At 38.4% G+C, this 71,499-nt stretch overlaps 6 protein-coding genes across 9 annotated transcripts in view; 4 read left to right on the forward strand and 2 right to left on the reverse strand.

The window, feature by feature from the left end:
• The window catches only part of LOC130727628 (uncharacterized), a 3,633-nt gene extending 1,154 nt beyond the window's left edge, over nt 1–2,479 (reverse strand). Inside the window, exons 1-5 of one of the 2 annotated variants that reach the window (XM_057578920.1) lie at nt 2,224–2,479; nt 2,020–2,131; nt 921–1,187; nt 738–840; nt 317–633 (exon numbers count right to left, since the gene is read on the reverse strand). In XM_057578920.1, the coding sequence (XP_057434903.1) occupies nt 317–633; nt 738–840; nt 921–1,130 (630 nt within the window). In that variant the 5' untranslated portion in view covers nt 1,131–1,187; nt 2,020–2,131; nt 2,224–2,479. Of the gene's footprint in view, nt 1–316; nt 634–737; nt 841–920; nt 1,188–1,999; nt 2,132–2,223 lie in introns of both variants that reach the window. The other variant, XM_057578848.1, reaches the window with a different exon arrangement.
• A 6,508-nt stretch (nt 2,480–8,987) lies between these two features.
• LOC130736209 (G-type lectin S-receptor-like serine/threonine-protein kinase SD1-1) lies at nt 8,988–10,901 on the forward strand. Its single transcript, XM_057588054.1, has 5 exons — nt 8,988–9,128; nt 9,731–9,941; nt 10,045–10,282; nt 10,370–10,520; nt 10,596–10,901. Exons 1-5 carry the CDS (start codon nt 8,988–8,990, stop codon nt 10,899–10,901), a joined length of 1,047 nt encoding a protein of 348 aa, XP_057444037.1.
• Nucleotides 10,902–24,330: 13,429 nt separating this feature from the next.
• LOC130736213 (senescence-specific cysteine protease SAG39-like) lies at nt 24,331–24,843 on the forward strand. The gene has a single exon (XM_057588056.1). It carries the CDS (start codon nt 24,331–24,333, stop codon nt 24,841–24,843), a length of 513 nt encoding a protein of 170 aa, XP_057444039.1.
• A 2,644-nt stretch (nt 24,844–27,487) lies between these two features.
• Nucleotides 27,488–28,000, forward strand: LOC130736219 (senescence-specific cysteine protease SAG39-like). The gene has a single exon (XM_057588063.1). It carries the CDS (start codon nt 27,488–27,490, stop codon nt 27,998–28,000), a length of 513 nt encoding a protein of 170 aa, XP_057444046.1.
• A 21,425-nt stretch (nt 28,001–49,425) lies between these two features.
• On the forward strand, nt 49,426–51,332 carry LOC130736225 (thiol protease aleurain-like). Its single transcript, XM_057588069.1, has 2 exons — nt 49,426–49,712; nt 51,038–51,332. The coding sequence occupies exons 1-2, from the start codon at nt 49,426–49,428 to the stop codon at nt 51,330–51,332; spliced, it is 582 nt and encodes a 193-aa protein (XP_057444052.1).
• Nucleotides 51,333–58,884: 7,552 nt separating this feature from the next.
• On the reverse strand, nt 58,885–68,626 carry LOC130727753 (uncharacterized). Of its 3 annotated transcripts, XR_009015458.1 has the most exons (5): nt 67,449–68,626; nt 66,726–66,823; nt 66,545–66,616; nt 61,352–61,429; nt 58,885–59,739 (listed from the first exon to the last, which is right to left on the reverse strand). XR_009015458.1 is itself a non-coding variant. In XM_057579027.1 (4 exons), exons 2-4 carry the CDS (start codon nt 66,621–66,623, stop codon nt 59,285–59,287), a joined length of 612 nt encoding a protein of 203 aa, XP_057435010.1. In that variant the 5' UTR covers nt 66,624–66,823; nt 67,449–68,554; the 3' UTR covers nt 58,885–59,284. The 3 variants fall into 3 exon arrangements, 2 of the variants coding, with proteins under 2 accessions (XP_057435010.1, XP_057435081.1); XM_057579027.1 differs by having other exon boundaries at nt 66,545–66,823; nt 67,449–68,554; XM_057579098.1 differs by having other exon boundaries at nt 66,545–66,832; nt 67,449–68,554.
• Nucleotides 68,627–71,499: the final 2,873 nt, after the last annotated feature.

The following is a 71,499-nucleotide window of genomic DNA, read 5'->3' on the forward strand; positions in this document are numbered from 1 at the left end:
GTTCTAGAGTTTAAGTTATGGAAAATAATACTTTGACACCCCAATTCCACGCCACACCACATTGGAATAAAAGAGAGAGAAGTGAGATATATGATGAGTGGTGTGATAGGAAAAGAAGAGAGAAATAAATAAACTGTTGAAGTTTCCATTCTAATCCACAAACCTGCACATAATGCCAAACTATCATTCAGCAAGAGTAAACAATGGATGCATTTGTCCAAAAGACTAAATAGTAATCAATTAAAACAATGGTGATTAATTATTTGTGGTGAATGGAAATTATTAATTCTCCAAAAACAAACAATAAGTATCTTACCTGAGCTGTAGTATCTATGCTGCGAATGCAAGTTTCTTTTTGAATATTCCATATCTTAGTACACCTATCATTTGTGCCACCTCCAGAAGCAAGCACATTTGAATCATAAGGGCACCAAGCAAGGGCTTTGACTGCAGCAGAATGGTCCTTAAAACAATGCAAGAAACTCGATGAATTCATTTTAGATGATTCCCATATGTAGATATGATTGTCATTGCCGCCACTTGCCAGCATATTTCCCCCTTTGGACCATTTTAAGCCACAAACTTCTGCTCCGTGTGCTTTTACCCGTGAAATAACATTTCTTCTTGCTCTAACTGCTCACAGTAACATAATAAAGCAAGATGTTATATCATCACATTTCATCAATAGCTTTCTGTACTCAAAATATATCTAAAGGGTTAAAAAGAACTATACGTACCATCATGGTTGATTATAGATTTGTCATGGCTTCCAGAAGTTAAAGTATCGCCACTCCATGCAATGGTTCCAATCCTTTGACCATGACTTTCTAGGACTCTTATCTGAAAGTTAAAAACTAGGAATTGAGTCCAGACGTTCATGTTGTATAATTAGAGAAGCAGATAAATAGAGAGATACATACTGGCTTAGAAGTCTCAGCATCCCAGAGTTGAAGCTTAGAGTGCATAAATCCTGCTGCGAAAAGTTTGGCATCCCGTGACCAGGCAACACTTGTGGGACAATCATTGTGAGTGGCTTCAAACAACCTATGTACATTGTTGTTCACAGAGTTCCAAAGGTACATTTCTGATCCCAAAGCAACAGCAAGAATGTTGTTTTTCCCCCAATCCATAGTGTTTGAATAGTAGTCATTTCTAATATTTGGTGCATCCAAGACCTTGGCCTCTTTCTGCATGCATAGTCATTCAGTTTATCAAATCAGTGTACAGCAAGAGAATAAAAATGGTTGAAAACAAGCACCTAATGGATGGTGAAAACCTAATTCTTGAAAAGGTGCCAATATACGGTTAAACGTTAGACAATAAATAGCATTCTGTTTCTGCTATATTCAACATGTTTAGGCAAACATGGCACGCAATTCACAAAAGCTGTCCTCTCACAAGCTCAAGGTCATGTGAATCAACCATTTTCTTTTTACCAAATGTATGAGCATCAGTGTCTACTGCATAAATCATATTAGATTTCTTATTCAAAGCATAAATCATATTAGATTTCAAGTACTTACACCATCCAATGGCATAAATATGCAATCAAGCATGATTTTTAGATGAATCTTCCGTTTCCTAACGAATTTCAGTGTTAGGCTTCCCTTTAGCCCAAAGACTCAAATGATTGACTTGCATGAGAAATTGTCATTGAAAAAAATGATAAAATTGTTGTGCAACATAGTAAGAATGTTAATTAATATTGATCAGTGATGTTTTATCAAATATATACCCCTAACATATGTATTCTTAGAGACAGACATCAAGTGCATCTAGAGAGTAGACTTAAAATAAACAAATCTTTAGAATAAGTTTAATGGCCTCATCACTTGTACTTATCTAGGCATCAAAAATCAACATTCGGTTGGTTTGGCAGATTCCAGATTAAGAAATTATCAAATAAGAAAGCAATTTAAATTCATTCCAGTGAAACATTCAACAAGAAAACATAATGCACACAGCCAAAATTGTTCAAATTGTAGAAGGATTGAACAACCTAAACACAAGTATCCTTACAAAAACCACAGCATCCAAGCCACCGAAAGCCAATATCTCATCCTCAGATGTATCCCTTGCGTGAGCTGCTTAATAAGCTGGAAGCTGGTAATACAGGATAGAAATCGAGATGCTGTTGGACCAAAACAAAAAGAGCTTCAATATGCTGTTGGATACTGGTATGGATGACCTTCAATATGCATAACCCTAAAAAATTGATCATACCTTTTGTTGCTCCTTAAGCTTTGGCGATGGAGGATGACGGTTCAGACTTTTCCCTTAAGCTTGTTAACTGGCGATGGAGGATGACGGTTTGCGAGCGACGAGCGGCGGACACGCGAAGGGAAACCCATTCACCACCGCATACTGTGGATTCGACCACTGACTCCGGCGGAGGATCTAGCGAGCGTGAGGAACGGTGGTTTCAGTCGAGAGGTTCCATCGATTGCTTCAGTTGTCTGTGCTAGGGAGAATGAGATTGGTAAAGTGTCTTTTAACCTATTAGTCTTTATCAAGTCAAATATATTTATTTCAAAGCATAACAAACAAAATATCAAGTAGTTCAAATGGCTAAGTAATTCCCTTTGACAAGCAAGACCCAGGTTCGAATCCTGGAGAAAACAATTTGTTTTTAAAAACAATATATTTAGCGACGGAAATTATGTTATTATTCCGTCGCTAACTTCTTACAAACTTTACCGAGGGAAATAGCGACGAGAGGTAAACAGCGACGGTGCAAAACCGTCGCTAATTTACAATATAAAATAATAAAATGAAATTAGCGAGGGAATTTGCGACGGAAAACCAGCGAGGAAAAAAAATCCGTCGCTAAAACCGTCGCTAAGTTTTAAAATTGAATATTTATTTTCAAAACGTCGCTGATTCCGTCGCTATCCTTCGCTATTAGCGACGGATTTTTTTCCGTCGCTAAAATCCGTCGGTAATTCACGTTTTTTTAGTAGTGATAGCACAATTTCTTTTTTCTCCTCAACTGAATCTCAGCAAGGGAAATTCTTTTGATGTTGTGGTTTCTAATGTTTAATGGTTTGATTGGTGGTGTAGGTAAGAGTGGAGGCAAGGTAGGTTTTGGATTATCATTTTTTGGGGTATATGATGAGTATCTTGGTGGGGTTGAAGTGTTGGAACTAACATTTATGGCTAGGTTTGCAAATGTTTGTGGTTTGGGTGATGAAGTGTATTTCCCTTCAAACAGTTTGGCTAAGGCCACACTACCTTGGTTAGTCTTTTAGGTTCCAATGCTTTCACATCCCGACAAATGCCTTCCTGCAAACCACTCATAAAACAATCCAAAATTGCATCCGCACTTAACCCATCTACTCTATTCACTAGTGCAATGAACTTCATATAATACTCATTCACAGTTGTAGATTGATTCAGTTAAATAGAGTAGCACGAGGACAATCAAATACATATGGTCCAAAATTCAGTTCTAAAGCTCTAGTAAAAGATTCCCAAGAGCTGAATGGTTCACTTTTCTGAATCATTTGATACCAAGGAACCACATCCTGATCTAAATGCACTGAAGCCATAATTAATCTTTCAGCATCTGGTGTCGCGTAGTAATCAAAGAATTGTTCAGCCTTGAATATACAGTCCTTCACATTTTGACCATCGAAGCGAGGAAAATCAAGTTTAACAGATCTCACCTGAAACGAATTCCTCTACTGATCTTTTCCTGGGCTCGACACACCATGGGAAGACGTCGGAAGAATTTGTAACTATTGCAACACTTGAGCCATCAACGGGTCCTGTTGTGTGAATTGTGAGTCATTGTCACCTGCATTATGTCGATCTTCTCCATCTAAACTTGATTCGCGACTTCCACTCGTTCAATTTGGACTTGAAGATCATCACTAACGCGAGAGATTGCATCAGCCTTCTTCTTCAATTCCTCGTAAATCTCCTTCATATGTGTGTTGTCTACCATGGTGAGATGAAAGCACCAAATGTAATGCTATGCAAGTAATCGAACAGTAAATTCAAGAGGGAAAAGTGTTCTTCTATTGAAGGAAACTGTCTTAGAGTCTTAGTGAGAGGGAGACGAGAGAAAACAAGATCAATTGCAGAAAAGAAATACAGAGAAATGGAAATATTCAGAGAGAAAGAGAATGATTTTACAACCAATGTCATGCCTATTACATATCACTACTCTCCTATATATCACTCGCCTCCATGTGATTCGGTTAACTTCCATCTAGGCTTCTTCTCTCTCTTCCCACGTCCCAATCTACTACTTCTTATTTGTAAGTTTCAATTTCACTATTCCTTCAAAACCTCCAATCGTTGCTCGCCACATGGCTTTCTTTTATTTCTTTTTTTTTTGTAAATCGATTGCAGGATACGACGTCGTTGTTCATGCCTTCAGTCATCATCTGCGTCTCAAATCAACCCTAGGTAGAAATTGCGTGTTGCCTTTCCTCTCTACCTACTCCGCCGTACTCATCGTCATCTTCTTTCTCACTGATTCATCTTGAAAGGTCCCCTTTTCTCCACATCGTTCACAACCCTAGATGTGTTGTCGTGTTTAAGTTTCTTTCCACCCACTTCTCACTCATCCATCAAGTTCGTCTTTTCCGATTGATCTGATGACTCCTTTATTTCCGCCGCCGGAAGCTGTTCATTCGTCATTCTTTTCCTCAGTGGCCGAAGTTTTTGGGTTGAATGCATCTTCTAATGTTGCTTCTGTGATCAAATGGTCAGTATCTGTTCAAATCTCATTTAATTTTTGTACTACTGCACCCTTTCACAGCAAGGGTTCTCTGATCTTCTAATGTTGCTTTTTCATTCAAAATTTGCTTACAATTTTTGTAGTCTGATTACCTACCCTTGATAGGGGTGTGGTCCTGTCAGTGCAGTTTCGAATTTATGCTATAAATACCCCTTGCTGTGAACTTCCATTCAACACATTTCCTCCTTCCTTATTTTTCAAAATCACCTCTATCCCCTGTATTTCCACTGATTTCACTGATTGTTGGTTCTGTTTGATTTCTTCAAATCCCCAATTTCTCCAACTCCAATGTCTGAACATATCAGAGCAAGAGTTATTAGGAAGTAGGAGATGGCTCCTACTGCTGAACCTTCCAAGCCATATGCTCATGCTTAAGAAACCATGTGTAGGTGCCATTCTTATACATGTTGTTCCTCATGTGACTAAGATGATGATCAATCACCAGTTCAAAGAAGCTTCTGTCCTTGCTGATAGGTATTGTTTAATTTTATTTTAGGCATGTATCAGTAAAACAGTAGTCAACTTGGCCTGTTACATATCATTATGAGAGATTTATGTATTTCCATTTTTTATATGTATTGAATTAATGTTGAACATATTTGATGGTGTTTACTCAAAGTTACCTGTTGAGTATATCTCAAATGTTGATAAGAAGATGGATCTTCATACTGAGATGTTTGACTTGCATCCGAAGAAAACCATCTCTGAACTTCTCTCAACCAAAGAGGTCCATACCTGTCAATACAGTGTGTTTTTAATTTTGTTACTCTTAATCTGTACTAACTTATGAATCTCAATTTCAGAAGGTACTCTTTCAAGGTTGAAGTTTTTGATGGGGTTTATAGTACTGTGTTTTTACTCAAGGATCGTGAGGGAATGGAACTTATTAATATACCATGTCAAGAGCTGAAGAATTCAAAGGTGATTGAATGGATTTGATTTCTTCATTTTATCTCATATAAGTTTAGATTTTCATTGCCATGATATCTATGAATTTCTCACATGAACTTATAATTTTTTTCTAAAAGCGCCACCTATCTACTGAGTATCCTGTTGAACTTGAAGATAAAGTGGTAGGCAAGAAGTTATTGTTTCAGATTCATGCTGGTTTTGGTTTGACATACAATTGTGAAGAAATTTTGAGGTTTTAAGGATTTGCGATGATTCTGAGATAATGTGAAACAAGACAGTGTACAAGACCCCAATGAAGGTACAGTTTAATCCTTTATTGATCTGCAACAAGATAGTTTTCTAACTCAATTTTAAGTACATTGTTATTGTTATTTGAAGTCAAAAATCTATTGCTGAAATGGTCTTTATTTTTTACTAATTCTAAGCCTGTTATTCATTAGGCCAAATTTGCTCCTCCATTTACATAGTTAGAGGATGTTCATGAGAATACAGAAGTCCAAGAAAAACATGTTGGAAATCTCAAAGATGTGGCTGATGCTGTTGTGAAGTGTAATGTGCCTAAGAATTCATATGTAATTGCTGGTGAGAGTTCTACCACTGTTGCCCGCTCTTTGAAGAGGAAACTTGAAGCTGAATTTGATTCATTAGTTTCTGAAATGGATGATGATCTTGATGCTATTGATGCTTTTTTGCAAAAATGGATCAATGCCAAGTATGGTCTCAGTGATGAATCTGGAATATCAGGTTCTAAAACTGTTAAACAATGTGCCAAAAAAACTGCTGCTGGAGTTGTGCTGAAGAATACTGAAGGTTGTGCTATTTCTGCAATTAATACTACTGAAGAGAAGATCACTGCTCCTGATACTAAACAAAAGCCTAAAGCTACTGAGATAATTGATCTTACAGAAGTGGAAGAAGAATTTGAAATTTCTCCTTTATGTGTTTAGTATTATCATATCATGTTGTTTAATTTACTAGGACTCTTATTAGTCTATAATGTGGATTTCCAATATCATGTTCTTAGATTGGACCATGTTACTTTTGTGCTTTAACATGTGTATCACTTAGACTAAGAGTCCCTGTAGTATTGTTTGTTGTTGCACTATGTTGGAATTCTCCTCAAATCTATCTAATGAAGACCATATTATTATAGTTTGCTAATCTTCTTATGCTTTCATTCACTGTCACTAATTTATGCCATTAAAATATTATTCGTATGATCTTGGCACCCAATTATATGTTATCCACACACTTGTGCTGGTCTAACTTTGTAGTACAAGTTATTTGGTTATCTGAAAGGTGGAAAATAGTAGATTCAGTGGTTCCCTTACTTAAAAGTTATGGATAATAATGTTTTCTATCTATATTTTGTAATTACATTAATATGGCATTTTGTTGCCCCTGAAGATTGTAAACATTTGTTCTTCCCATGAACTCCAAGGTGAGAAATAGTAGTATTACATTTCTACAACTATACTAATAGAGCAGCTTTTATTTTATCTTTCACTAAGCCTGTAAACATATATTAATCTTTTCTACTTTACAGTCTTAAAAAAGTATATCACTCCCTTTTGACTTTTTCATTTTATGCTCTTCAGATATCTATACTTACCACCTTTCATTTTAGTGACTCAGATTTAATAAAGTTTTCCATTTTTACCTTAGGTTGAAGTCTATTTTGTGTTACTGTTAACAAAGCTCAATAGCTCATTTTTTTCCTTGATTCCCATCTCAAAAAATTAAGTTCAATGAAATTGACAATAAGGTGCTTAATTTTTTTTTGTTCAAATGAAGTTTGATATTTAAGTTTGATTATTTTACTATAAAATAGGCTGCTTTATTTTAGTTAGTATTAATTTAAATTACACCTTTCTCAGTATCATTTAGATAGTCTTAATTTAAATTAGATCAAATATTTAGTACATTGTCAACGTAAATTTTGTTTACATCAAACTGACTATTTTTCCCCATGTTAGCAATTATTTTTAGTAAAATACACCCATCCCTCTTAAGGTTTGTGAGAATAACACTTAGCTCCATTCTTATCCAAAATCTACACTCCACCCCAATACTAATCCCATAATTACACTTAGCTCTATTCTTTTCAAAAATCTACACTCCACCCCACCCCATTAACACCATCCAAAAGATGCTAACAGAATAATACTTTAATTTAAAATTAATTAATTTAAATATAAATAATAAATAGATTAAATTATCCTCTAACCAAATAATAGATTAAAGAGAGGTTATGCATTGCAGTATTTTTATAGTAAGATTTAAGATACTGAAGTTATTTCAATAAAAAGATAAGTTCAAACTTTTAATTGAATTTAGAACATTACTAATTTCTTTTAATGTTAGTTAACCAGTTTCATTTTTACCAAGGACTTTGTTTGCAAATACAAGGTTTTGATGTCATTGATATCCTTTTATGCTAATGAGGTAAAATTGGTTATGTCATTGTTATGCTACAAGTCTCTTGGAAATTTGTTTATGTCTTTGGTTTATAAATTTGCCTCCTCTAAAGTGAGTTGACTCTCAATGATTATTCCTAAGAGCATGAATCACGTCCCTACACCATATTAATTACATTAAAAGATTGAGTCTTATGATGTTAAAAAGTCCTTCCTTCCTTTTATGCGTGTTAATGAGTATCTCCCAGCATCACATTAATCACCTTCAATGTTCAATATTGATTTTAAACGATAAAAATATTAAGAAGATATTATACAATGTGATGTGGAATGCAGGATTGTGCCAAACAACACACAACGTGAACCACAATTGATGTTGGAAAAAACTATCCAATTAATATCCACACTGAAGATAATATGCAAAAAACATCAATAGAAAATAATAACAATCAGTAAATACATCATTATATTATTCCATATATATCAATGCTCATCTATACTCAATGATAATAATTAGTAATTGATTCAAATTAAAATTTCCCGTGCATCGCACGGGTCAGCGGGCTAAATGCTAGTTCCTCTAATTTGTGAAGTTTTTTATGCATCCCCTTTTCCATTGATGATTCAGCAATAGTCGCAACATGCTCTTCACGTGCCATTTTTCTCGTTACATAATCCTTAAAGACTAAATTTTTATTTGTTGCAGCTAAAGCTAGTAGCTACCAGCGAACAAAAATAACATATTTTCTTTTAAATTGAATGGCAAGATTGTTTCTTTTGCAAAAGTGATTTTTTTCCCTTGTTGAGAAATATTTGTTAAATATATTAGATGCATTCGCATTTGCTTTTAAATTAAAAAATAGATAATATTACTATAATATTGTTTGTTAGAGGAAACTGGGATCATCAAGATGAAAGTGATAAAGAAAAATGAAGACGAACAAGAAGATTTGGAACTACCTTTATTTGATTTTTATACAGTAACGATTGCCACTGATAATTTCTCAAAAGACAAGAAGCTCGGTGAAGGTGGTTTTGGCCCTGTATATAAGGTAAGTATATGCAATATGCTACATATTATTTCATCGTTAGTAACAAGGTAACATACACAAAATCGTACTTTCATCAATCGTGCTCTCATTAAGGTTCGTTAAAATGATACTTCACCTCATTTTTACCTAAAATATGCACTCTACCCCACACATTTTCAACTTTGTGACTGAGTATCAGAATCCGTCACAAAATTGAAATAACAGATATAATTAGTGACATATTTTATAAAGTGACCTTTATCGTCGCAAAAGTTGACAGTAATATAAATTTGTTTATTTTAACGATGATTCATATTTTCATCTCAAAATTTGCCGATAATTTAAAAATACTTGTTAAATTTTTCATGTATTAGAGATACATTTTGGAGATGAAAACAATTATGTCGTTAAAATAGACAGATTTAAATTAGTGACAAAAATCATCCATTTGCAAAATCTGTCACTAATTATGTCTCTACTATTCTTCATCTAAGGATATTGTGATGGAATAAAGTGTATATTTTAAACAAGAATATGGTGAAGTATCATTTCAACAGTTACTATAATTCACTCTAATAACAACATCAAAGTTTGACATTTTTTTTAACATGAAATTTTTTAAGGGTACACTACCAGATGGACAGGACATTGCTGTCAAAAGGCTTTCACATAGTTCGACACAAGGAATGATAGAATTCAAGAACGAGGTTATATTTTGTTCTAAATTTCAACACCGGAACCTTGTCAAGGTCCTTGGCTGTTGCATTGAAGGACAAGAGAAATTACTCATATATGAATATATGCCCAATAAAAGTTTAGATTTCTTTTTATTCGGTCAGTGACTTTATGAAAAACTTGCAATTAACTTTCTAAAATTTCATTTATTCTGTTACTTAATGATTAATAAAGGTAACATTAATTAATGCACCATTTTCAGATTCTTCTCAAAGTAAACTTTTGGACTGGTCTAGGCGGTTTAATATTATAAGCGGAATTGCACGAAGGCTCCTTTACCTTCACCAGGACTCCAGATTTAGAGTTATACATAGAGATTTGAAAGCAAGTAATGTTTTATTAGATGATAACATGAATCCAAAAAATTCTGATTTTGGCTTGGCTCGCATGTGTGGAGGTGACCAAATTGAAGGCAGCACAAGCAGAGTAGTTGGAACATAGTAAGTATCTTTAGGCATATATTAAAAGTATATTGCATGTACTTGTACATGAGTAACATCTCAAATTAAATCATTTTTTTCTTTCAGTGGTTACATGGCGCCTGAATATGCAATTGATGGGATATTCTCCATTAAGTCTGATGTATATAGCTTTGGAATTTTATTATTAGAGATTTTAAGCGGGAAGAAAAATAAAGGACTTTCCTATTCAAGCCATAGCTGCAATCTTGTTGGGCACGTAAGTAAAAAAAAAAAAAAACTTCAATTTCAATATGTAGAGATTATTATTAATTATTTTCGTGGATTACTGTAGGCATGGATGCTGTGGAAAGATGGAACACCAATGGAATTGATTGATACTTTTTTGGAAGACTCGTGCGTTCTTTCGGAAACCTTACGATGCATTCATATTGGACTTTTATGTGTGCAACATCAACCAGATGATAGACCAACTATGGCATTTGTGCTTATAATGTTGAATAGTGAAAATGCATTACCACAACCAAAAGAGCCTATCTTCTTCATAGAGAAAGTTTCAATTAAGGAAAAATCTACTTCTGATTCGAAGACATCCTCTTCAGCCAATGAAGTAACTGTCTCAATAATGGAACCAAGATAGGGAATTTAATTTATTTCTTGGCACATGTTTCGATGAAAATATGATCGAGTGTGTGTACTTTTTTATAAAATTATGCATTTTAAATTTCTGTCCTTAAGTTTTGTGTACTTCTATAAATAACCCCAGCCAATTCAAAATTTATATTTAAACTCCAAAGCTATTTTTATTATATGTACTTAATTTCTTACATTTTTGGTTCATAAATAGTTTTTTCGGACTAGGTAGTCGTTTCGGCTGGTTGGGAAACTAATGTAGCGATTTCTTAATCAAGCGATTACTCGAGGAAGGGGCTCTGTTTCTCAATGCAGGTTCATAAGACACTCAAATCTCATAGAGATCGGTAGTGAAGAATTTGTATCGACAAGATGACTATTAACTAAAGCTAGACGTAAATGGATAATAAAGAAAGGCTTAAATCGACTGTAAATAAAGGGCATAAATCAGAATAAATAAAGTGCTTGAAAGGTAAATTCCTGGAATAATGTAGATGAAATTTAAAGGCTGAAACGTAAAGGCATTAAAATGAAAAGGATAATATAAATACAAGAAATTTGTAGTTTTGATTGATTGACGAGTTCTGTGTCGCTTACAAATGACCCTTCCTCTATTTATAGAGGCAAATTCGGCTAACCTACACCAGTTAATAACTTCCGCCACCAAGGTTGTCAGACTCGAGAATCTACGCAAACTCGTTCAGTCGAGTTGACTCATAGGCTGTCATGATGTAGAAAGAACACAGACTACAACTGAAGTTAAAATCTGAGTAGCATAAAAAAGGGGGTTTGAATTGTGCCGTCCCAAAATTTTGGATTTCCAAACGATTGAGAGATGTTTCTGGTGGTTGATATCATTTGGTGCAGCGGAAGTAAGAGAGAAGGAAAGAAGACGATACTCACAAAATAATTTATACTGGTTCACCCCCAGAACGATAGGGCTACATCCAGCCCCCTGCAACACAGGTATTTCACTATGCAAGTATCAAGGACTGCTCCTTACAAGTATTAGCCATGACTTCTCCAAGTATTATTTCATTGCCTCTTCAGGCATTGAGTTTATAAGGACTCCTCTTAATGAGTATTATCTAGGACTCCTCCAAGTATTATTTCACTGTCTCTTGAGGCATATTGAGTTTATAAGGACTCCTCCTAATGAGTATTATCCAGGACTCCTCCAAGTATTATTTCACTGCCTCTTTAGGCATTGAGTTTATAAGGACTCCTCATAATGAGTATTATCCAGGACTCCTCCAAGTATTATTTCACTACCTCTCCAGGCATTGCGTATTGGAAATGACTCCTCCATTACAAGTATTAGACATGACTTCTCCCAAAAAAACTTTCTCAAGATTGTTTACTTCTACTCTAAAATCTCTTCTTGTTAGAGAGATAATAGATCAATTAAGTCCTTGAACATAAATCATTTAGGATATTTTCAACTTTAAGCTTAGGCTTTATGTTCGATTACATATAGAGACAGAAAAGAATTTAACTCTAAAGAATGATGAATGATATGATCATGAGGCGCATCATCGATGTCTGAGGTTGAGCACTAAGGCTTCTTTTCATGCTTAAGTGATTTGAGCATAAAGCTCAATCCATTTGAGCAGAAGTGCTACCTCTTTATACTTCTGAATCTTCTGTGAGTGAAAGGTAGCCATTGCGGCTCGTTGGAGTGTGGAGTTCACAGAGCTTCTAGATGTTGGATCAAACAACACTGATGTACTATCATCAGAGCTTGCTACTATTTGATGAAGACTCTATGTCGTAAAGGTGTGATCTGTCATGTAGCAGGTAGCATAAGTCTCCATTTCTATCCGTTGGTTTAGAGATACAGAAATATGATAGTGACATTGCATTGTGTCAAATATTAGATCTTTAATTTGAATCTTCTGCACAAGGCTTCCTTCGGCTTCATCTTCAAGGGAAAGTTTGTTTGATTTGACTTGGTAGTTTGCTGGAGAGGAACTTTGACTTTTTGGACGATCTTCTCCTTCTATTGTCTTCATTCTGCTTCAGACGATCTTCCTTCAGTTCTTTAGACGATGAGTGCGTTTCTGCTTTGGCTTAGTCGCTCTAGGATTTTTACTCATGTCTTCCTTCCTAGTGCAGCAGTCTTCAGATGAAGATGGCTTAACTGTCTCTGACGTTCTGCTTACCGTATTTTTTCTCAGATGATGCTTTCAGCTCTGACCAATTTCTTCATTTGCCTTTAGAAATGGATTGTCTAGTTTGCCTTGAATTGAGTCAATGAGAATAGGCGTAGACCTCTGAAGCACGGATACCGCTCAACCCATGCGTATCCCCGTGTCGACACGCGTCGGACACGGATACGCGTACGATACGCGTGCGATACGTGTCGGACACGCCGGAAAAAAGCCTGATACGGCGGGACGCACGGATACGGATAGCGCGACGTTTCGGACACGGCGGGGGGCGGCGGATACGCGTCTTGTCAGGGCGGAGCAGGGGAAGGAGAAAGAAGAAAGTGGGAGAGGGAGAAAAAGGCACCTGGTAGTTGACGGCTGCTGCTGATGATGAACAGTGGCAGAGGCCAGAAGTAAAAGAAAGGATACATAATTAGGGTTTGGTATTTGGGCTATTCCTAAAAAAGAGTTGGGGCCCAAATAGGCTGTGTTTTTTAAAGTGGGTTGTTTCTTTTAAAACATTTTCAATTTGGGTAAACAAAAAAACACTAGGTAAATATTTTAAACTTGTTTAGTTTTTGAAAAAAATAACTATAATATTTAGTTAATATATTTATTATAAAAAGTGTGGCCATATGTTCCAATATTTAAAAAAAAAAAAGACACTTATTCTATTAGAAAAAAAAACTAAGTTAATGTATCCTATATCCTACTTTTGATAATATGTTACATGACATACTCTATATATTTTTTGAGTGTTTTATATATATATATATATATATATATATATGTCGTATCCCCGTATCCTACTCTTTTGATTTTAGCCGTATCGCCGTATCCGTGTCCGTATCGTATCCGTATCCGTATCCGTGTCCGTGCTTCATAGGCGTAGACAATAAGCTTTTCTCCATTTCTTTGATGAGATAGGAAAAGGAAACTTTGATGTAGAAAATGACTCTGGTTTCCTTGGTCAACGTGCTTTGTAGAGTATCACGTGATTTCCTAGCACTTGACTTTCTTATGAAGGGTGTCAGAGATATTTCCATTTGAATATGGCACTCTTCTCTCTAGACACTGCGTTCTGTAATCAGTCTTGAGATAAATGTTGAACTGCGGACGTTGCATTTAGTCTTCTCAGACAATTCGTTGCCTTGACTTGCATAGTTTGCTCTTGAAGCTCTCTGATCTTCTTCCGTAGATGAGCCTTGAGGCTTTGATTGAGCTTGCACAGATGCTTCTCAAGATTCTTTTTGTGGAGACGATCCTTTAGATGACATGTCTCTTCATGTCTCTTGATCTCTTCTTCTTCATCTTCTTATTCTTCTTCAAGCAAGCTACCTTAAGATAGATGGTCTTCCAGACATAGCTTTCCTTTGCTCGTCATGTTGCGCTGCAGCTCTGAACATCCTTCTTCTTCTGATCAGAGGATCTGGAGGATGTCATTCTTCTCGTCTAGCCTTGCAGACTCTAGATGCCTTGATGCTTTGACTCATCTTCCAGTCTTTAGCATTTCTCCTTTTGCCTTGCATCTCGAGCTTTGACCAATCTCTCCTTTGTTGGTGCTCAGACGATCCTTGTAGATAATTCCTTTCTTTGCGTCGTCTGCCTTTGCTGCTTTGTCCTTGCTTGCACTTTGACTGGCTTGACTTCTTCGGCTTTGTCTTCCCTTCATGTTTGACAATTCTTCTTGTCATCTTTCCTCAATTGATCTTTCCTGAGAGGTATAAGAGTAAATTCCTAAAACGCGATTCATATAATATGCTTAGTCAGTTCATTTGCACTGATGGAGTAAATTACTTAACCTCTAAAATTTGGGAAACTTACAGGAACAAATCGTCATTTTTCTCCTTGTTGGATTTTGTGATATATGTAACTCCTGTTAAATTATATCCGGGCAATTTTCTCCAGAGAAATAAGGTCCAAACATAGAGATTCTCTCCTTACCAATTTCCATCCATTAAATAAACCATCAACGAAGATCATTGTAATATAATAACTAATACCAAAATATAATGGGGGATTTTGTAGGTTTGATAAGCCTCAAGGGAAGTCAATGTAATTTGCTTGAGTCTCGAATTTCGGTTATATTGCAATCTTTGAACAAATACGGGTACCCCTATTTTTGATTCTTTGTAATAGACTTTCAAACCTGAAAGGATTATTTGCAGGTTATAACTCTAGAAGTGGTAACCCTATTGCTGTGGTTGGTGCTGCATTTTTTGATCATTTTTTGCGTTTTTTTGTATGTATGATATGGTAATCTTGAGCTGCTCTTATCACTTTTTGCTGATTGGAATGGCATCTGGTTGCCAAGTGTAAAGGAGTGTCAACATAATAAACGGAACTTATTCAATCCCCGCATACAAATGCCCTGTTAAGGAATTGGCTGGTTGAATGTTTGATTTGATATTAACAAAGTGACTTGCTGCATCTCTCAGGTAGATCAGTGTTTGCCAATTTCCATCCATTGCAATAAACCTCCAAGGAAGATCTGTGTAATAACTAATACCCAAAACTAATGGCTATTTTTTAGATTTCATAACTCTCAAGGGAAGTCAGTCTAATTTACTTGAGTCTTGATTTTTTAATGAAATGTTTGAGCAGATTTTGATACCTTATTTGTGATACTGATAATAGACCTTGAAACCTGAAAAGGATTGTGCGGTTCATAATGCATGAGTAGTTTTTATAGAGTTGGCAAAGAAGTTGACCTCTTGCAGGTTTTGCAGAATATAACTCTAGAGGTGGTAAGCCCATTGCTGTGGTTGGTAAAGCTGAGATGAGGCCAACTTGTACCGAACAAAACACTAATCAGGAAGCAGATATGTTGGACGTAAATCCCAAATCCCAATTGCCCCCAGAAAGAGCTGACGACAAACCTAGTAGTTCAGGGACAAGGCCGAAAGAAGGTGCTGCCTTTTCTGTTTTTTTCCCCTTTCTTTTTTGTGAAATTAAAACCTGAATAGAAAAGGTGCACCAGATGTAAGACCAAGATTTGGTCATGCGGTACAACTCTATGTTTTGATGATAGCAAGTTTATATTTGTGTATGAACAATTAGGGTACTCTAACGTTTGTCTTTTAAGTGTGTGACAAACAGGTTCTGACTCTGACCCAAAGATATATACATCAGAAGTTAAAGACCAAAGAGTAACCAATGAAACGCTTCTGCAATCACTACGTTCTTCTGAACGGTAGTAAACGCTTCAGATATTCTGAAGATTAAAGCTCTGATGTGGGCTCTGAAGATTCAAGTGATGAAGTTCTGAAGACCAGAAGTTCTGAGTGAACGGTCCAGAAGCTGAGACTTGAAGATTCTGAAGTCCAAGAGTAAGCTGGCTCTCAAGACCAAAGTACTTCCAATTCTGAAGACCAGATGTTCAGAGTGAACGGTCCAGAAGCAGAAGTTCAGAAGGTCATAGGATTCAAGCTTCCTTCTGACTCTGATCAATTGCTTCACAAGTTCCAACATGAAGCGTCGCCAAGATCAGAAGTCAACTAGGCTAAGGCAATGTCATTGTCAATAGTACAAAAGCATTGTACTATTCTGACCGCCTTACCTACGAGGTTCAGCCATAGCAGGTTCTGGAATTTCCATAATAGCCCTCCAACGGATAGATTCATTCAACGTATACATCATCTCACCTTGGAGTATAAATAGGCTGAAGAGAGAAGAACTTGGCTAAGAAACTATTGAGGAATACAAGTGAAAACCTTCAAGCAAAATACCTTAGCAATATTTCTTCATTATTCTTATTGTGTATACTCCTACTTATTTAGAAGCAACTCATTGTAAACCTAAATCTTCTACAATCTGTTTGTAGTTCCTTGAGAGACTAGTCAGGTCAGATTTCTTGAGAAGACTAAGACTTGTTTGTCTTAGTGTTGCTAGTTCTTAGATTTGTTAGTCACTGAGCAAGGTGTGCTAGTGCAGTTGTAACATTCTTTGAATAGTGAATTACCTTCATTCTACGAAGGAAGAAATCACCTTAACAGGTGGACTGGATTAGCTTGAGGGATTTATCAAGTGAACCAGGATAAAACACTTTTCTGCTTTTCTCATCTCTTTGTTTGTAGCTCCTTGAGAGACTAGTCAGGTCAGATTTCTTGAGAAGACTAAGACTTGTTTGTCTTAGTGTTGCTAGTTCTTAGATTTGTTAGTCACTGAGCAAGGTGTGCTAGTGCAGTTGTAACATTCTTTGAATAGTGGATTACCTTCATTCTACGAAGGAAGAAATCACCTTAACAGGTGGACTAGATTAGCTTGAGGGATTTATCAAGTGAACCAGGATAAAACACTTTTCTGCTTTTCTCATCTCTTTATCTCTTGCACTTTCTGTTCTTGCAACCGAGAAGATTTGCAAAAATCTTAAGGGAAAGTTTTTAAACGTAAAACCCTATTCAAACCTCCCCTTTCTAGTGTTTTTCATACCTTCATCAAGAATTGATATTTTCCCTCTCTTACGACTTCTTGTTGGTTGGAATGGCTTCTTGCCAAGTACTAAAAGAAGTGTCAACATATTAAATTGAACTCGATCCAAATGCTCTGGGAAGGAATTGGCTTGTTGGATGTTTAGTTTGATATTCACAAAGAGACTTGTTGTGTACAGTATACGTATAGGAACCAGAAGTCATTGAAATTTAATTGAACACTCAAATCATGAAACAATTTACATTCCTTTTTAATGATGGAATCCATTTTTTATTAGTTATTTGTTCTTTGTTACAGTTGTGGAATATGTTCCTGTGCAAAATCAAGCTGCTGCCCAAAAGTCAGTGTATTGTTAGTCACTTGTAGGTTTCAAGTGCAGTTGTAACATTTACCTGATTAGTGGATTGCCTTCATTCTAAGAAGGAAGAAATCACCTTAACGGGTGGACTGGACTAGCTTGAGTGATTCATCAAGTGAACCAGGATAAAATCCTTGTGTGCTTTTCTATCTCTTATCTTAAGCACTTTGTTCTCGAAAGATTTGTTAAAATCTTCAAGGTGGAAGTTTTATTCTGAAAACGTTATTCAAACCCCCCATTTCTACCTTTTTTCATACCTTCAATTGGTATCAGAGCGCAAGTTCTGATTACCACACCTAACAGTGTTCAGTGATCCGAGCCGGTGTGAAAAACAATGGCTACCACCAGTGAAACGCAAAAATATGGTTACAATGCAAAGCCTCCCATGTTCGACGGTCAAAGGTTCGAATATTGGAAAGATAGACTTGAAAGTTTCTTTCTGGGTTTCGATGCAGATCTCTGGGATATTATTGTGGATGGCTATGAGCGTCCAGTTGATGAAGAATGCAAGAAGATCCCAAGGTCAGAGATGACTGCAGATCAAAAGAAGCTTTACTCACAACATCACAAAGCTAGAGCAATTCTTCTAAGTGCTATCTCTTATGAAGAGTACCAGAAGATTACAGATCATGAGTATGCTAAGGGCATCTTTGAATCCCTGAAGATGTCTCATGAAGGAAACAAGAAAGTCAAAGAATCAAAGGCATTGTCCTTGATCCAAAAGTATGAATCCTTCATCATGGAGCCAAACGAATCCATTGAAGAAATGTTTTCCAGATTTCAGTTGCTTGTAGCTGGAATACGACCTCTCAACAAGAGCTACACAACAAAAGATCATGTCATAAGGGTCATCAGAAGTATTCCTGAAAGCTGGATGCCCTTGGTGACTTCAATAGAGCTTACGAGAGATGTTGAGCGTATGATTTTAGAAGAACTCATTAGCATACTGAAGTGCCATGAGCTGAAGCGCTCAGAGATGCAAGATCTGAGGAAGAAGTCAATAGCCTTGAAATCCAAATCTGAGAAGGCTAAAGCTGAGAAGTCAAAAGCTCTCCAAGCCGAAGCAGAAGAAGCATCAGAAGATTCTGATGAAGATGAGCTGACTCTGATCTCTAAAAGACTCAACCGCATCTGGAAGCACAAGCAAAGCAAGTACAGAGGCTCTGGAAAGGCCAAAGGAAAGTCTGAATCCTCATGTCAGAAGAAGTCCTCAATTAAGGAAGTCACATGCTTTGAGTGCAAAGAATCAGGGCACTACAAAAGTGACTGTCCAAAGTTGAAGAAGGACAAGAGGCCAAAGAAGCACTTCAAGACCAAGAAAAGTCTGATGGTGACTTTTGACGAATCAGAGTCAGAGGATGTTGACTCTGATGGTGAAGTCCAAGGACTCATGGCCACTGTCAAAGACAAAGGAGCAGAGTCAAAGGATGCTGTTGACTCTGACTCAGAATCAGAAGGAGATCCTAACTCAGACGATGAAAATGAGGTATTCGCTTCTTTCTCAACCACTGAACTGAAACATGCTTCGTCTGATATCATGGATAAGTATAACTCTTTATTGTCTAAGCATAAAAAGTTGAAAAAGGACTTATCTGCTGCTTCTAAGACTCCTTCTGAACATGAGAAAATCATTTCTGATTTGAAAAATGATAACCATGCTTTAGTAAATTCTAACTCTGTGCTTAAGAATCAAATTGCTAAGTTAGAAGAAGTTATTGCCTGCTGTGAGACCCAAAGTTTTAAGTTTGGAATAAATCGAATAAAATTTCTTTCACGATTAATTTGATGTAACGTGAAGGAAAATCTGAACTAGCGTTTATTGAATGGAATCAATTAGTGAAGGGGAAAGTTCAGGAAAAAGCTAAGGATTGTATCAAAGTCGATAAAAGTTATAACACGATTCGTACTCGCTTAAACATAGGACTAGAACCTTAGGAAAGGAATAATTCCACCCTTGGAACACTATGGGAATAAATTCCGAAAATCTTCAAGAGGAATATAAGACTTTCTCTTATTCCTTTCCATAACAAGCGTTTCGATACGAAACCCTGGAATGTACGAACGCCAAATTCCAATACTCGGAAGTTTGCCGAAACCGAAACCCTGATAGTTTAGAAACCCTAAAATCTACGGACGATGAAGACTTTTTCTATTCGGAGCTTCAAATGAAGATTACACCCGCGGTCGCCTATTTCTATCGTTATTTCTAATCTTTCTTCAGAACGAAGTTTTCTCATCCGACATCAACTGCAAAAAGTAGTTTTTCGGGTAAACCGATTTACACCGACTTTTGATCGTTTGATTAAATTTCAAGAAACCTGTTTTGAGTTATGGAATTCTGTCGCCAGAACCTATCTTAGAATTCTCCGAGGAATACGCAGGAAAAATCGGAATCGCGAAATTGTCATTTTTCCAAATTTTCCAAAAACTATAAATAGCGGGAAAATGAAAAATTTTCAAAACCCCCACCCATTTTCTTCCCCAAACCCGCGAGCTCCAAGAGAGAAAGAGAGGATTCTGATTTTCGCCGTTTCTTGCCCGTTTGCTGCACCGATCGTTGCAAATCGAAGACCTCGAGGTAGGATTACCATATCTAACTTCTGATCGTCGTTTCTGTCGACTTCTTCTATGTCTTTCTGTGCTCAAAGTTTTGAGCTTTTTGTAAAACTGTCCAAATAAGCTGATTTCAGTGTCTAAACTTATTCCGTGCATGCTCCTGAGCGTGTTTAGCGGATTACATTTTGCCGAATGTCGCCGAAATGCCGCCGGGATCAATTTCTGTTGGAAAAACCCATTTCTGGGCAAAGTTCCGTTCTTTACGTTAAAAATTAACAACTTAGCTTCGTGCTAGTAGGATTAGTCGTCATATACGTCGTTGTTGACGTCCCCATCCAATTTGTTTTTCGAAAATCCAGTTTTGAAATTCTGAGCTGAAAATAATGACCAAAATACCCCTGCGACAGTTTTTGATCCGAAAATTTTTCTGAGCTTAGAACCGTCTTAGTTACGACTAATGGTAACCTAGGAACCAAGTTTGATCGAAGAAAAATCGACCCCCTATTTATGAAAAGTGGCCGAGAGCTCCATCAAGGGGGGGGGGGGATTTCGTTTTTTCGAAAACTTGTCTTAACGCGTTAGATTGTCGTACTTGGGAGTTTGTAATGTTTAGTGTAACCCTAGTGCGTATTGTTTGCTGAGTTTCTGACTCTTTGTGCTTGATTTCTGTGAATTTGTCATAAGGTTCATTTGAAGAACTTTGTGAAGTTCAAGAGGGAGATTGTGAAGGAAGCTTGGAGGAGCAAGCTGGAAAACCAACCGGTGAGGGTTTCTCACTGAATACTAGATAATGAATTAGGTGTCGACGATTTCGACTTGATTTATTGTTTATGCACTTGATTGTGTTTGATTGGGAAAAACGTTTTCTGAGGCTACGGCTGACAATTGATAATCTTTTATTGCTTGATTGCTGTTGAGGTTGAATCACATGCTATATGCTACCTGGTTAATCTAGGATGTGTGATATTTGCCCTATATGCTAAGTGCTAAATGGTTATTCCTCAATGTGTTGATATATGTTCCATGATTGTTGGATTGTACTGTTTTGAATATGCGAGTACACATATATCTGTTATTCGGCAGAGTGAGGATAACGGGCTGTTATGCCAGGCTTTATTGTGAGTTTTTGAGGAAGTTGACGGGACGGACCGAGGTTCGGACCCTTGATATTGTTTTGATGGATCAAGACCTTCTCTGGGAATAATTTGGGATCATGGGATCTTTTGAAACTTATAAGACTTGAGATAAACCTAAATGGAAATTATTTTACGAGGAAAATTCATAAGACATTAAACAACCTCAAAACCTTTAATTAATGATTACAAATTCAATTAAGAGCTTAAGACATGAATATTACTTTTTGGAAAATGAGAAGTGTCGCCGAGTCCAAGTTCTGGGGAAACTAATGAGTTTCCGAGTATGTTAATACTCTTTCGCTCGATGAGCTGATTTGTTGTTTGGACTATCTAAAGGATAAGTTGAGGAATTAATATGTTTTCGGGTATTTGATACTCTTTCGCTCGATGAGCTGATTTTGTTGTTGGGCTATCTGAATGATAAGCCGGGAAACGGGTAGTTTCCAAGTACATTGGTACTTTTTTCTCGCTGAGCAGTTTTTGACCATCGGATGGAGATGAGTCGGATGATTCGAGAAAATCATCATGAGTTACTTTTATAATTATTGTCTTTTGTCGCAGAATCGACATTTACCTTAGGGTGTTCTTTTTAGAGACAATTAGTTAGCTAGAACACGTGACGACGTGACGAGTGAGGTCGGAGACGTTGTTTGGCTAACCACTTGCATTCATGCACTCATTGAGGTTAATACACGGTGGGATGCCGGACCTCGTTGGATTCCAAAAATGGTCATAAGACCCGGATTTCCATGTAAGAACACTACGGTGATTCTTGGTAGCAGACGGAAATGGCAGGCCTGCGGGTTTACTGCTGATCTGACTACACTTTGTTTGGTATAAGAGACACCCGAGCAGAAATGGTCCCACCGTGGCTGGTGTTAGGGCTGACTCGTTGGTGCCCATCCCTCCGGAATGCATCTTGTTCCTTTGCATATGCATTTCATGCACCATTCATGCTGATTTAGTTGCTGGATGTGTTTGCTACTTGTTATCTTTGTTTGAGACATGTTAATTGCTTGCAACTGTTATTTATTTATTTGGCAGGATAAACAATTTATAATGTTGTGATTCATAATTAAGCCTATGTGGCTACTATTTAAACTTTACCTATTGGATGTACTATTATGTAATTCTTTGAGTTGACCCTTGCGCGTGCTACCTGTGTATGGGGGGCTATGTATGCCCTTTTTGTCAGATGATGTCGATGTCCGACTGGTTCGAGATGGTCGTCCCTACGGGGGGGACCAGATTTGAGTTGCTTGATACAGACACCCCGGGCTCTTGGGTGGTCGACCCCGCAGGTCACCGAGCCATTTACACGGGGCAGATTATGGAGGACCACGTGGACCGAATGGGGAACCTGACGCAAGGAGTCTTGAGACGCCACACGGTTAGCTTCAACCTACCTCCGGGCGTGCACTGTGGCTCTGGAGTTGTGGTACCGCCACCTTCATCTGAGGACGAGGAGGACCCTTCAAAGGAGTTGCCTGTAGTAGGAGCTTCATCTGAGTCCAGCTCACCCACCGTCGCGGCTGCTGCTGTCTTGGGTTCGGGTACAGTACCCGTGGGACCCGCTGCGAGGACCGATGTCGTCATCGATGTGATCGTCTTGGATTCAGATTCAGACGACGATCATGGTGACGCGTAGTTGGGAGTGGGGCGTAGTACTCCTCTAGTCGGGATTAGGGTAGGAGTAGCGTCGTGGCTCTGATCTTCAGTTTTTCTCATTTTGGGGCAGGGTAGGTCCCCGACCTATAGCTTTTTGTGTGGTTCTCTTGACGGGAGTCACAGGGAGTTGGTCGGATTAGGAGGTCTTCGGACTGTTTTGAGCTGACCTACTTTCTTGTTGGAGGACTGTATATTATGATACTGACCTTATATTTTGTGCTGTACATATTTGCCGTCAGGCACTACTTTTCCGTCACTGGAGGTTACTCGTGACGTAGTATGTTGATGCTGTGGGGAGTGTATATATATATATTGTATATTAGTCATGTTTATATTTTGTCAATATTTCATTAAATCGGCAAGTCTTAATTTATTTAAAACATTTATCGATCGAAAAAAAATATTCACGTTTTTCCGCTTTTATTTTTCTTTTGGTTACTAAAGTGACGCCACCGAAATCGGGGTGTTACATTTGTGGTATCAGAGCTTAGTCGAGTCTTTCGGGAGTCTTTGGGGAATAGGTCTTCTGTGCTAGGTTGTGTGACTCTGCAAAGAGTAAAAAATTTATTGTCTGCCAAGCGATTTTTCGCTTAGAATTGATTGAAGTTATTGCTTAATCATATTGTATAGTTATGTTAGATGCTATATTATGATGAGTACTAACTGTTTGTTTGACTTAACAGAATATGGTGAACACTAACCAACTAGCGGAGATGATGGCCACTATGGCCCAAGTTGTGAGTGCACAGGCAAATGAAAATGCTCTGAGACGTGCGGCTGAGGAAGCACGTGATCAGCATCAGCGTCAGAGGGAAATAACTCTGGATCAGAATAAGGGATTAAATGATTTCAGGAGACAAGATCCACCAAAGTTCTCGGGTGGTACTGACCCTGACAAAGTGGATCTCTGGATCCAGGAGATTGAGAAGATATTCGGTGTTTTTCAAACTGCTGAAGGTGCCAAGGTTGGCATGGCTACTTATCTGCTGCTGGGTGATGCTGAGTACTAGTGGAGAGGCGCCATAGGAATCATGGAAGCCAACAATGAAATTTCATGGTTTGCCACCAGTGATATGACAACCACTGCACACGAAATTTCATGTGCAATTGTTGTCATATTGTTGCACACGAAATTTCATGTGCAATGATTGGCATATTGCTACTCTTAGTGGGGGCATGTTTCGATTCCAAGATGCCTCCATCGAGGTGAGGCATGAGAGGTGGTGTGCTGAACACAGTAGAGTCTACAAGGATAAGGAAGAAAGACTTAGAAGGCTCGATATCTTCAAGAAGAATGTGGATTACATAGAAGCCTCCAACAAAGCACGAAAATCTTACAAATTTGGATTGAATGAGTTTGCTGATCTCACAAATGACGAGATTAGAGCACAAAGAAATGGACTGAAGGCCTCCAAAGTCATGAGGTCAACCTCATTCAGATATGAAAATGTCACTGTGCCTTGCTGCGTGGATTGGAGGGAGGAAGGAGCCGTCACACCAGTGAAGAACCAAGGAACATATAGATTGGTTCTTGTGGTTTGGATTGTAGGATACGTCACTTTTAGAACAAGTTGTTTTATCTTTCGCAATTGCTCATTTACTTTACATTTTTATGAGCTTGATCGACTTTCTCTGTTGTTGGTTCAATAGAAGGATCTCGCAAACTCAAAACAAGGAGTTTTATTTACTTACCTGAACAACAGCTAATCGATTATAGCAAAAAATGACTACGATTAAGTTTACTATCAAACATGCGAGATCAAGAGAATGAAATTCACTTTTTTCAATGAAATCTCGAGATTCATTCTTATCAAACATTCGTAAGTCTTATGAATCAATCAAATTAGAATGCTGAAACAAGGAGAAATCTTTAACGGCGGCAAACAAAAAGGGCAAGAGAAAGGAAAAATGCTCCAGACACATAAGGCTCCTTAGAATTCAAGAGCAAAACGTAGCACAGACTGAAAATCAGCGACTTAAGAAAGCACTCGAAAAGGTCAAAAAGGAAGAAAAAAATATGAGGTGGTGGTATCGTTGATTATGAGTGCCAATGAGGTGGTGGAATCGATGAAGAGAAGGGACTATTGGGGCACTCCTGAAACTTGATTTCTCTAAAGCCTTTGGCAACATTGGTTGGAGTTTTCTTCTCAATATGCTTCAGATTATGCGGCTCGGTTAGACACGTACTTCTTGGATTCATGGACGTATCCTTCAATCCAAACCACAAGAACCAATCCATTCCATTACATACCACTTGTTCCTTGGTTCTTCACTGGTGTGACAACTCCTTCCTCCCTTCAGTCCACCCAGCAAGGCACCGTGACATTTTGATATTTGAATGAGGTTGACCTCATGACTTTGGAGGCCTTCATTCAATTTCTTCGTGCTCAGATCTCGTTATTTGTGAGATCAGCAAACTCATTCAATCCAAGTCTGTAAGAATGTCCAACTTTGCTGGAGGCTGCTATGTAAACCACATTTTTCTTGAAGATATCAAGACTTCTAAGTCTTTCTTGCTCATCCTTGTAGAATCTACCGTGTTGAGCACACCACCTCTCATGCCTCACCTCGATGGAGACATCTTGGAATAAAAAAAATTCCTCACAGAGAGTAGCAATATGACAACCACTGCCCACCAAATTCCTATTTAATATGAACACCACTGCACACGAAATTTCATGTCCAATTGTTGTCATATTGTTGCACACGAAATTTCATGTGCAATGATTGCCATATTGCTACTCTTAGTGGGGGCATGTTTCGATTCCAAGATGCCTCCATCGAGGTGAGGCATGAGAGGTGGTGTGCTGAACACAGTAGAGACTACAAGGATGAGGAAGAAAGACTTAGAAGGCTTGATATCTCCAAGAAGAATGTGGATTACATAGAAGCCTCCAACAAAGCACGAAAATCTAACGAATTTGGATTAAATGAGTTTGCTGATCACAAATGACGAGATTAGAGCACAAAGAAATGGACTGAAGGCCTCCAAAGTCATGAGGTCAACCTCATTCAGATATGAAAATGTCACTGTGCCTTGCTGCGTGGAATGGAGGGGGGAAGGAGTCGTCACACCAGTGAAGAACCAAGGAACATGTGGATTGGTTCTTGTGGTTTGGATTGTAGGATACGTAAGTTTTAGAGCAAGTTGTTTTATCTTTTGCAATTGCTCATTTACTTTACATTTGTTTGAGCTTGATCGGCTTTCTCTGTTGTTGGTTAAATAGAAGGATCTCGCAAACTCAAAACAAGGAGTTTTATTTACTTATCAGAACAACAGCTAATCGATTGTAGAAAAAATTGACTGCGATTAAGTTTACCATCAAACATACGAGATCAAGAGAATGATATTTACTTCTTCAATGAAATCTCAAGATTCATTCTTATCAAACATTCGTAAGTCTTATGAATAGAATCAAATTAGAATGCTGAAACAAGGAGAAATCTTTGACAGCGACAAACAAAAGGGCAAGAGAAAGGAAAAATGCTCCAGACACATAAGGCTCCTTAGAATTCAAGAGCAAAACGTAGCACAGGCTGAAAATCAGCGACTTAAGAAAGCATTGGAAAAGGTCAAAAAGGAAGAAAAAAAGATGAGGTGGCGGTATCGTTGATTATGAGTGCCAATGAGGTGGTGGAATCGATGAAGAGAAGGGATTGCGGGGGCTTACTCCTGAAACTTGATTTCTCTAAAGCCTTTGACAACATGGATTGGAGTTTTCTTCTAAATATGCTTCAGATTATGCGGCTCGGTTAGACACGTTCTTCTTGGATTCATGGACGTATCCTTCAATCCAAACCACAAGAACCAATCCATTCCATTACATACCACTTGTTTCTTGGTTCTTCACTGGTGTGACAACTCCTTCCTCCCTTCAGTCCACCCAGCAAGGCACCGTGATATTTTGATATTTGAATGAGGTTGACCTCATGACTTTGGAGGCCTTCATTCAATTTCTTCGTGCTCAGATCTCGTTATTTGTGAGATCAGCAAACTCATTCAATCCAAGTCTGTAAGAATGTCCAACTTTGCTGGAGGCTGCTATGTTAACCACATTTTTCTTGAAGATATCAAGACTTCTAAGTCTTTCTTGCTCATCCTTGTAGAATCTACCGTGTTGGGCACACCACCTCTCATGCCTCACCTCGATGGAGACATCTTGGAATAAAAAAAATTCCTCACAGAGAGTAGCAATATGACAACCACTGCCCACCAAATTCCTATTTAATATGAACACCACTGCACACGAAATTTCATGTGCAATTGTTGTCATATTGTTGCACACGAAATTTCATGTGCAATGATTGCCATATTGCTACTCTTAGTGGGGGCATGTTTCGATTCCAAGATGCCTCCATCGAGGTGAGGCATGAGAGGTGGTGTGCTGAACACAGTAGAGTCTACAAGGATGAGGAAGAAAGACTTAGAAGGCTTGATATCTCCAAGAAGAATGTGGATTACATAGAAGCCTCCAACAAAGCACGAAAATCTATCGAATTTGGATTGAATGAGTTTGCTGATCTCACAAATGACGAGATTAGAGCACAAAGAAATGGACTGAAGGCCTCCAAAGTCATGAGGTCAACCTCATTCAGATATGAAAATGTCACTGTGCCTTGCTGCGTGGAATGGAGGGGGGAAGGAGTCGTCACACCAGTGAAGAACCAAGGAACATGTGGATTGGTTCTTGTGGTTTGGATTGTAGGATACGTAAGTTTTACAGCAAGTTGTTTTATCTTTTGCAATTGCTCATTTACTTTACATTTGTTTGAGCTTGATCGGCTTTCTCTGTTGTTGGTTAAATAGAAGGATCTCGCAAACTCAAAACAAGGAGTTTTATTTACTTATCAGAACAACAGCTAATCGATTGTAGAAAAAATTGACTGCGATTAAGTTTACCATCAAACATGCGAGATCAAGAGAATGATATTTACTTCTTCAATGAAATCTCAAGATTCATTCTTATCAAACATTCGTAAGTCTTATGAATAGAATCAAATTAGAATGCTGAAACAAGGAGAAATCTTTGACTGCGACAAACAAAAGGGCAAGAGAAAGGAAAAATGCTCCAGACACATAAGGCTCCTTAGAATTCAAGAGCAAAACGTAGCACAGGCTGAAAATCAGCGACTTAAGAAAGCATTGGAAAAGGTCAAAAAGGAAGAAAAAAAGATGAGGTGGCGGTATCGTTGATTATGAGTGCCAATGAGGTGGTGGAATCGATGAAGAGAAGGGATTGTGGGGGCTTACTCCTGAAACTTGATTTCTATAAAGCCTTTGACAACATGGATTGGAGTTTTCTTCTCAATATGCTTCAGATTATGCGGCTCGGTTAGACACGTTCTTCTTGGATTCATGGACGTATCCTTCAATCCAAACCACAAGAACCAATCCATTCCATTACTTACCACTTGTTCATTGGTTCTTCACTGGTGTGACAACTCCTTCCTCCCTTCAGTCCACCCAGCAAGGCACCGTGACATTTTGATATTTGAATGAGGTTGACCTCATGACTTTGGAGGCCTTCATTCAATTTCTTCGTGCTCAGATCTCGTTATTTGTGAGATCAGCAAACTCATTCAATCCAAGTCTGTAAGAATGTCCAACTTTGCTGGAGGCTGCTATGTAAACCACATTCTTCTTGAAGATATCAAGACTTCTAAGTCTTTCTTGCTCATCCTTGTAGAATCTACCGTGTTGAGCACACCACCTCTCATGCCTCACCTCGATGCAGACATCTTGGAATAAAAAAAATTCCTCACAGAGAGTAGCAATATGACAACCACTGCCCACCAAATTCCTATTTAATATGACAACCACTGCACACGAAATTTCGTCTCGTGTGCAATTGTTGTCATATTGCTGTACACGAAATTTCATGTGCAATGATTGCCATATTGCTACTCTTAGTGGGGGAATGTTTCGATTCCAAGATGCCTCCATCGAGGTGAGGCATGAGAGGTGGTGTGCTGAACACAGTAGAGTCTACAAGGATGAGGAAGAAAGACTTAGAAGGCTTGATATCTTCAAGAAGAATGTGGATTACATAGAAGCCTCGAACAAAGCACCAAAATCTTACAAATTTGGATTGAATGAGTTTCCTGATCTCACAAATGACGAGATTAGAGCACAAAGAAATGGACTGAAGGCCTCCAAAGTCATGAGGTCAACCTCATTCAGATATGAAAATGTCACTGTGCCCTGCTGCGTGGAATGGAGGGGGGAAGGAGTCGTCACACCAGTGAAGAACCAAGGAACATGTGGATTGGTTCTTGTGGTTTGGATTGTAGGATACGTAAGTTTTAGAGCAAGTTGTTTTATCTTTTGCAATTGCTCATTTACTTTACATTTGTTTGAGCTTGATCGACTTTCTCTGTTGTTGGTTAAATAGAAGGATCTCGCAAACTCAAAACAAGGAGTTTTATTTACTTATCAGAACAACAGCTAATCGATTGTAGCAAAAATTGATTGCGATTAAGCTTACCATCAAACATGCGAGATCAAGAGAATGATATTCACTTCTTCAATGAAATCTCAAGATTCATTCTTATCAAACATTCGTAAGTCTTATGAATCGAATCAAATTAGAATGCTGAAACAAGGAGAAATCTTTGACAGCGATAAACAAAAGGGCAAGAGAAAGGAAAAATGCTCCAGACACATAAGGCTCCTTAGAATTCAAGAGCAAAACGTAGCACAGGTTGAAAATCAGCGACTTAAGAAAGCATTGGAACAGGTCAAAAAGGAAGAAAAAAGATGAGGTGGCGGTATCGTTGATTATGAGTGCCAATGAGGTGGTGGAATCGATGAAGAGAAGGGATTGTGGGGGCTTACTCCTGAAACTTGATTTCTATAAAGACTTTGACAACATTGATTGGAGTTTTCTTCTCAATATGCTTCAGATTATGCGGCTCGGTTAGACACGTTCTTCTTGGATTCATGGACGTATCCTTCAATCCAAACCACAAGAACCAATCCATTCCATTACTTACCACTTGTTCATTGGTTCTTCACTGGTGTGACAACTCCTTCCTCCCTTCAGTCCACCCAGCAAGGCACCGAGACATTTTCATATTTGAATGAGGTTGACCTCATGACGTTGGACGCCTTAAGTCAATTTCTTCGTGCTCAGATCTCGTTATTTGTGAGATATGCAAACTCATTCAATCCAAGTATGTAAGAATATCCTACTTTGCTGGAGGCTGCTATGTAAACCACATTCTTCTTGAAGATATCAAGACTTCTAAGTCTTTCTTGCTCATCCTTGTAGAATCTACCGTGTTGAGCACACCACCTCTCATGCCTCACCTCGATGGAGACATCTTGGAATAAAAAAAGGCCCTCATAGAGAGTAGCAATATGACAACCATTGCCCACCAAATTCCTATTTAATATGACAACAACTGCACACGAAATTTCATGTGCAATTGTTGTCATATTGCTGCACATGAAATTTCATGTGCAATGATTGCCATATTGCTACTCTTAGTGGGGGCATGTTTCGATTCCAAGATGCCTCCATCGAGGTGAGGCATGAGAGGTGGTGTGCTGAACACAGTAGAGTCTACAAGGATGAGGAAGAAAGACTTGGAAGGCTTGATATCTTCAAGAAGAATGTGGATTACATAGAAGCCTCCAACAAAGCACGAAAATCCTACAAATTTGGATTGAATGAGTTTACTGATCTCACAAATGACGAGATTAGAGCACAAAGAAATGGACTGTAGGCCTCCAAAGTCATGAGGTCTACCTCATTCAGATATGAAAATGTCACTGTGCCTTGCTGCGTGGAATGGATGGGGGAAGGAGTCGTCACACCAGTGAAGAACCAAGGAACATGTGGATTGGTTCTTGTGGTTTGGATTGTAGGATACGTAAGTTTTAGAGCAAGTTGTTTTATCTTTTGCAATTGCTCATTTACTTTACATTTGTTTGAGCTTGATCGGCTTTCTCTGTTGTTGGTTAAATAGAAGGATCTCGCAAACTCAAAACAAGGAGTTTTATTTACTTATCAGAACAACAGCTAATAGATTGTATCAAAAATTGACTGCGATTAAGTTTACCATCAAACATGCGAGATCAAGAGAATGATATTCACTTCTTCAATGAAATCTCAAGATTCATTTTTATCAAACATTCGTAAGTCTTATGAATCGAATCAAATTAGAATGCTGAAACAAGGAGAAATCTTTGACAGCGACAAACAAAAGGGCAAGAGAAAGTAAAAATGCTCCAGACACATAAGGCTCCTTAGAATTCAAGAGCAAAACGTAGCACAGGCTGTAAATCAGCGACTTAAGATAGCAGTGGAAAAGGTCAAAAAGGAAGAAAAAAAGATGAGGTGGTGGTCTCGATGATTATGAGTGCCAATGAGGTGGTGGAATCGATGAAGAGAAGGGATTGTGGGGGCTTACTCCTGAAACTTGATTTCTATAAAGCCTTTAACAACATTGATTGGAGTTTTCTTCTCAATATGCTTCAGATTATGCGGCTCGGTTAGACACGTTCTTCTTGGATTCATGGACGTATCCTTCAATCCAAACCACAAGAACCAATCCATTCCATTACTTACCACTTGTTCATTGGTTCTTCACTGGTGTGACAACTCCTTCCTCCCTTCAGTCCACCCAACAAGGCACCGAGACATTTTCATATTTGAATGAGGTTGACCTCATGACTTTGGAGGCCTTCATTCAATTTCTTCGTGCTCTGATCTCGTCATTTGTGAGATCAGCAAACTCATTCAATCCAAGTTTGTATGATTTTCCTGCTTTGTTGGAGGCTGCTATGTAAACCACCTTCTTCTTGAAGATATCATGACTTCTAAGTTTTTCTTCCTCATCCTTGTAGACTCTACTGTGTTCAGCACACCACCTCTCATGCCTCACCTCGATAGAGACATCTTGGAATTAAAAAAGGCCCTCTCAAAGAGTAGCAATATGACAACCAGTGCCCACCAAATTCCTTTTTAATATGACAACAACTGCACACGAAATTTCATGTGCAATTGTTGTCATATTGCTGCACACGAAATTTCATGTGCACTGATTGCCATATTGCTACTCTTAGTGGGGGCATGTTTCGATTCCAAGATGCCTCCATCAAGGTGAGGCATGAGAGGTGGTGTGCTGAACACAGTAGAGTCTACAAGGATGAGGAAGAGAGACTTGGAAGGCTTGATATCTTCAAGAAGAATGTGGATTACATAGAAGCCTCCAACAAAGCAGGAAAATCTTACAAATTTGGATTGAATGAGTTTGCTGATCTCACAAATGACGAGATTAGAGCACAAAGAAATGGACTGAAGGCCTCCAAAGTCATGAGGTCAACCTCATTCAGATATGAAAATGTCACTGTGCCTTGCTGCGTGGAATGGAGGGGGGAAGGAGTCGTCACACCAGTGAAGAACCAAGGAACATGTGGATTGGTTCTTGTGGTTTGGATTGTAGGATACGTAAGTTTTAGAGCAAGTTGTTTTATCTTTTGCAATTGCTCATTTACTTTACATTTGTTTGAGCTTGATCGGCTTTCTCTGTTGTTGGTTAAATAGAAGGATCTCGCAAACTCAAAACAAGAAGTTTTATTTACTTATCAGAACAACAGCTAATCGATTGTAGCAAAAATTGACTGCGATTAAGTTTACCATCAAACATGCGAGATCAAGAGAATGATATTCATTTCTTCAATGTAATCTCAAGATTCATTCTTACCAAACATTCGTAAGTCTTATGAATCGAATCAAATTAGAATGCTGAAACAAGGAGAAATCTTTGACAGCGACAAACAAAAGGGCAAGAGAAAGGAAAAATGCTCCAGACACATAAGGCTCCTTAGAATTCAAGAGCAAAACGTAGCACAGGCTGAAAATCAGCGACTTAAGAAAGCATTGGAAAAGGTCAAAAAGGAAGAAAAAAAGATGAGGTGGTGGTATCGTTAATTATGAGTGCCAATGAGGTGGTGGAATCGATGAAGAGAAGGGATTGTGGGGGCTTACTCCTGAAACTTGATTTCTATAAAGCCTTTGACAACATTGATTGGAGTTTTCTTCTCAATATGCTTCAGATTATGCGGCTCGGTTAGACACGTTCTTCTTGGATTCATGGACGTATCCTTCAATCCAAACCACAAGAACCAATCCATTCCATTACTTACCACTTGTTCATTGGTTCTTCACTGGTGTGACAACTCCTTCCTCCCTTCAGTCCACCCAGCAAGGCACCGAGACATTTTCATATTTGAATGAGGTTGACCTCATGACTTTGGAGGCCTTCAGTCAATTTCTTCGTGCTCAGATCTCGTTATTTGTGAGATCAGCAAACTCATTCAATCCAAGTTTGTAAGATTTTCCTGCTTTGTTGGAGGCTGCTATGTAAACCACCTTCTTCTTGAAGATATCAAGACTTCTAAGTTTTTCTTCCTCATCCTTGTAGACTCTACTGTGTTCAGCACACCACCTCTCATGCCTCACCTCGATGGAGACATCTTGGAATTAAAAAAGGCCCTCTCAAAGAGTAGCAATATGACAACCACTGCACACCAAATTCCTATTTAATATGACAACAACTGCACACGAAATTTCATGTGCAATTGTTGTCATATTGCGGCACACGAAATTTCATGTGCAATGATTGCCATATTGCTACTCTTAGTGGGGGCATGTTTCGATTCCAAGATGCCTCCATCGACGTGAGGCATGAGAGGTGGTGTGCTGAACACAGTAGAGTCTACAAGGATGAGGAAGAAAGACTTGGAAGGCTTGATATCTTCAAGAAGAATGTGGATTACATAGAAGCCTCCAACAAAGCAGGAAAATCTTACAAATTTGGATTGAATGAGTTTGCTGATCTCACAAATGACGAGATTAGAGCACAAAGAAATGGACTGAAGGCCTCCAAAGTCATGAGGTCTACCTCATTCAGATATGAAAATGTCACTGTGCCTTGATGCGTGGAATGGAGGGGGGAAGGAGTCGTCACACCAGTGAATAACCAAGGAACATGTGGATTGGTTCTTGTGGTTTGGATTGTAGGATACGTAAGTTTAAGAGCAAGTTGTTTTATATTTTGCAATTGCTCATTTACTTTACATTTGTTTGAGCTTGATCGGCTTTCTCGGTTGTTGGTTAAATAGAAGGATCTCGCAAACTCTAAACAAGGAGTTTTATTTACTTATCAGAACAACAGCTAATCGATTGTAGCAAAAATTGACTGCGATTAAGTTTACCATCAAACATGCGAGATCAAGAGAATGATATTCACTTCTTCAATGTAATCTCAAGATTCATTCTTATCAAACATTCGTAAGTCTTATGAATCGAATCAAATTAGAATGCTGAAACAAGGAGAAATCTTTGACAGTGACAAACAAAAGGGCAAGAGAAAGGAAAAATGCTCCAGACACATAAGGCTCCTTAGAATTCAAGAGCAAAACGTAGCACAGGCTGAAAATCAGCGACTTAAGAAAGCATTGGAAAAGGTCAAAAAGGAAGAAAAAAAGATGAGGTGGTGGTATCGTTGATTATGAGTGCCAATGAGGTGGTGGAATCGATGAAGAGAAGGGATTGTGGGGGCTTACTCCAGAAACTTGATTTCTATAAAGCCTTTGACAACATTGATTGGAGTTTTCTTCTCAATATGCTTCAGATTATGCGGCTCGGTTAGACACGTTCTTCTTGGATTCATGGGCGTATCCTTCAATCCAAACCACAAGAACCAATCCATTCCATTACTTACCACTTGTTCATTGGTTCTTCACTGGTGTGACAACTCCTGTAAGATCAAGATTTGGTCATGTGGTACAACTCTATGTTTTGATGATAACAAGTATTTATTTGTGGATGAACAACTATGATACTCTAATGTTTGTCTTGAGTGTTTTGACAAACAGGTTCTGATTCTGACACCAGAAGATATATTCGTCAGAAGTTCTGAAGATCAGAGGATCAGAAGATCTGAAGAACAGAAGTTCTGAAGATCAGAAGATCAGAGGATCAGAAGCTCTGAAGATCAGAAGATCTGAAGATCAGAGGATCTGAAGATCAGAGGATCAGAAGATCAGAGGATCAGAAGATCTGAGGATCAGAAGATCTGAAGACCAGAAGCTCTGAGGGACCAGAGGCTCTGAAGGTTCAGAAGCTCTGAAGGTCCAGAAGCAGAAGTTACGAAGGTCAGAGGATCCAAGCTTCCCTCTGACTCTGATCACCAAGCTTCACAAGTTCCAACACGAAGCATAACTCTGATCAGAAGTCAATGGTTAAAGGCAAATGTCTCTATCGAGAAGTACAAGAGCAGTGTACTATTCTGAAATGCCTACCTACCAAAGTTCAGCCACTGCAGGTTCTGGAAGTTCCAGAAATGCCCTCCAACGGTCATATTCTCTCAACAGAAATATCCTTTGCACCTTAGACTATAAAAGGCTGAAGAAAAGAAGAAAGCAAGAGCGAGAGAAAACAAAGAGCTGCAATACAAGAAAAGATTCAAGCCTCTACTTTCTTCATCTATTCTTATTTGGTTTACACTCAGCTTATTTAGAAGCAAACTTTTGTAAACACCAACCTCAAACAGTTGTTTGATTTTCCTTAAGGGACCGGGTAGGTCAGTATCCTTAAGAAGACTAAGAGAGTGAATCTTAGTGGTGATTCCTTTAGGAGATCAAGGTTGATCGGATCCTAGAGAAGACTAAGAGAGTGAATCTTAGTGATAGCTAAGTCAGTGTATTGTTAGTCACTTGTAGGTTTCAAGTGCAGTTGTAACAATTATCTGATTAGTGGATTGCCTTCATTCTAAGAAGGAAGAAATCACCTTAACGGGTGGACTGGATTAGCTTGAGGGATTTATCAAGTGAACCAGGATAAAATACTTGTGTGCTTTTCTCTTCTCTCTATCTTTATCCGTTGCACCATCTATCTTAGAGAAACCGAAAAGATTTACTTTAAATCTTAAGGGGAAAGTTTTTATATTGAAAACGCTATTCAACCCCCCCCCCCTTCTAGTCGTTTTTCACACCTTCACTTGGTATCAGAGCGCAAGTTCTGATTACCACACTTAACAGTGTTCAGTAGATCCGGGCCAGTGTGAAAAACTCATGGATTCCACCACTACTACAAGCAAATATCAATACAGTGCAAGACCACCTATCTTTGATGGTCAGAGATTTGATTTCTGGAAAGATAGAATCAAAAGCTTCTTTCTTGGCTTTGATCCTGATCTCTGGGATTTTGTTGTTGATGGCTACACCCCTCCTGTTGATGAACATGGTGTAAAGATCCCAAGGGTGAAGATGAGTGAAGATCAAAAGAAGGAATTCAGAGATCATCACAGATCAAGATCTATTCTGCAAAGTGCCATTTCATATGAAGAATATGAGAAAATTACTGATCGTGATTCCGCCAAGGGCATCTTTGAATCCTTGCAGATGTCTCATGAAGGAAACAAGAAAGTGAAAGAGACAAAGGCGTTGTCTCTAATCAAGCAGTATGAATCCTTCCAAATGGAACCTGACGAATCCATTGAGGATATGTTTTCCAGACTTCAGTTGCTCGTAGCTGGAATAAGACCTCTCAACAAAAGCTACACTACAAAAGATCATGTCATAAGGGTCATCAGAAGTCTTCCTGAAAGCTGGATGCCTTTAGTGACTTCAATAGAGCTTACAAGAGATGTTGAGCATATGAGTTTAGAAGAACTCATCAGCATACTGAAGTGTCATGAACTAAAGCGTGCTGAACATCAAGATCACAAGAAGAAGTCTATTGCCTTGAAATCCAAATCTGAAAAGGCTAAGGCTCTCCAAGAAGCATCAGAAGATTCTGATGAAGATGAGCTGACTCTGATATCCAGAAAGCTCAACTGCATCTGGAAGCACAGGCAGAGCAAATACAAAGGTTCATCAAAGGACAAAAGGCCAAAGAAGCACTTCAAGACGAAGAAGAGTCTGATGGTGACATTTGATGAATCAGAGTCAGAGGATGTTGACTCTGATGGTGAAGTCCAAGGACTCATAGCTATTGTCAAAGACAAAGGAGCAGAGACAAAGGAAGCTGTTGACTCTGACTCAGCATCAGAAGGAGATCCAGACTCTGACGATGAAAATGAGGTATTTGATTCTTTCTTAACCTCTGAACTTAAAGATGCTTTGTCTGAAATTATGGATAAATATAACTCTCTCTTGACTAAGCATAAAAGGTTGAAAAAGAATTTCTCTGCTGCCTCTGAAACTTCTGTTGAACATGAGAAAATTATTTATGATTTGAAAAATGATAATCATGCTTTGATTAATTCTAACTCTGTGCTTAAGAATCAAATTGCTAAGTTAGAAGAAGTTATTGCCTGCGATGCCTCTGATAGTAAGCATGAATCTAAGTATGAAAAATCTTTTCAAAGATTCCTGGCTAAAAGCGTAGATAGAAGCTTGATGGCTTCATTGATCTATGGCGTGAGCAGAAATGGAATGCGTGGCATTGGGTATTCTAAACCAATTAGAAATGAGCCCTCTGTGCCTAAAGCTAAATCTTTGTATGAATGCTTTGTTCCCTCTGGTACCATATTGCCTGACCCTGTACCTGCTGAAGTTGCTAAAAACCCTCGTAAAAAGGGATCTTTCTCCATGTCTAAATATCATGCAAAAATTCCTGTATATTATCCTGCTGAAAGACCCAAAGTTGTCAGAACTTCTGGGCTAACTAACAAGAAAGGACCCAGAAAGTGGGTACCTAGGGATAAGATTATATATGTTGCAGATATCTTCAATAGGTCCATCGAAACTCCAACCATGGAACCTGGACAGTGGATGCAAGCAACACATGACGGGAGAAAGGCATATGTCCCAAGATCCAAAACTTGAACCTGAAGGTGAAGTTGATCTTGGAGGCATCAGTAGAGTAAGATTTGGTCAAGTCAAAGCTAGCTGAAAAAGCTTGTAGAGATGAGCATGACCGGTTCAGAAAGTAACAAAGACTCAGAACTTGACGAACTAGAAGCAACAACATCAGAAGATGCTACTACAACTTCTGACTTGCGTCATCAGAAGAAGAGTAGGCTCCTAGCTTCTCATTCTGAAGTATCTAAAGATGAAATTTTGTCCAGAACGGAGATGTCACCAGAACCACACTTCTGCTCTCATCAGAAGATATGCTAATCAGAAGCCAAGTATCCCTTGGTATTCCTTCTGAGGGGGAGTATTTCGTCTTATGCTCTTACTATTTTTTTTCCCTCCACCTTCATTCTTTTTGCTTATGACAAAAAGGGGGAGAACTTATAGTATCTTGACAACTCCTATTTTATTAAGCTCAGAATCTAGATATTACTAACGTTGATATTAAGTATTAGATTCAGGGGGAGCTTAGCTCAGAATCAAGCACGAGTCTTGGATTCAGAAGGAGCAAGATAAACTATACACATCAGGATAAGTTTTAACTCTGATACCTTATACTCTGAGTGTATTCAGTTTATTTGTTTAGAGTTGTTCATCAAAATACATGGTTTTGTCATCATCAAAAAGGGGGAGATTGTAAGATCAAGATTTGGTCATGTGGTACAACTCTATGTTTTGATGATAACAAGTATTTATTTGTGGATGAACAACTATGATACTCTAATGTTTGTCTTGAGTGTTTTGACAAACAGGTTCTGATTCTGACACCAGAAGATATATTCGTCAGAAGTTCTGAAGATCAGAGGATCAGAAGATCTGAAGAACAGAAGTTCTGAAGATCAGAAGATCAGAGGATCAGAAGCTCTGAAGATCAGAAGATCTGAAGATCAGAGGATCTGAAGATCAGAGGATCAGAAGATCAGAGGATCAGAAGATCTGAGGATCAGAAGATCTGAAGACCAGAAGCTCTGAGGGACCAGAGGCTCTGAAGGTTCAGAAGCTCTGAAGGTCCAGAAGCAGAAGTTACGAAGGTCAGAGGATCCAAGCTTCCCTCTGACTCTGATCACCAAGCTTCACAAGTTCCAACACGAAGCATAACTCTGATCAGAAGTCAATGGTTAAAGGCAAATGTCTCTATCGAGAAGTACAAGAGCAGTGTACTATTCTGAAATGCCTACCTACCAAAGTTCAGCCACTGCAGGTTCTGGAAGTTCCAGAAATGCCCTCCAACGGTCATATTCTCTCAACAGAAATATCCTTTGCACCTTAGACTATAAAAGGCTGAAGAAAAGAAGAAAGCAAGAGCGAGAGAAAACAAAGAGCTGCAATACAAGAAAAGATTCAAGCCTCTACTTTCTTCATCTATTCTTATTTGGTTTACACTCAGCTTATTTAGAAGCAAACTTTTGTAAACACCAACCTCAAACAGTTGTTTGATTTTCCTTAAGGGACCGGGTAGGTCAGTATCCTTAAGAAGACTAAGAGAGTGAATCTTAGTGGTGATTCCTTTAGGAGATCAAGGTTGATCGGATCCTAGAGAAGACTAAGAGAGTGAATCTTAGTGATAGCTAAGTCAGTGTATTGTTAGTCACTTGTAGGTTTCAAGTGCAGTTGTAACAATTATCTGATTAGTGGATTGCCTTCATTCTAAGAAGGAAGAAATCACCTTAACGGGTGGACTGGATTAGCTTGAGGGATTTATCAAGTGAACCAGGATAAAATACTTGTGTGCTTTTCTCTTCTCTCTATCTTTATCCGTTGCACCATCTATCTTAGAGAAACCGAAAAGATTTACTTTAAATCTTAAGGGGAAAGTTTTTATATTGAAAACGCTATTCAACCCCCCCCCCTTCTAGTCGTTTTTCACACCTTCACTTGGTATCAGAGCGCAAGTTCTGATTACCACACTTAACAGTGTTCAGTAGATCCGGGCCAGTGTGAAAAACTCATGGATTCCACCACTACTACAAGCAAATATCAATACAGTGCAAGACCACCTATCTTTGATGGTCAGAGATTTGATTTCTGGAAAGATAGAATCAAAAGCTTCTTTCTTGGCTTTGATCCTGATCTCTGGGATTTTGTTGTTGATGGCTACACCCCTCCTGTTGATGAACATGGTGTAAAGATCCCAAGGGTGAAGATGAGTGAAGATCAAAAGAAGGAATTCAGAGATCATCACAGATCAAGATCTATTCTGCAAAGTGCCATTTCATATGAAGAATATGAGAAAATTACTGATCGTGATTCCGCCAAGGGCATCTTTGAATCCTTGCAGATGTCTCATGAAGGAAACAAGAAAGTGAAAGAGACAAAGGCGTTGTCTCTAATCAAGCAGTATGAATCCTTCCAAATGGAACCTGACGAATCCATTGAGGATATGTTTTCCAGACTTCAGTTGCTCGTAGCTGGAATAAGACCTCTCAACAAAAGCTACACTACAAAAGATCATGTCATAAGGGTCATCAGAAGTCTTCCTGAAAGCTGGATGCCTTTAGTGACTTCAATAGAGCTTACAAGAGATGTTGAGCATATGAGTTTAGAAGAACTCATCAGCATACTGAAGTGTCATGAACTAAAGCGTGCTGAACATCAAGATCACAAGAAGAAGTCTATTGCCTTGAAATCCAAATCTGAAAAGGCTAAGGCTCTCCAAGAAGCATCAGAAGATTCTGATGAAGATGAGCTGACTCTGATATCCAGAAAGCTCAACTGCATCTGGAAGCACAGGCAGAGCAAATACAAAGGTTCATCAAAGGACAAAAGGCCAAAGAAGCACTTCAAGACGAAGAAGAGTCTGATGGTGACATTTGATGAATCAGAGTCAGAGGATGTTGACTCTGATGGTGAAGTCCAAGGACTCATAGCTATTGTCAAAGACAAAGGAGCAGAGACAAAGGAAGCTGTTGACTCTGACTCAGCATCAGAAGGAGATCCAGACTCTGACGATGAAAATGAGGTATTTGATTCTTTCTTAACCTCTGAACTTAAAGATGCTTTGTCTGAAATTATGGATAAATATAACTCTCTCTTGACTAAGCATAAAAGGTTGAAAAAGAATTTCTCTGCTGCCTCTGAAACTTCTGTTGAACATGAGAAAATTATTTATGATTTGAAAAATGATAATCATGCTTTGATTAATTCTAACTCTGTGCTTAAGAATCAAATTGCTAAGTTAGAAGAAGTTATTGCCTGCGATGCCTCTGATAGTAAGCATGAATCTAAGTATGAAAAATCTTTTCAAAGATTCCTGGCTAAAAGCGTAGATAGAAGCTTGATGGCTTCATTGATCTATGGCGTGAGCAGAAATGGAATGCGTGGCATTGGGTATTCTAAACCAATTAGAAATGAGCCCTCTGTGCCTAAAGCTAAATCTTTGTATGAATGCTTTGTTCCCTCTGGTACCATATTGCCTGACCCTGTACCTGCTGAAGTTGCTAAAAACCCTCGTAAAAAGGGATCTTTCTCCATGTCTAAATATCATGCAAAAATTCCTGTATATTATCCTGCTGAAAGACCCAAAGTTGTCAGAACTTCTGGGCTAACTAACAAGAAAGGACCCAGAAAGTGGGTACCTAGGGATAAGATTATATATGTTGCAGATATCTTCAATAGGTCCATCGAAACTCCAACCATGGAACCTGGACAGTGGATGCAAGCAACACATGACGGGAGAAAGGCATATGTCCCAAGATCCAAAACTTGAACCTGAAGGTGAAGTTGATCTTGGAGGCATCAGTAGAGTAAGATTTGGTCAAGTCAAAGCTAGCTGAAAAAGCTTGTAGAGATGAGCATGACCGGTTCAGAAAGTAACAAAGACTCAGAACTTGACGAACTAGAAGCAACAACATCAGAAGATGCTACTACAACTTCTGACTTGCGTCATCAGAAGAAGAGTAGGCTCCTAGCTTCTCATTCTGAAGTATCTAAAGATGAAATTTTGTCCAGAACGGAGATGTCACCAGAACCACACTTCTGCTCTCATCAGAAGATATGCTAATCAGAAGCCAAGTATCCCTTGGTATTCCTTCTGAGGGGGAGTATTTCGTCTTATGCTCTTACTATTTTTTTTCCCTCCACCTTCATTCTTTTTGCTTATGACAAAAAGGGGGAGAACTTATAGTATCTTGACAACTCCTATTTTATTAAGCTCAGAATCTAGATATTACTAACGTTGATATTAAGTATTAGATTCAGGGGGAGCTTAGCTCAGAATCAAGCACGAGTCTTGGATTCAGAAGGAGCAAGATAAACTATACACATCAGGATAAGTTTTAACTCTGATACCTTATACTCTGAGTGTATTCAGTTTATTTGTTTAGAGTTGTTCATCAAAATACATGGTTTTGTCATCATCAAAAAGGGGGAGATTGTAAGATCAAGATTTGGTCATGTGGTACAACTCTATGTTTTGATGATAACAAGTATTTATTTGTGGATGAACAACTATGATACTCTAATGTTTGTCTTGAGTGTTTTGACAAACAGGTTCTGATTCTGACACCAGAAGATATATTCGTCAGAAGTTCTGAAGATCAGAGGATCAGAAGATCTGAAGAACAGAAGTTCTGAAGATCAGAAGATCAGAGGATCAGAAGCTCTGAAGATCAGAAGATCTGAAGATCAGAGGATCTGAAGATCAGAGGATCAGAAGATCAGAGGATCAGAAGATCTGAGGATCAGAAGATCTGAAGACCAGAAGCTCTGAGGGACCAGAGGCTCTGAAGGTTCAGAAGCTCTGAAGGTCCAGAAGCAGAAGTTACGAAGGTCAGAGGATCCAAGCTTCCCTCTGACTCTGATCACCAAGCTTCACAAGTTCCAACACGAAGCATAACTCTGATCAGAAGTCAATGGTTAAAGGCAAATGTCTCTATCGAGAAGTACAAGAGCAGTGTACTATTCTGAAATGCCTACCTACCAAAGTTCAGCCACTGCAGGTTCTGGAAGTTCCAGAAATGCCCTCCAACGGTCATATTCTCTCAACAGAAATATCCTTTGCACCTTAGACTATAAAAGGCTGAAGAAAAGAAGAAAGCAAGAGCGAGAGAAAACAAAGAGCTGCAATACAAGAAAAGATTCAAGCCTCTACTTTCTTCATCTATTCTTATTTGGTTTACACTCAGCTTATTTAGAAGCAAACTTTTGTAAACACCAACCTCAAACAGTTGTTTGATTTTCCTTAAGGGACCGGGTAGGTCAGTATCCTTAAGAAGACTAAGAGAGTGAATCTTAGTGGTGATTCCTTTAGGAGATCAAGGTTGATCGGATCCTAGAGAAGACTAAGAGAGTGAATCTTAGTGATAGCTAAGTCAGTGTATTGTTAGTCACTTGTAGGTTTCAAGTGCAGTTGTAACAATTATCTGATTAGTGGATTGCCTTCATTCTAAGAAGGAAGAAATCACCTTAACGGGTGGACTGGATTAGCTTGAGGGATTTATCAAGTGAACCAGGATAAAATACTTGTGTGCTTTTCTCTTCTCTCTATCTTTATCCGTTGCACCATCTATCTTAGAGAAACCGAAAAGATTTACTTTAAATCTTAAGGGGAAAGTTTTTATATTGAAAACGCTATTCAACCCCCCCCCCTTCTAGTCGTTTTTCACACCTTCACTTGGTATCAGAGCGCAAGTTCTGATTACCACACTTAACAGTGTTCAGTAGATCCGGGCCAGTGTGAAAAACTCATGGATTCCACCACTACTACAAGCAAATATCAATACAGTGCAAGACCACCTATCTTTGATGGTCAGAGATTTGATTTCTGGAAAGATAGAATCAAAAGCTTCTTTCTTGGCTTTGATCCTGATCTCTGGGATTTTGTTGTTGATGGCTACACCCCTCCTGTTGATGAACATGGTGTAAAGATCCCAAGGGTGAAGATGAGTGAAGATCAAAAGAAGGAATTCAGAGATCATCACAGATCAAGATCTATTCTGCAAAGTGCCATTTCATATGAAGAATATGAGAAAATTACTGATCGTGATTCCGCCAAGGGCATCTTTGAATCCTTGCAGATGTCTCATGAAGGAAACAAGAAAGTGAAAGAGACAAAGGCGTTGTCTCTAATCAAGCAGTATGAATCCTTCCAAATGGAACCTGACGAATCCATTGAGGATATGTTTTCCAGACTTCAGTTGCTCGTAGCTGGAATAAGACCTCTCAACAAAAGCTACACTACAAAAGATCATGTCATAAGGGTCATCAGAAGTCTTCCTGAAAGCTGGATGCCTTTAGTGACTTCAATAGAGCTTACAAGAGATGTTGAGCATATGAGTTTAGAAGAACTCATCAGCATACTGAAGTGTCATGAACTAAAGCGTGCTGAACATCAAGATCACAAGAAGAAGTCTATTGCCTTGAAATCCAAATCTGAAAAGGCTAAGGCTCTCCAAGAAGCATCAGAAGATTCTGATGAAGATGAGCTGACTCTGATATCCAGAAAGCTCAACTGCATCTGGAAGCACAGGCAGAGCAAATACAAAGGTTCATCAAAGGACAAAAGGCCAAAGAAGCACTTCAAGACGAAGAAGAGTCTGATGGTGACATTTGATGAATCAGAGTCAGAGGATGTTGACTCTGATGGTGAAGTCCAAGGACTCATAGCTATTGTCAAAGACAAAGGAGCAGAGACAAAGGAAGCTGTTGACTCTGACTCAGCATCAGAAGGAGATCCAGACTCTGACGATGAAAATGAGGTATTTGATTCTTTCTTAACCTCTGAACTTAAAGATGCTTTGTCTGAAATTATGGATAAATATAACTCTCTCTTGACTAAGCATAAAAGGTTGAAAAAGAATTTCTCTGCTGCCTCTGAAACTTCTGTTGAACATGAGAAAATTATTTATGATTTGAAAAATGATAATCATGCTTTGATTAATTCTAACTCTGTGCTTAAGAATCAAATTGCTAAGTTAGAAGAAGTTATTGCCTGCGATGCCTCTGATAGTAAGCATGAATCTAAGTATGAAAAATCTTTTCAAAGATTCCTGGCTAAAAGCGTAGATAGAAGCTTGATGGCTTCATTGATCTATGGCGTGAGCAGAAATGGAATGCGTGGCATTGGGTATTCTAAACCAATTAGAAATGAGCCCTCTGTGCCTAAAGCTAAATCTTTGTATGAATGCTTTGTTCCCTCTGGTACCATATTGCCTGACCCTGTACCTGCTGAAGTTGCTAAAAACCCTCGTAAAAAGGGATCTTTCTCCATGTCTAAATATCATGCAAAAATTCCTGTATATTATCCTGCTGAAAGACCCAAAGTTGTCAGAACTTCTGGGCTAACTAACAAGAAAGGACCCAGAAAGTGGGTACCTAGGGATAAGATTATATATGTTGCAGATATCTTCAATAGGTCCATCGAAACTCCAACCATGGAACCTGGACAGTGGATGCAAGCAACACATGACGGGAGAAAGGCATATGTCCCAAGATCCAAAACTTGAACCTGAAGGTGAAGTTGATCTTGGAGGCATCAGTAGAGTAAGATTTGGTCAAGTCAAAGCTAGCTGAAAAAGCTTGTAGAGATGAGCATGACCGGTTCAGAAAGTAACAAAGACTCAGAACTTGACGAACTAGAAGCAACAACATCAGAAGATGCTACTACAACTTCTGACTTGCGTCATCAGAAGAAGAGTAGGCTCCTAGCTTCTCATTCTGAAGTATCTAAAGATGAAATTTTGTCCAGAACGGAGATGTCACCAGAACCACACTTCTGCTCTCATCAGAAGATATGCTAATCAGAAGCCAAGTATCCCTTGGTATTCCTTCTGAGGGGGAGTATTTCGTCTTATGCTCTTACTATTTTTTTTCCCTCCACCTTCATTCTTTTTGCTTATGACAAAAAGGGGGAGAACTTATAGTATCTTGACAACTCCTATTTTATTAAGCTCAGAATCTAGATATTACTAACGTTGATATTAAGTATTAGATTCAGGGGGAGCTTAGCTCAGAATCAAGCACGAGTCTTGGATTCAGAAGGAGCAAGATAAACTATACACATCAGGATAAGTTTTAACTCTGATACCTTATACTCTGAGTGTATTCAGTTTATTTGTTTAGAGTTGTTCATCAAAATACATGGTTTTGTCATCATCAAAAAGGGGGAGATTGTAAGATCAAGATTTGGTCATGTGGTACAACTCTATGTTTTGATGATAACAAGTATTTATTTGTGGATGAACAACTATGATACTCTAATGTTTGTCTTGAGTGTTTTGACAAACAGGTTCTGATTCTGACACCAGAAGATATATTCGTCAGAAGTTCTGAAGATCAGAGGATCAGAAGATCTGAAGAACAGAAGTTCTGAAGATCAGAAGATCAGAGGATCAGAAGCTCTGAAGATCAGAAGATCTGAAGATCAGAGGATCTGAAGATCAGAGGATCAGAAGATCAGAGGATCAGAAGATCTGAGGATCAGAAGATCTGAAGACCAGAAGCTCTGAGGGACCAGAGGCTCTGAAGGTTCAGAAGCTCTGAAGGTCCAGAAGCAGAAGTTACGAAGGTCAGAGGATCCAAGCTTCCCTCTGACTCTGATCACCAAGCTTCACAAGTTCCAACACGAAGCATAACTCTGATCAGAAGTCAATGGTTAAAGGCAAATGTCTCTATCGAGAAGTACAAGAGCAGTGTACTATTCTGAAATGCCTACCTACCAAAGTTCAGCCACTGCAGGTTCTGGAAGTTCCAGAAATGCCCTCCAACGGTCATATTCTCTCAACAGAAATATCCTTTGCACCTTAGACTATAAAAGGCTGAAGAAAAGAAGAAAGCAAGAGCGAGAGAAAACAAAGAGCTGCAATACAAGAAAAGATTCAAGCCTCTACTTTCTTCATCTATTCTTATTTGGTTTACACTCAGCTTATTTAGAAGCAAACTTTTGTAAACACCAACCTCAAACAGTTGTTTGATTTTCCTTAAGGGACCGGGTAGGTCAGTATCCTTAAGAAGACTAAGAGAGTGAATCTTAGTGGTGATTCCTTTAGGAGATCAAGGTTGATCGGATCCTAGAGAAGACTAAGAGAGTGAATCTTAGTGATAGCTAAGTCAGTGTATTGTTAGTCACTTGTAGGTTTCAAGTGCAGTTGTAACAATTATCTGATTAGTGGATTGCCTTCATTCTAAGAAGGAAGAAATCACCTTAACGGGTGGACTGGATTAGCTTGAGGGATTTATCAAGTGAACCAGGATAAAATACTTGTGTGCTTTTCTCTTCTCTCTATCTTTATCCGTTGCACCATCTATCTTAGAGAAACCGAAAAGATTTACTTTAAATCTTAAGGGGAAAGTTTTTATATTGAAAACGCTATTCAACCCCCCCCCCCTTCTAGTCGTTTTTCACACCTTCAACTCCTTCCTCCCTTCAGTCCACCCAGCAAGGCACCGAGACATTTTCATATTTGAATGAGGTTGACCTCATGACTTTGGAGGCCTTCAGTCAATTTCTTCGTGCTCAGATCTCGTTATTTGTGAGATCAGCAAACTCATTCAATCCAAGTTTGTAAGATTTTCCTGCTTTGTTGGAGGCTGCTATGTAAACCACCTTCTTCTTGAAGATATCAAGACTTCTAAGTTTTTCTTCCTCATCCTTGTAGACTCTACTGTGTTCAGCACACCACCTCTCATGCCTCACCTCGATGGAGACATCTTGGAATTAAAAAAGGCCCTCTCAAAGAGTAGCAATATGACAACCACTGCCCACCAAATTCCTATTTAATATGACAACAACTGCACACGAAATTTCATGTGCAATTGTTGTCATATTGCGGCACACGAAATTTCATGTGCAATGATTGCCATATTGCTACTCTTAGTGGGGGCATGTTTCGATTCCAAGATGCCTCCATCGAGGTGAGGCATGAGAGGTGGTGTGCTGAACACAGTAGAGTCTACAAGGATGAGGAAGAAAGACTTGGAAGGCTTGATATCTTCAAGAAGAATGTGGATTACATAGAAGCCTCCAACAAAGCAGGAAAATCTTACAAATTTGGATTGAATGAGTTTGCTGATCTCATAAATGACGAGATTAGAGCACAAAGAAATGGACTGAAGGCCTCCAAAGTCATGAGGTCTACCTCATTCAGATATGAAAATGTCACTGTGCCTTGATGCGTGGAATGGAGGGGGGAAGGAGTCGTCACACCAGTGAATAACCAAGGAACATGTGGATTGGTTCTTGTGGTTTGGATTGTAGGATACGTAAGTTTTAGAGCAAGTTGTTTTATCTTTTGCAATTGCTCATTTACTTTACATTTGTTTGAGCTTGATCGGCTTTCTCTGTTGTTGGTTAAATAGAAGGATCTCGCAAACTCTAAACAAGGAGTTTTATTTACTTATCAGAACAACAGCTAATCGATTGTAGCAAAAATTGACTGCGATTAAGTTTACCATCAAACATGCGAGATCAAGAGAATGATATTCACTTCTTCAATGTAATCTCAAGATTCATTCTTATCAAACATTCGTAAGTCTTATGAATCGAATCAAATTAGAATGCTGAAACAAGGAGAAATCTTTGACAGCGACAAACAAAAGGGCAAGAGAAAGGAAAAATGCTCCAGACACATAAGGCTCCTTAGAATTCAAGAGCAAAACGTAGCACAGGCTGAAAATCAGCGACTTAAGAAAGCATTGGAAAAAGTCAAAAAGGAAGAAAAAAAGATGAGGTGGTGGTATCGTTGATTATGAGTGCCAATGAGATGGTGGAATCGATGAAGAGAAGGGATTGTGGGGGCTTACTCCTGAAACTTGATTTCTATAAAGCCTTTGACAACATTGATTGGAGTTTTCTTCTCAATATGCTTCAGATTATGCGGCTCGGTTAGACACGTTCTTCTTGGATTCATGGACGTATCCTTCAATCCAAACCACAAGAACCAATCCATTCCATTACTTACCACTTGTTCATTGGTTCTTCACTGGTGTGACAACTCCTTCCTCCCTTCAGTCCACCCAGCAAGGCACCGAGACATTTTCATATTTGAATGAGGTTGACCTCATGACTTTGGAGGCCTTCAGTCAATTTCTTCGTGCTCAGATCTCGTTATTTGTGAGATCAGCAAACTCATTCAATCCAAGTTTGTAAGATTTTCCAGCTTTGTTGGAGGCTGCTATGTAAACCACCTTCTTCTTGAAGATATCAAGACTTCTAAGTTTTTCTTCCTCATCCTTGTAGACTCTACTGTGTTCAGCACACCACCTCTCATGCCTCACCTCGATGGAGACATCTTGGAATTAAAAAAGGCCCTCTCAAAGAGTAGCAATATGACAACCACTGCCCAACAAATTCCTATTTAATATGACAACAACTGCACACGAAATTTCATGTGCAATTGTTGTCATATTGCTGCACACGAAATTTCATGTGCAATGATTGCCATATTGCTACTCTTAGTGGGGGCATGTTTCGATTCCAAGATGCCTCCATCGAGGTGAGGCATGAGAGGTGGTGTGCTGAACACAGTAGAGTCTACAAGGATGAGGAAGAAAGACTTGGAAGGCTTGATATCTTCAAGAAGAATGTGGATTACATAGAAGCCTCCAACAAAGCAGGAAAATCCTACAAATTTGGATTGAATGAGTTTGCTGATCTCACAAATGACGAGATTAGAGCACAAAGAAATGGAGTGAAGGCCTCCAAAGTCATGAGGTCAACCTCATTCAGATATGAAAATGTCACTGTGCCTTGCTGCGTGGAATGGAGGGGGGAAGGAGTCGTCACACCAGTGAAGAACCAAGGAACATGTGGATTGGTTCTTGTGGTTTGGATTGTAGGATACGTAAGTTTTAGAGCAAGTTGTTTTATCTTTTGCAATTGCTCATTTACTTTATATTTGTTTGAGCTTGATCGGCTTTCTCTGTTGTTGGTTAAATAGAAGGATCTCGCAAACTCAAAACAAGGAGTTTTATTTACTTATCAGAACAACAGCTAATCGATTGTAGCAAAAATTGACTGCGATTAAGTTTACCATCAAACATGCGAGATCAAGAGAATGATATTCACTTCGTCAATGTAATCTCAAGATTCATTCTTATCAAACATTCGTAAGTCTTATGAATCGAATCAAATTAGAATGCTGAAACAAGGAGAAATCTTTGACAGCGACAAACAAAAGGGCAAGAGAAAGGAAAAATGCTCCAGACACATAAGGCTCCTTAGAATTCAAGAGCAAAACGTAGCACAGGCTGAAAATCAGCGACTTAAGAATGCATTGGAAAAGGTCAAAAAGGAAGAAAAAAAGATGAGGTGGTGGTATCGTTGATTATGAGTGCCAATGAGGTGGTGGAATCGATGAAGAGAAGGGATTGTGGGGTCTTACTCCTGAAACTTGATTTCTATAAAGCCTTTGACAACATTGATTGGAGTTTTCTTCTCAATATGCTTCAGATTATGCGGCTCGGTTAGACACGTTCTTCTTGGATTCATGGAAGTATCCTTCAATCCAAACCACAAGAACCAATCCATTCCATTACTTACCACTTGTTCATTGGTTCTTCACTGGTGTGACGACTCCTTCCTCCCTTCAGTCCACCCAGCAAGGCACCGAGACATTTTCATATTTGAATGAGGTTGACTTCATGACTTTGGAGGCCTTCAGTCAATTTCTTCGTGCTCAGATCTCGTTATTTGTGAGATCAGCAAACTCATTCAATCCAAGTTTGTAAGATTTTCCTGCTTTGTTGGAGGCTGCTATGTAAACCACCTTCTTCTTGAAGATATCAAGACTTCTAAGTTTTTCTTCCTCATCCTTGTAGACTCTACTGTGTTCAGCACACCACCTCTCATGCCTCACCTCGATGGAGACATCTTGGAATTAAAAAAGGCCCTCTCAAAGAGTAGCAATATGACAACCACTGCCCACCAAATTCCTATTTAATATGACAACAACTGCACACGAAATTTCATGTGCAATTGTTGTCATATTGCGGCACACGAAATTTCATGTGCAATGATTGCCATATTGCTACTCTTAGTGGGGGCATGTTTCGATTCCAAGATGCCTCCATCGAGGTGAGGCATGAGAGGTGGTGTGCTGAACACAGTAGAGTCTACAAGGATGAGGAAGAAAGACTTGGAAGGCTTGATATCTTCAAGAAGAATGTGGATTACATAGAAGCCTCCAACAAAGCAGGAAAATCTTACAAATTTGGATTGAATGAGTTTGCTGATCTCATAAATGACGAGATTAGAGCACAAAGAAATGGACTGAAGGCCTCTAAAGTCATGAGGTCTACGTCATTCAGATATGAAAATGTCACTGTGCCTTGATGCGTGGAATGGAGGGGGGAAGGAGTCGTCACACCAGTGAATAACCAAGGAACATGTGGATTGGTTCTTGTGGTTTGGATTGTAGGATACGTAAGTTTTAGAGCAAGTTGTTTTATCTTTTGCAATTGCTCATTTACTTTACATTTGTTTGAGCTTGATCGGCTTTCTCTGTTGTTGGTTAAATAGAAGGATCTCGCAAACTCTAAACAAGGAGTTTTATATACTTATCAGAACAACAGCTAATCGATTGTAGCAAAAATTGACTGCGATTAAGTTTACCATCAAACATGCGAGATCAAGAGAATGATATTCACTTCTTCAATGTAATCTCAAGATTCATTCTTATCAAACATTCGTAAGTCTTATGAATCGAATCAAATTAGAATGCTGAAACAAGGAGAAATCTTTGACAGCGACAAACAAAAGGGCAAGAGAAAGGAAAAATGCTCCAGACACATAAGGCTCCTTAGAATTCAAGAGCAAAACGTAGCACAGGCTGAAAATCAGCGACTTAAGAAAGCATTGGAAAAGGTCAAAAAGGAAGAAAAAAAGATGAGGTGGTGGTATCGTTGATTATGAGTGCCAATGAGATGGTGGAATCGATGAAGAGAAGGGATTGTGGGGGCTTACTCCTGAAACTTGATTTCTATTAAGCCTTTGACAACATTGATTGGAGTTTTCTTCTCAATATGCTTCAGATTATGCGGCTCGGTTAGACACGTTCTTCTTGGATTCATGGACGTATCCTTCAATCCAAACCACAAGAACCAATCCATTCCATTACTTACCACTTGTTCATTGGTTCTTCACTGGTGTGACAACTCCTTCCTCCCTTCAGTCCACCCAGCAAGGCACCGAGACATTTTCATATTTGAATGAGGTTGACCTCATGACTTTGGAGGCCTTCAGTCAATTTCTTCGTGCTCAGATCTCGTTATTTGTGAGATCAGCAAACTCATTCAATCCAAGTTTGTAAGATTTTCTAGCTTTGTTGGAGGCTGCTATGTAAACCACCTTCTTCTTGAAGATATCAAGACTTCTAAGTTTTTCTTCCTCATCCTTGTAGACTCTACTGTGTTCAGCACACCACCTCTCATGCCTCACCTCGATGGAGACATCTTGGAATTAAAAAAGGCCCTCACAAAGAGTAGCAATATGACAACCACTGCCCAACAAATTCCTATTTAATATGACAACAACTGCACACGAAATTTCATGTGCAATTGTTGTCATATTGCTGCACACGAAATTTCATGTGCAATGATTGCCATATTGCTACTCTTAGTGGGGGCATGTTTCGATTCCAAGATGCCTCCATCGAGGTGAGGCATGAGAGGTGGTGTGCTGAACACAGTAGAGTCTACAAGGATGAGGAAGAAAGACTTGGAAGGCTTGATATCTTCAAGAAGAATGTGGATTACATAGAAGCCTCCAACAAAGCAGGAAAATCCTACAAATTTGGATTGAATGAGTTTGCTGATCTCACAAATGACGAGATTAGAGCACAAAGAAATGGACTGAAGGCCTCCAAAGTCATGAGGTCAACCTCATTCAGATATGAAAATGTCACTGTGCCTTGCTGCGTGGAATGGAGGGGGGAAGGAGTCGTCACCCCAGTGAAGAACCAAGGAACATGTGGATTGGTTCTTGTGGTTTGGATTGTAGGATACGTAAGTTTTAGAGCAAGTTGTTTCATCTTTTGCAATTGCTCATTTACTTTATATTTGTTTGAGCTTGATCGGCTTTCTCTGTTGTTGGTTAAATAGAAGGATCTCGCAAACTCAAAACAAGGAGTTTTATTTACTTATCAGAACAACAGCTAATCGATTGTAGCAAAAATTGACTGCGATTAAGTTTACCATCAAACATGCGAGATCAAGAGAATGATATTCACTTCGTCAATGTAATCTCAAGATTCATTCTTATCAAACATTCGTAAGTCTTATGAATCGAATCAAATTAGAATGCTGAAACAAGGAGAAATCTTTGACAGCGACAAACAAAAGGGCAAGAGAAAGGAAAAATGCTCCAGACACATAAGGCTCCTTAGAATTCAAGAGCAAAACGTAGCACAGGCTGAAAATCAGCGACTTAAGAATGCATTTGAAAAGGTCAAAAAGGAAGAAAAAAAGATGAGGTGGTGGTATCGTTGATTATGAGTGCCAATGAGATGGTGGAATCGATGAAGAGAAGGGATTGTGGGGGCTTACTCCTGAAACTTGATTTCTATAAAGCCTTTGACAACATTGATTGGAGTTTTCTTCTCAATATGCTTCAGATTATGCGGCTCGGTTAGACACGTTCTTCTTGGATTCATGGAAGTATCCTTCAATCCAAACCACAAGAACCAATCCATTCCATTACTTACCACTTGTTCATTGGTTCTTCACTGGTGTGACGACTCCTTCCTCCCTTCAGTCCACCCAGCAAGGCACCGAGACATTTTCATATTTGAATGAGGTTGACCTCATGACTTTGGAGGCCTTCAGTCAATTTCTTCGTGCTCAGATCTCGTTATTTGTGAGATCAGCAAACTCATTCAATCCAAGTCTGTAAGAATATCCTACTTTGCTGGAGTCTGCTATGTAAACCACATTCTCCTTGACGATATCAAGACTTCTAAGTCTTTCTTGCTCATCCTTGTAGAATCTACCGTGTTGAGCACACCACCTCTCATGCCTCACCTCGATGGAGACATCTTGGAATAAAAAAAGGCCCTCACAGAGAGTAGCAATATGACAACCATTGCCCACCAAATTCCTATTTAATATGACAACAACTGCACACGAAATTTCATGTGCAATTGTTGTCATATTGCTGCACACGAAATTTCATGTGCAATGATTGCCATATTGCTACTCTTAGTGGGGGCATGTTTCGATTCCAAGATGCCTCCATCGAGGTGAGGCATGAGAGGTGGTGTGCTGAACACAGTAGAGTCTACAAGGATGAGGAAGAAAGACTTAGAAGGCTTGATATCTTCAAGAAAAATGTGGATTACATAGAAGCCTCCAACAAAGCAGGAAAATCCTACAAATTTGGATTGAATGAGTTTGCTGATCTCACAAATGACGAGATTAGAGCACAAAGAAATGGAGTGAAGGCCTCCTAAGTCATGAGGTCAACCTCATTCAGATATGAAAATGTCACTGTGCCTTGCTGCGTGGAATGGAGGGGGGAAGGAGTCGTCACACCAGTGAAGAACCAAGGAACATGTGGATTGGTTCTTGTGGTTTGGATTGTAGGATACGTAAGTTTTAGAGCAAGTTGTTTTATCTTTTGCAATTGCTCATTTACTTTATATTTGTTTGAGCTTGATCGGCTTTCTCTGTTGTTGGTTAAATAGAAGGATCTCGCAAACTCAAAACAAGGAGTTTTATTTACTTATCAGAACAACAGCTAATCGATTGTAGCAAAAATTGACTGCGATTAAGTTTACCATCAAACATGCGAGATCAAGAGAATGATATTCACTTCTTCAAAGAAATCTCAAGATTCATTCTTATCAAACATTCGTAAGTCTTATGAATCGAATCAAATTAGAATGCTGAAACAAGGAGAAATCTTTGACAGCGACAAACAAAAGGGAAAGAGAAAGGAAAAATGCTCCAGACACATAAGGCTCCTTAGAATTCAAGAGCAAAACGTAGCACTGGCTGAAAATCAGCGACTTAAGAAAGCATTGGAAAAGGTCAAAAAGGAAGAAAAAAGATGAGGTGGCGGTATCGTTGATTATGAGTGCCAATGAGGTGGTGGAATCAATGAAGAGAAGGGATTGTGGGGGCTTACTCCTGAAACTTGATTTCTATAAAGCCTTTGACAACATTGATTGGAGTTTTCTTCTCAATATGCTTCAGATTATGCGGCTCAGTTAGACACGTTCTTCTTGGATTCATGGACGTATCCTTCAATCCAAACCACAAGAACCAATCCATTCCATTACTTACCACTTGTTCATTAGTTCTTCACTTTTGTGACAACTCCTTCCTCCCTTCAATCCACCCAGCAAGGCACCGTGACATTTTCATATTTGAATGAGGTTGACCTCATGACTTTGGAGGCTTTCAGTCCATTTCTTTGTGCTCTGATCTTGTCATTTGTGAGATCAGCAAACTCATTCAATCCAATTTTGTAAGATTTTCCTGCTTTGTTGGAGGCTGCTATGTAAACCACCTTCTTCTTGAAGATATCAAGACTTCTAAGTTTTTCTTCCTCATCCTTGTAGACTCTACTGTGTTCAGCACACCACCTCTCATGCCTCACCTCGATGGAGACATCTTGGAATTAAAAAAGGCCCTCTCAAAGAGTAGCAATATGACAACCACTGCCCACCAAATTCCTATTTAATATGACAACCACTGCATACGAAATTTCATGTGCAATTGTTGTCATATTGCTGCACACGAAATTTCATGTGCAATGATTGCCATATTGCTACTCTTAGTGGGGGACATGTTTCGATTCCAAGATACCTCCATCAAGGTGAGGCATGAGAGGTGGTGTGCTGAACACAGTAGAGTCTACAAGGATGAGGAAGAAAGACTTAGAAGGCTTGATATCTTCAAGAAAAATGTGGATTACATAGAAGCCTCCAACAAAGCAAGAAAATCTTACAAACTTGGATTGAATGAGTTTGCTGATCTCACTAATGACGAGATCGGAGCACAAAGAAATGGGCTGAAGGCCTCTAAAGTCATGTGGTCTACCTCATTCAGATATGAAAATGTCACCGTGCCTTGTTGCGTGGACTGGAGGGTGGAAGGTGTCGTCACACCAGTGAAGAACAAAGGAACATATGGTAAGTAATGGATTGGATTGGTTCTTTGTGTTTGGATTGAAGGATACATCCATGAATGCTCAAACAAGGACAGATCTCCGAAGGCAGAAAACTAAAGGGCAAGAGAAAGGAAAGATGTTGCAGGTACATAAGGCCCCTTAGAATTCAAGAGCGCAATGAAGCACTGGCTGAAAATCAGCGACTTAAGTTAGCATTGGAAAAGGTCAAAAAGGAAGAGAGGAAGTGGTTGCCTATGATTATGAGTGCCAATGAGGTGGTGGACTTGATGAAGAAAAGGGATAGTGGGGGACTACTCTTGAAACCGAATTTCTCTAAAGCCTATGACAACATTGATTGGAGTTTTCTTTTCAATATGCTTCAGATTATGGGGTTCGGCTCGTGATAGATTTCTTGGATTCATGGATATCTGTCTATAGGAACCTTGGCTATTTTGGTAAATAGACCTCCCACCGATTTTTTCTCCATTGAAAAAGGACTTAGGCAAGGTGACCCTTTATCACCTTTGCTTTTCAACACCTGTGTGAATGTTATCTCTTGGATGTTGAATTGCTTCTGGAGGAACAGATCCCATGTGGTTATAGAGGTGGTATAGGATCTTCATTTATCTCAGGTTGCATGGTGGATTAAGGCTTGGTGGAAGGAGTGCCTTTTTCCGGTAACGATTTTCTCTTGAACTTTGTTAATCTTGATCTCCATTCCCCTAGAAGGCAAAGGCTGAATTGTTGGTCGCTTCCGCCCGATGGAGTGTTGAAATTCAATGTCGATGGTTCCGGGCATGGGACTCCGGGTAAGAGCGGCATTGTTGGTGTCTTGCGAAACTCGATGAGACAAACTATAAGTGTCTTCTCCAAAGGAACATGCTTGTTATGGGCTTTTGAAGCCGAAGTGAAAGCCATTCTTCACGCTCTAATCTTCTGTAAACAGTTCCAACTGAAGCATACTTTGATTGAAAGTGACTCTTCCTTTGCGGTAGGTTAGGTTAATTCTAAAGTCAGTAGAACGTTAAAACTTATACAGGATTTAAATCTCATCTACCTCCTTTGCATTGATGTGGATTGTCTCGGGGTTAACCAGATTTATAGGGAATCAAATCACATTGCGAATTACTAAAACTAGGTGCAATAGGGAGGACCAAATCTGGTATATGTTGTAGTGAGGTTGATGCAGAATGCTTGCTTTGAATTCTGTCTGGTTTTTCCTCTTTTCCTACCTTTTCTGGTCTGGTTTGTGGTGTGTTAGCCTCTCATATTCTGTTCAGTTATAGGTTGGTGCTGGCCTTTGTTGTGTAGGGTTCGGCTGTGGTCTTTTTACTAGGAAGGTGTTGTAGCTGTTTTGGAATGCAGGATGTTGATGTTTTGGTTCTGTTCGTGGGCCAATTATTGGTGCCATTTAGGGTGGTTTGCGACCATCTTCTTGTACTGAGGCATGCTTGTTGTTTTGCCATTGCTGAAGGTTCTTGTTCAGGCTGGAGAATGGTGTTTCCTCGTGCTCAAGTTCTGCTTCTTCCTGTGTTGGAGAGTCTTGCTGCAGTCGCTTCTTTAGTTTTACTAGCTTTCTAGTTTAGCTTTTGCATTTCAGTGTTAATTATCATTGTTCTAGTCTGTTTTCTATGTTTTTATCAGTGATATTAAAACAGGACCGGACCGGCCGGTGAGACCGGGAACCGAACCACCGACCAATTCGGTCCTTGCCATAAATCAGATGAGAAGAAAATCGGACAAAAATTGTGAAAACCGGTAAAAACCAGAAAACCGACGGTTGACCGTTTAAACCGATTATAAATCTTCATGCTCAGGCGGCGACACGTGTCCCTCTTTTGACTTTTTCATGCGCTGCACAGCTCTTGGTTCCTTCACTTCTGTCAGTTTGGTGTACGACTTTATGTGAATATTTTTTTTTACATCGGATTTATTGTTAAAATATATAGCTTTGGACCAAACTTTTGTACCTTTTGAATTATAGCCTAGGGAATAGACATTGGCACGAAGAAAATAACCGTTTACCTCTTACGTGCGTTAATATATTAGAATGATGTATTTTTGGTGTGTTATATAATTATAAGTATTATTTAATAATTAATAGAGTGTATATATAGTTATTTAAAATGTATTATTGGTAATTTTTGTTTGTAGTTTGAATAACCTTGGTTTTTATCCTTTGTCTTTCTTAGCTACTGTATCCATCCATGTACTATTTGGAGTTATCTAAATTGCTTCTTCAATTCTTTCCCAAAAAAAAACTAAATAATTTGATTAATATTTGAACTATATTGCCTTTTTTTTCTGCATCTTTTTATTTTCTACATACAAAAACTATTTGAACTATTTTGGTTAACTAATAAATTATTTAAATAAGGTATTTTTTAGTGTTTAAATAAATAATTTCATGAATCAATGGGGAAAATACATATGCTAACAAAAATTATATTTTTAAAAATAATGGTTTCTTATATTATATAGAGATTAGTTATATCTTTATTTATTCAAAATTAATTTAAATTAAATTTTCATAGAAAATTATTCTTTCAATGAATACACAAATACTTTTACTAATATTTAAATTATTTTACTAACTAATAAATTATGTTTTCAATGTTTAAATAAATAATTTTATCAACAGGGAAAATATGTATACAACAAAAAATAAACCGACGGATTGTCTGGCAGGAATTGGGTTGGGTTTACAATGTACTGTTGTAACACCCCGATTTCGGTGGCGTCACTTTCGTAACCAAAAGAAATACTTAATGCGGAAAAACGTGAATATTTTTTTTCTCGATAATACAAAATTAAAACTGAAAGAAATAGAGCTTGACAACAGAAGATAACAAAACTAATATACAATAATAGTTACAGCCCCCGCTGTAAGTAGTAAACCACGTCACGAGTAACTCTCCAGTGACGGACAGCAAAATAGAGTAACGCCCGAAGGCAAAAGGTACAATCCAAAAGAAAAGGTTAAGTGTCTGCAACACAAACCCTCAAAATGAGAATAAGTCAGCCCAGATGGCCTAAAACAAGACCCCCTAGTCCAACCAACTCTCTGTGATTTCCGTAAAGAGAACCACAAGAAAAGCTAAAGGTCGGGGACCTACCCTACCCAAAACGAAAGACTGAACATCAGAGCCAAGACGCTACTCCTACACTAATCCCAACTATGCATCCCCAAGATCGTCGTCTGAATCTAAATCCAAGACGACTATGTCGATGACTGCATCGGTCTCCACAGCTGGTCGAGCGGGTTCTGCACCCGATCCCAAGTCTATAGCAGCCGCGACAGTGGGTGAACTAGTGCCTGAAGAAGTCCCTCCCACAGGCACCTCCTCCGAGGGGTACTCGTCGTCCGAAGGCGACGGTGGTGGTGGCACTCCCAGTCCAGGTCCGCAGTGTACACCCGGTGGCAAGTTGAAGCTGATAGTGTAGTGCCTCCAGACTCCGTGCGTCAGGCTTGGCATCCGGTCAATGCGATCCTCCATTATTCGCCCTGAATAGATAGCTCGGTGGCCGGCGGGGTCGACCACCCATGAGCCCGGGGTGTCTTGGTCCAACATCTCAAACCTGGTCCCCCCCCCGAAGGGACGACCGTCTCGTACCAGTCCGCCATACTCAACTGACAATGGCGTAGTCCGCCCAAACACACACAGAAGACGCGAGGGTCAACTCCAAAGAATTATATAAATAATAAAACCAGATATATAGGGTAATAATTATTTAGCCTCTCAGGCTTATACGTTTAGGGATAACATCCTAGGGTTGCATATATCACAATGAATATAAAGATCATAATAACAATTAGCATGCCTCAAGTAGGATAAACAGGTACCAATCACACTCAGCAACTAAGTCAGCATGTATGTTGCATGAAATGCAATGCTGGGTAACAAAATGCATTCCGGAAGAAGGATGGACACCATCGAGTCAGCCCTAACACCGGCCAAAGTGGGACCATTCCGCTCGGGCGCCTTTTACACCACACAAAAGTAGTCAGATCAGCAGTGAACCCGTAGGTTTGCCATTCCGTCTACTACTAAGGACCACCGTAGTGTCCTAAATATGGAAATCCGGGTCTTATGACCATTTTGGAATCCACCGAGGTCCGGTAATCCGCCGTGTATTAACCTCAAAATGAGTGCATGAATGCAAGTGATTAGCCAAACAACGTCTCCGACCTCACTCGACACGTCGTCACGTGTTCTAGCTAACTTATTGTCTCTAAAAAGCCTACCCTAAGGCAAACGTCGATTCTGCGACAAAATGAATTAATCAAAAGAAGAAGAATGTACTTTGGAACTCATGGTTCCCGGCTAAACTTTAGATAGCCAATCAATAAACTGCTCATCGAGCGAAAAGGTACCGAAGTACTTGGAAACTTATAGTCTCCGGCTAAACTTTAGATAGCCAAACATTAAACTGCTCATCGAGCGAAAGAGTATAAGCATACTCGGAAACTTGTAAGTTTCCTCAAGACTTGGACTCGACGACACTTCTCATTTTTCAAAACTAATATTCGAGCCCTAAACTTTCGTCTGAGTCTTTTATCATTATATTAAGGGTTTTGAGTTTGTTTAATACATTATGGAGGTTCATTATGAAATTGTTTAAGTTTCGTCTCTAATCCTATTAGTTTCAAAGATCCCATAATTCCAATGATTCCCTGGAGATGGTCTCAAAACAAAAGGTCCATCATCACCCAAGTAATGGCCCGAGAAGTTCCCAGGTAAGCTGGCCGGGCACAATGCCTCATTAAAAGCCCTTCTTGCCTTAGACAGAACAACCCAAGTTCTTACATGAATTCAAATGGGGTTTTTCCAATATCATTTTCAAACTCATTTTCCTTAGAGAAGGTCTTGATCCATAAAACAATAATAGGGTACGAACCTCGGTCCGTCCCATCAAACTTTCCCAAAATCCCAAAGTAAAATCGGCATGACGTGCCCGTTATCCTCACTCTGAAGCATAACAGATATAAGTGGAGTAACATAAATAAATCAGCTCAATCAATAAACATAAACAGCATATTCCGACACATCCTAGATTAACCATTTAGCACATAACATGTGAATCATTTAGCACACAATATCATGGCATCAAGTACTCTACAAGATCGGCCGAAGCCTCAGAAATCATTTCAGGCAATTAGCAATTAAGTGCATAACACATAAATCAAGTCGAATTCGTCGACACCTAAAGCATTATCTAGTAATTCAGAGAGTAGCCCTCACCTGTTGATTTTCCAGCTCGCTCCTTGAACTTTCCTTCACGATCTTCCTCCTCAAGTCCTCCGAATTCCTCAAACGAGCCTTAAAGAAATTTCACAGAAATCAATCACAATGAGTCAGAAACTCAGCAAACAATAAGTCCTAGGGTCACACGGAACACTACAACTCCGTGGTACGCCAATCTAACGCGTTAGGACAAGTTTTCGAAAAAGTCGAATTTTCTCCCCCCCTTGGTATAGCTCTCGGCCACTTTTCCTAATTGGGAGGGTCGATTTTTCTTGGATCAAACTTGGTTCCTAGGTTATCATAAGTCGTAACTAAGGCGGATCTAAGCTCGGAAAAATTTTCGGATCGAAAACTGACATAGGGGTAGTTTGGTCATTATTTTAAACTCAGAATTTCAAAACTGGATTTTTGAAAAACAAATTGGATGGGGACGTCAACAACGACGTTTATGACAACTAATCCTACTAGCACTAAGCCAAGTCGAGAGTTCTAAGCTAAAAGATTGAGACTTTGCCCCAAAATGGGTATTTGAGGTAGAATTGATTCCGGCGGAATTCCGGCGACATTACGAAAAAACTAATCCGACAGAAGTGCTCCTGAGCACGTAGGGAAGATGTTTAGACAAAGAAATCAAGCTATTTGGACAATTTTCCAAAAACCTCAAAACTTTGGACACATAAAGACTTAGGAGAAGTCGACAGAAACGACGATCAGAAGAGAGATATAGTTTACCTACCTCAAGGTCTTCGATTAGCAACGATCGGTGAAGCAAACGGGCAAGAATTCGCGAAGATCAACTTCCTCATCTTCTCCTCTCTTGGCCGCGGTTTTGGGGAAAGAAATGGGTGAGTTTTGCAAAATTTTCATTTTCTAGCTTATAACCTATATATAGTGAAGGAAATGGAGATATTTTGCAAAGTTTGGATAAGGATGCATTGGTGGATGGATAAGGATGGATAGATATTTTTGAGAAGATATTTTGGTAAAGATATTTTGTAAAGATATTTTGTAGAGATTAGATAAGGATGAGTAGATATTTATCAAGGATCGGATAAGGTTGAATAGATATTTATCAGAAATTGGATAAGAACGAATAGATATTTATCAAAGATTGGATAAGAACGAATAGATATTTATCAAAGATTGGATAAGAACGAATAGATATTTATCAAAGATTGGATAAGAACGAATAGATATTTATCAAAGATTGGATAAGAACGAATAGATATTTTAGGGAGATATTTTGAGAAGATATTTTGTAAACCGGTACAGATTAGTTTAGATACCGGAGGATTTAACTCATAGAGTTAAAATAAAAATATAAGAATGATTCCTATTTTTCCGGCTTCATTCTCCGTGAGTTCTAAGATAGGTTTTGGCGACAGAATTCCAAAACTCAACAGAGGTTTCCTTGTATTTTAGGTGACTAATGCAAAATCGGTGTAAAACCTTTTTACCCGATAAGTTACTTTTTGCAGTGGATGTCGGATGAGAAAACTTCCTTCTGAAGAAAGATTAGAAACAACGAGAGAAGTAGGCGATCGCGGGTGGAATCTTCATTTGAAGCTCCGAATAGAACAAGTCTTCATCGTCCGTCGATTTTAGGGTTTTTGAACTATCAGGGATTCCGTTTCGGCAAACTTCCGAGAATTGGAATTCAACGTTCGTACGTTCCAGGGTTTCGCGTCGAAATACTTGTTTATAGACGAATAAGAGAAATTCTAATATTTCTCTGAAGATTTTTGGAATTAGTTTCCATCGTGTCCTAAAGTATAAATTAACTATTCACTAGGGTCTTCGACCTAAGATTAGGCGAACGTTAGTCGTGCTATAACTTTTATCGGTTTTGATATAATCCTTGGACTTTTCCTGAACCTTCTCTTTCATAAATTTATTTCATCCAATAAACTCTTGTATTTTATTCCCTTATCCAAAACTTAAAAACTTGGGTCTTACAACTGTCATAGATTTGCCTACTCCTCTTGTTGAGATTGTTCATGAAGGTTTTCTTCTAGAAGGTCTATGACACATGGTACTTCCAAATTCATCACTTTTCCCTCCAAGAAAAAAAATGGTCATTCTATTTTTTTGTCACCACATACAATAATGACTCATTTATTATGGTCTTATTTAATTCAAAATTATATTTTCAGTTTTTTTATGTAACCATTACCTATGAAATCATAATTTTTTTTGAAATGGCCTATGAAATCATAATTGGAAGTTTCAAATATTTCCAAAATAATTGAATCTTATATATTTCATTATTAATTTTACATTAAACTATGCATTTGAAAATATTGCGAAAATGATGAAAAATTATAAATTAAATGTTTAATTTTACGTTTAGCAAATTAAAGATTTTAAAAATGTTTTTTTATCACATATATTTGAAATGTTTTTTATTTTAATTTTTATGAAATTTTTAATTTGGATGAGAAAGGTGTATGGTTTATGTTAGTGGCCTCTCCTTTTTTAAAATATTGTTCAATTCATACCATGTGTTTTATAATTGATAAAATATTTTGTTTTTTCTTTTTATACATTGTCCTGCATTAATCTGATTCTAAAGTGTGACATGTGTGTTTTTATTCTATTGATCACACTCTTTCTTTCTGTTCTATTGTTAGAGCACTTTGTGATTCAATTTTTTTAAGATAATGCATAGAGCCATGAAATTTTACAGTTTTTAAAGATGATTTTTCATGTCATATGTGAAATACTTAGATCTTTATTTCAAGGATACCTTCAACATTTTTGTGAATATAAATGCCAATCCTGAAAGTGTCTTCGGGCATGAGTAAAGCATTCCACCACTTTCAATTAAATACAATAAATTGTCAATATAAGAAAAATTACACCAATGTCTATAATTGCGAAAAGGTTGATTAAATAGTTTGAGCTTTAAGAATAAATTCAGTTTTATTATTTGGGTGTGTTTGATGTTGTAAATCTTCGAGGTTTTTCACACGGTACATCTTCCCCTCGCAACGTTGAATCTTTTATTTTAATTTTTACAGTGCTCTACAATATTAATTTTTTATTGTTGTGCTGAGTTGCATTTTACGATTTAATTTAAATAATATAAATTTAAAGCAATAAATATTATTATTATGAAATTCTTTTACATAATTATAATTATTTAAGGGAGTATATATTTATTTAAACTTTCTAAATTTTAATATCCTATCGATCTATTAGATTGACGGATGAGGATGGGATGTGTGGTGCTGTATTGAATGTTGAAACGGGGTAAGGACCTTACTTTTGGTTCGTCGTAGACAATCCTTGAAGGGTTATTGTTCCTTGCTGGCTTCTTATTGTTAGGGGTTGATTTAAATTAGCTTAAGGTTATATATGAGTATGTTTTATTTTGTTTTTGGTGATTGGAACAACATTTTATCTTATTTGTGTCTAACCTCACATGGGAGAGGTTGTTCCCATATCTGTTTTATACTTTAATGGATTTTTGCTTAAGCTTAAAAAAAAATCTTGTCACATGAGATGATCCAAATCTTCTATTTGTCCAGATGGCGTTCGAAGAACCAATTTTATACATTTCTTTTCTACGTGTATATATTTGTAACAAACATGTATATATTTATGTTTATCAACAAAATTTATATATTTGTGCAACTAAAAATTATGAAAAGATGAAAAATATAATAATACACAAACTCTACATTTTATTTTATATAACATAAGTCAGAGGTGGATACGGTTGTGGTCATGGCAGTGGTGGTAATGGTGGTGGTGATAATGGTAGTGTTATGGGACAGTGGTTGCGACAATGACGATGACAAGGACGACAACGATGGTGGCAGTTGCGAAGGGTGTTGTTTGTGGTAGTAGAGGTGGTAGTGGCAGTGATGGTGGTGGGTGGTGGCAGTAGAGTGGTGGTGGTGGTAGTGGTGATGACGGTAATGGAGGGTGTCGAGGAGGTGATGAGGGTGGTGGTGGAGTTGGTTGTGGTGGTGGTGGTGGTGGCGGCGGTAGTGGTTGTAGTGGCCGCAACGTTGTAGTGTGGTGGTGGTCGCAGTGAAAGGTGGTGGTGGCAGCGGGTGGTGGTTATTATGGGAGTAGAGTTGGTGGCGGTTAATGTGGTGGTGGCGATGGCGGAAACAACAGTGAGAGTGGCAATGACAATGACGACATCAATTGTTGTGGCAATGGTGGTGGTAGTTGTGGCAAGTAGATTATACGTCACAATATTATCAGGTCTTATCATTATTTATATGGTGGATTAAATAATAAATCATTTTAATGTATAATATTAGATTCATGGATTAGTCTATACAATACAATATAAGAACCAAACAATGGATAAACTCATATTTATTGTATAAGTTTATACTATCATATTTAGTACGACGTACCAAACGAACTCTTATAATAATGATTTTAAATGTAAATATCTTATATAAAATAATCATCCAAAAGATTTTTCTCAATTAACATTATATTAACATCTTATTGTTTACGAAATATTAATATATAAAATCCATAAAAAATCAAATTTAAATATTTATCTCTAACAAGTGGTTGTTTGAACTCTTAGGTTGAGAGTTCGATTTCTAAGACCCGCACTCACCACACTCGGGTCGAAAATGTGAGAGTAATTTAACAAAACAAAAATTCTGACAAATATTTACATATTTATGCAATTAAAAATTATAAAAATTACAAAAATATAATATGACAAATTTTTTAGACATTATATAATAAAAGTCACTCGTGCTTTGCACGGGTCATTCAACTAGTTTAGGAGGATGTCAGTGTCTTGTAGTTGTGTCGTTTAATTTTCCTACTTACAAAAAAAAAACAGGGAAAATAACTATGCTAACAAAACTGATAATTATTTATAAAATTCTTACTTAACAATTTTTATTTTACAGAGAAATTTGTCATGGCCGATCACTACGGCGGCTGCAGGATGCAACGGTCTCCGGGGTACCCGCGAACACTCCGAAGGCGTCTCACCCATGTCACTCATATAAAAATTGAAGAGGCTTTATACTTTTAGTCTTAAGTGTCATAATTTTTACTTATAGTTTATAATTTAGTCTTTTCTATACTAAATACTAATTTAAATAATGAACTGAATGGTAGAGAGGTGTAGTGCCCTATTTTAAAAAAGGAATTTTCAACATGGTATATACTATAAAAATAAAAAATAAAAACAAGTAATACCTGCTCTGAATTGAGTGCGTTCGTTACCCGAATTCCATCCGCTTTTTTGTTTTCTCGTGTATAGTTTTTTTCCTTTCATTTTCCCATGAAACCAAAAAGTGAAAAAACCATGATCATTATTAATGAAATAAAACGAAGCAAAATGAAAAAAAAAAATCAAAAACTGGTAAATAAATCCCACCTCACATTCTCTCTTATCAGTGTTTCTCTCACTGTGCTTCGTCTCTTCTTCCCATCGTCTCCTCCACCGTCTATAATACAGCCACTGCCGCCGCTTACCTGATATAACTAAGTGATGGTAACTCAAATTAGCTTCTGAGCCAACACTTTCTGTTATGTGATTTTCAATCATGCTTAATTTATTTTGTCATGCAGCATAAATTGATAATTATAAATTGATAATTTATTTTATCATGCAGCATAAATTGATAATTGTATTCTAACCTGTTGAAGTTACTAAACATCAAATGACATGCAAGAAAGTGAAGTGAACAAAAAATATTGCAGAATGGTCACATTTGGACATAAACATAGAGAAGAGAAGCTTACAGAAATTATAGTGCGGTGCGGTGCAGGGTTTATTAATTAGTAGTGTATAAATAGTACTACGAAGCCAAAGCCAACAATTTTTTATTTATTTTGTAATTTGTGAGTTAAAGTGTTGGTTCTCACTTCTCAACGCTATTTATCTTAGGGGTACCTTCCTCTTTTCTTGTTACTGCTCCTGCTCAACTTAATTTTTAAAAGCTTTGATAAAGGTATTTTTGGATTTTGATAGTTTATGAATGTTTTTGGGTTTTTATAAGCCATATTTTGAAAAGGAAATATCTAAACCAAACAACACACATATTTTGTTGCCACAATAACATATATAAAGAAGGAGCAGAGATGGATGATCTGGTACCTTAATCCCTTTCTTTGAATTAGTAAAGGATTCCTCCCTATCATAGAATGTCATTTCTGACACAGGCTGCAGATCAAGAGACGACGTCATGGCCGGTCACTGCGGTGGCTGCAGGATGCAGTGGTCTCCGGCAATGGATCCTGGGTGGATCGGAGGGGAGAAAGACAAGGCTTGGGTTTAGTGGCGGCGGTGGTGCTTCCGATGGGGTCCCACGGTGGTGGTGGTCGATGGATGTAGTGGTTTTTGGTTTGGAGGTAACGGTTGGCTTCCAGTGAAGGTAGCTGCTGGACCGAGCTTGCAGGTTCTGAATGGTGGCTGCGGTGGTGGTTTCCGGTGTGTGGGGTTTTCTTTCACCTCCCTCTCTGAATAATTGTGGTTTGGGTTGCGTGTGGTGCGTGATGTTGGAGTTTTTATTCTTCCTTTCATCTTTTCCTTCTGGCTATGGTGAACGGGGACGTTCAGATCGGTGGTGGTGCGGTTCTAAGATGGCTTGATGGTTTGAAGGTAGTGGCTTGCCAGGTTGAGGTACTGTTGGAGTGGCTTCATGAAGGGGAAAGTTCAAAGTTGTGGTTGGGTGAAGGGCTTGGTTGTTGCTTGGTGGTTCAGTGGCAGGGGAAGTTGGTAGTCATGAGGGTTTTGATTTCTTTGATGGTGAGGAGAAGGAGTTTGAGGTAACAAACCGGGTATTTTCATGGTGATTTAAAGAGAGATGATGATTTGCTATGGGTTGTAGGAGGAAAGGGAATGAAGTATTGAAGAAAAGGGAGTTTATGGTGGAAGATGATGAAGTATTCATGGAGGATGGGTTTTGTGGTATGATGCCATGGGTAGTGAATTGGTAGTTTTGGAGGTCAGGGGATGGAAGAAGTGATGGTATATGGTGGGAGGAGTTTGTTTAAGGTGTTGCGGCTCTTAGGAGATGAAAGGAAGTTGAATGGAGGTGAAAGGCTAGGGCAATGTAGAAGTGTCCTAGCTCCTTTGGAAAAAGCAGTAATTAATAATGGAGTTTAAGTTGTGTGATCAAAAGTGAAGTCATGTGTTCTGGTTTCGTGTTATCGTTTCCTTTCTTTTGTATGCACTATTGCACTTGGTTCCCTTTTTAATTTTCAGCAACTTGGTCCCAATCAAATATGAAGAAAGCATTGTGCAATCCCTTTCTTGTTTCCAGTCTTGTGTTCTTCTTCCATTTACTCTTGCTCCCTCTTTTCTATATATATTGCCTATTTGGTGCAAATTGTAACTTTTCTTTTTCCAAGAATTCTTTGATGCCAGGTGATCCATGAAGCATGCCGTTGCTAATGGAAATACACGTAAGGTATATGTGCCATTCAAATTTGAGAGTAAGAAAGAAAAAGGTATACGCTGCCACGGGTACGGGTACGGTACCCGGTACGGGTACGGTATTGGGTACGCGGTACGTGAATTTTGAAAAAATAGGGGTACGGGTACGTTAGATATATTATATTTTTTAAATATAATATATAATAAAATATACATAATATTTAAATATAAACAAATTATGCAAAAAAAAAAGGCAAAACGTCGTCGTTTTGAGCCAGGAAAAAAAAATATAAAGGCCAAAACAACGTCGTTTTGAGTCAGGAAAAAAAAAGGCAAAACGTCGTCGTTTTAAGCCGGAACCATTTTTTTTTTTTTTGGAACGGGTAGGTACCGGGTACCTACCCACAGCGTATGCGTACCGGGTAGGTACGCGGCCAAAACAGCCGTACCCATGCATCACAGTTTGAGAGTAAAGAAAAAAAGGTAAAGATCATAAATTAAAGCATCATAAACAAAGTTCAAGTCCTAGTAGAGTGACCTACCTGCCTAATTGTATGTACATCTATAATCTAAGGTGGTTTCTATGATACCCACAATGTATCATACATGAAGGATGTGATTGGTTCACAACAAAAATAATTTATATTTTCATTTTTTTCTTTTTAAATACGGAGGATGTGATTGGTCCACAACCTTTTCGTGTATCATACCCACACAAGTGTTGTGGTATCGTAGCAAGCACCATAATCTAAACATTTCATTTCCCAAAACGTAATAACCTAACTAATTAATTAATATTTCCACTATAGAAATTATCATTATCATCTTCAATTTGTAGTTGTCCTTTTACAACATATATAAATCTGATTTTCAAGTAACAAGGTAACATGCTAATGCACGAGACTGCACAATCTCTCAATGAATCTCATGTGCCTGATACTCTTCTTGAGGGATTGGTGGCAAATACAAATGAATTTCCTCCAGTTTGTGCTATTATTGGGGGAATCCTTGGACATGAGGTTATCAAAGCTATTTCTGGGAAAGGAGACCCCCTAAAAAACTTTTTCTTTTTTGATGCCTTTGATGGGAAAGGCATTGTAGAAGACTTTTCAAATTCAAATCCTATGAAGTAAATGGCATATCCGGGTAAGTGTTTTTTGACAGAGGCACCGGGAATCTAAACTCGGAAGTGCGGAAAATTAAACACTAGATAGCTAGTTATATTTTGTAAGTAGAAGTTCAAACTGAAATTGTACTTCGAATTGTTATTTATTCACCACAATTATCCAATCTTTCTAAGAATTTTTTGTTACAAAAAAAAAAAAAAACATGCTAATGCATGCCACTTGGAAAGAAGTTAAAGTAACTAATTTATTCTTTTTAATCTTTTCTAATAACTTTGAAGTGTTTGATGCAATCCTTTCCTTCTATGAGTCACTCGTTACGCATAATACACTATTATATGCACCAGTCTAACTGTCTAAATATCCAAGTTTTATTAGCTAAATTTAGTCGTTTAACTACAGGGTTACACACCTTACAAGTGATATATAATAGCTTTTGGCAATGATACCCCCTCATTTCTTGACAACAATGAAGTCATGTAAAACATAGTTTGATCATGCCTAACAGAGCTGTCAATTTAAAGCACCAGCCCTAATTTATGTGAGTTTAGAGTCAAAAAGCCATATACAAGAAAAACTCACATGAACAGAAGCCCCACAAAATCCTGTAGGCTAGTGCCAACCCATGGCCCCTATAATTTTTAAAAACTCTCTCTCTCCCTCTCTTTCTCCCTCCAATCCTTTCCTTCTATGAGTCACTCGTTACGCATAATACACTATTATATGCACCAGTCTAACTGTCTAAATATCCAAGTTTTATTAGCTAAATTTAGTCGTTTAACTACAGGGTTACACACCTTACAAGTGATATATAATAGCTTTTGGCAATGATACCCCCTCATTTCTTGACAACAATGAAGTCATGTAAAACATAGTTTGATCATGCCTAACAGAGCTGTCAATTTAAAGCATCAGCCCTAATTTATGTGAGTTTAGAGTCAAAAAGCCATATACAAGAAAAACTCACATGAACAGAAGCCCCACAAAATCCTGTAGGCTAGTGCCAACCCATGGCCCCTATAATTTTTAAAAACTCTCTCTCTCCCTCTCTTTCTCCCTCCCTCCCTCCCTGCACCCGACATGAACTAGCCGGCCAACTTGAATTGACCTATGTGATCTAAACAGGTCGGGAAGACCGAAATGTTTTGGGCTAACCTAGACAAGTCAGATCAACCCGAATATGTCGGATGGTCTAAAATCGGCCCTAAGCCTTGTCACTAAACCTGACATGAGTCGGACACCGACCAAAATCCTAAACTCAACCATGAACTATAAACCCTAAATTCGACATGAACCTATCAGAATGAACTGACCAGGCATTGTCGACTTGAACGAGTCAGGTTAACCTAAACGAGTCGAGTGACATAAATTTGATCCTAAACCCTAATATCTAAACACTAACATGGAAACCCTTAATGCGAAACACAACTTGAACATGTCGTGTAGGCAGTGACGGAACCAGGAATAATAGTATGAGAGGGCCAAAATAAATTAAAGTTTTTAATTAGCAATAAACACCAATATACAAAAAAAATAATTAATTTCTATAATCATTGAAAATGTATTATAAGTTATATTAATAATGTCAAAAACTTAGTTTTTCAGGTTTTTTAATCTTGGGTTATTTTTTACATTAGCTTTTTTTT

Source organism: Lotus japonicus, chromosome 1 (genome assembly GCF_012489685.1).
Source record: "Lotus japonicus ecotype B-129 chromosome 1, LjGifu_v1.2".
Classification (NCBI taxonomy): Eukaryota; Viridiplantae; Streptophyta; class Magnoliopsida; order Fabales; family Fabaceae; genus Lotus; species Lotus japonicus.

What these genes read in the sequence shown, in the direction of transcription:
- LOC130736219 (XM_057588063.1), top strand. Translation starts at nt 27,488, where the DNA reads ATGTGCAATGATTGCCATATTGCTACTCTTAGTGGGGGCATGTTTCGA.
- LOC130736209 (XM_057588054.1), top strand. Translation starts at nt 8,988, where the DNA reads ATGAAAGTGATAAAGAAAAATGAAGACGAACAAGAAGATTTGGAACTA. An exon ending in GTTTTGGCCCTGTATATAAG is followed by an intron (nt 9,129 to 9,730) that starts GTAAGTATATGC and finishes AAATTTTTTAAG; the next exon opens with GGTACACTACCAGATGGACA. An exon ending in GCTGCAATCTTGTTGGGCAC is followed by an intron (nt 10,521 to 10,595) that starts GTAAGTAAAAAA and finishes GGATTACTGTAG; the next exon opens with GCATGGATGCTGTGGAAAGA.
- LOC130736213 (XM_057588056.1), top strand. Translation starts at nt 24,331, where the DNA reads ATGTGCAATGATTGGCATATTGCTACTCTTAGTGGGGGCATGTTTCGA.
- LOC130727753 (XM_057579027.1), bottom strand. Translation starts at nt 66,623, where the DNA reads ATGAAAGGAAAAAAACTATACACGAGAAAACAAAAAAGCGGATGGAAT. An exon ending in ACGCACTCAATTCAGAGCAG is followed by an intron (nt 61,430 to 66,544) that starts GTATTACTTGTT and finishes AATTTCTTTAAG; the next exon opens with GCTCGTTTGAGGAATTCGGA. An exon ending in GCGAGCTGGAAAATCAACAG is followed by an intron (nt 59,740 to 61,351) that starts GTGAGGGCTACT and finishes CGCCATTGTCAG; the next exon opens with TTGAGTATGGCGGACTGGTA.
- LOC130736225 (XM_057588069.1), top strand. Translation starts at nt 49,426, where the DNA reads ATGTGCAATGATTGCCATATTGCTACTCTTAGTGGGGGCATGTTTCGA. An exon ending in AAGGCCTCCAAAGTCATGAG is followed by an intron (nt 49,713 to 51,037) that starts GTCAACCTCATT and finishes TGCTACTCTTAG; the next exon opens with TGGGGGCATGTTTCGATTCC.